The sequence below is a fragment of the Sinohyriopsis cumingii genome, chromosome 9 (assembly GCF_028554795.1).
Source record: "Sinohyriopsis cumingii isolate HCF-2022 chromosome 9, ASM2855479v2, whole genome shotgun sequence".
Classification (NCBI taxonomy): domain Eukaryota; kingdom Metazoa; phylum Mollusca; class Bivalvia; order Unionida; family Unionidae; genus Sinohyriopsis; species Sinohyriopsis cumingii.
In genome coordinates, this window is record NC_142969.1 from 42,019,019 (window position 1) to 42,079,966 (window position 60,948).

Genomic DNA, 60,948 nt, shown 5'->3' on the forward strand with positions numbered 1-60,948 from the left:
GTCTCGTCGGCCCAAAAGGTCTTTACCCGTTTGCAGCAAGACATTTTTGCCTGCCCTCATGAAGGATTCTTTGGGGTTTTGTTTGTCGATGATGACATTTTGGAGAAATTCTTTGCCTTGCGTCAGTGCCGCATCTTTCAAGGCGTGCAATCCGCGTGTCACCATCGGTTTCAACACCGGAGCCACCGAACGAAAGGCGGATTTTAACATATCTCCTAAACCGTGTCCTCGCTGTCGTGCAACCCCTCGGTACACTGGATACATGATTTTACGAGTCGTGAGAGAACCGTTTTCGAAAATGGAGTTTCACCGTGACTTTTCCTTTGGTGAATGGAATATTTTTTCCCAGATCTCCTTTTATACCAATGTTGACCGTGTCCAAATACGACTTGTTGACATGCAAATAATGAGGATGTACAAATTCGCGGTGGACGTGATAAGTGTTTCCACCTCCCTCGTCACTGGCCGTGGCAGAATTTACTTTGAAAGGAATGACACGCAGTAACGGCACGGAGGTGTGTCCCACCACGTTGTACTACACCACATCGGAGTACACAAACATCAAATTCAGTCCCTGGTTCAGTTCTACCGGGAAACGAAAGCACCTCGCAAAATGCCCGTTGTTGTCAATGTCTGCGATGTGAATCTTTTTGGTCTGCTTATCCGTGACCATATTGAGGTCTCCACCCAAAATGTCATACAATCCAGGGCAAAATTTAATACGTATACTTCTATCCTCACTTTCAAATCTGAGGAGTAGACGGTGAGACAGTTTGTGGTACTCCATGGTGACACGTTTTTTTAGTCCGGTCAGAACTTTGTCAAATGCTGCATAGAATTTGTCAGCGATGGCCTCCACCAGATGTTGACCACTAAAATAATGGCCTGAGTTAATTTTAAAGTGATGAACGTAAAGAGGAGGAGAAGTGTCACTGCTGAGTATTGGGGCCTTGTTAAGTGATTTATGTTGAGAAGTGGTCGTCATGGTTTGCTGCACTGTTGGGTCTAGAATTTCGACGTCAAAAGTGTTTTGAGTTTCAGTGATGTTTTTGATTTGTGTTGGGTGAATCATTTCTACCAAAGCCACTTCCCAATGGGCTTCGTGATCTAACGGGATGGCCTGAGGTAATTTGACCGTGTAACAGCACAACGTGTTGTGGGGAAACACCTCCATGGAACTGTCACTGGGTAAGGTTAAGTAAAATTGGTTTTGGTGACTCATAATTCCAGAGTTCTGTGGCTGTCCGAGGGGTTACTGGACGTCAGAGGCGTGTCTCCGCCCAAAATGGGGTTCTGGTTGTGGTTGTTGTTGAAGTGGTGACTGGCACTGGCACTGGACACAAGGTTCCCGTGGTTCCCGTTGGAAGAGAATTTCAGGGAGGGATTGGGAAGCAGGTAGCCGATGCAACTGCTCAATAAAATGGTCCACAATTGTTTGTCTCCTTGTTGCAAACTCAAATTGGCAATGGCTGCCCCGATGACACAATACGCCACGAAGATTTGGCAGAAAAAGACGATTTGTGTTTTAGGCACACGTTCTCCGCACCACACCCACAAAGGTTGTTTTTGTAAATCTTGCACAGAAGAACTAGGTGAAGGAGTGGTCGACGTAGCTGCGTCTGTGTGAAAAGGCATGATGGTCACTTCTTTTTATAGTCGATGACTTGCGAAGCGTCGATCCAAGAATCAAAACTGGGTGGATATCCTTTCCAACGTACTTTGACTTCTTTGACACGTCGTTTGCCTACTTCACGGGTTCTGCGTTCGAGAATGCTTTCGATATCGTACACGTCGTCTTCTTTTTTGGTGACACGTTGTAACTCGGGCAAATAAAACGTTCCTTTGAGCACTTCTCCGTTCATGTCTTCCAATTTATAGACGGCAGGATGACGGCCATGCACTCGTCCAGTGACACGAAACAATTCGGTCGTCCAGTTAGGTAAGTAACCTTTGTCGAAAGTGCGTTTGGTTTTGCCAATGCGCACCCAATCTCCTACGACCAACTCTCCACTTTTCTTGGGGACAACCCTCGTCGGGGACGTACCAAACAGGCGCTCAAACACCAACACTTCGTTCTCGGGAGTCACTTCTTGCGGGGCACGTCCAATGCTTCGATGGTAAGATTGGTTGTACGCTTGCACCAGGTGCGTTAAGATGTCGATGTACTTCAGAGTGTGGTGATGCGTAAAATATTTCCACATGCGTTCTTTCAAAGTACGTTGAAAACGTTCCACGATGCTGGTTTTGGTTTCAGGATTCTCGGTGGTAAAAAAATGAATGTCACGTTTCTTTAATTCTTTTTGGAAAGCTTGGTTTAGAAATTCGGTGCCTTTGTCCGTTTGCCATCGAAGAGGGTGACGACCGCTTTGTTTTAACACCCGTTGCAGGGCTCGCACTAACTCGCTGCTCGATTTGGAAGTCAAGGGCACGACCCAGGCAAATTTGGAAAAGACGTCGATGACAAAACAAATATTTGTAGCCACGATTGTAGCTGGCCAAATGAGAGACATCGACTAAATCGGCTTGCCATTGATGATCGATGCCTTCCACTCGGGTACGACTTCTGGAAAACTTGCGTCGAATGGGTTTGTGTAAAGTGTAGGTAGCTTGTTCTTGTAACCATCGTTGCACTTGAGGTAAACAGAGACTTTTCAGTCGAGTTTTGGCAGCACGATACAATTTTTGAACTCCTGCGTAACCTGCAGGATGCGAGGGATCGTAGTAAATGCTGGCTAAGACTTTTTCCATTTTTTGTGTGTGTGTGTGTGTGTGTTAATAAGGCATCCACTCTTAGAAGATGCTACTCTTTTTCTCTTGGGGTATTTTCTTGGATTGCAATGCTTTGCGTGTGCGACCGGCAATAGGTGTCGAGGAGGATGACTGAGCGGGGGATATCGGTTCTTGTTTCACTTCTGTCTTCACTTCTGTCTTCACTTTCTTTTTCTCTTGTGATGAAGAAGGGGTGGCCATCATCTTCTTAATCCATCCAATTCTGGAGGTAGGTGGTGTTGTTAACTTGCGAACTTTTTCTGGTGGAGTTTGAAACCCTTCTTCTTCTTCTTCTTCTTCTCCGTTTTCTGTCTTGGTCACTGGTAGTGGTGTTACTGGTATTGGCGATGGTGCTGGACTTTTCATCAAGGTCTTAAAATCTTTCAGAGTGGGTAGAGCTGTTTCGTCTAAAGCTTTCTGGTGAAAGAGTTGCAGTCGTTGCAAGAGTTGACCGTACTTTTGCGATTTTTCTGTTTCGGACAAATCTTGGCGATCCATCAAGGACTGCAATTCGTGTTGTAACTGGGACATCTCGCTCACATGGGGATTGGGAGGTAAATGCGGGGTGCGTTGTTCTTGCCAACGATGGTATTCCATCCATCGTTTGTAAGGCACTAAAGCTAGTTTTCGTCCTTCCATGGGGTTGTCAAGGGTCAATTCTGAGATCTTGGGACTTCCGAGGGCCTTTTTATCTTGCTCCCACTAGTCCTCCCAACATGGTTCCCAAGACTCCTTTCAGTAAGGGACCTAACAAGAGGGGTAAAATGCCTCCACGTTGGACCAACATCTTCTTCTTTTGACGAATGGGAATTTTCTTTTGAACCATTTGGCGAAGAACGTGACGATGTTTGCCTAAGCATTGTTTCTGGTGTTTGGACAAAGGGATCGTGCCTTTCAAGACGTTCAAACAACATTCGCACACGGTATCGATGACCTCTTTGGAGGCTGATTGAATGAGTTTTTTTCGTAGGGGTGGAGAAGCTTTGGACAGGACAGATAACATGTCCCCATGTTTGGCTAAACGAGGAGGCAGTCCTTTCCTTTTCTTTTCTTGGGGATGTTTAGAAGAGGGATGTTTTCTGGAGGGTGACATCTTTGAGTCTTCAGTAGCACCAAAAAACACTGATACCCTACTTGGTCACACACCTTTTTTATACTGGAACGCGTCGCCACTGATTGTCTTTACGTCGTATCAATTTGAGGACAGGCATGACACGTCGTGCAGGGGTACGCAGCGGACTAAATCGAGCCAGTTCTTGCTTGGACAAATCCAGTAAACTTTGTAACATGCCCGATCTTTCTTGGACTTTGATTTTGGGAGAAGGTACTTTGTGAGCAGCAGCCACTGCCACTAAATTGGAGGGTCCTGCCACTGGGGAAGTTCTTCTTGGGGTCATCAACGGAGAAGTTCTTGGTGTGATCAACGTCTCCAAGTACTCTTCAGTTCTTGGTGTCATCAACGGAGAAGTGGATGAACGTGAGGCTGTCGGAGACGCAGTCACCGCCGTGGCAGGTCGTGGTTTGAGAGTGTAAGGTTGCGTCCTGGCCGAAGAAGAAGTGCCTCTCTTGCGACTAGTTTTCTTCTGTGGGCTTTTCTTTTTCTGGGGACTTTTTCTCTGTTTCTTTTTCTGGGGGCTTCTTTTCTTTTTCCGGGGTGGCGTCTGGTAAGAGGAGGGTCCCGCCACTGGAGAAGTTCTCCTTGGGGACCTGGTCTTTTTCTTCTTCTTCTTGGGGCTTCGTTTGACTTTTTTCTTGGGGAGAAGTTTGGGGGCATTAGGATCCCATCTTAAGAGAGAGCGAATGATGACCCCTCCTAGAGTACCGCTCCCTCCAGGTTTCAAAATGATTTGTTTTTTGGTTTGAGTGTCGATGCGGGGATCGGCCAGTTGGACCAAAGCGACTTTGTTTCGATCAAAAAAGCGTTTGGTTTGATGAGGAATCTGAATGATCCCTTGGAGTAATTGACGTGCCGTCACCGTGAACCATCGTAAGACTTCTTTGAGACTAGCTTCTAAGACACGAGCTCGTATTTGTGGATTTTTTCTCGACTGATGCCATACAAGGCACGAATCAATTTGACGGGAAGATGCGACTGAAGGGACATCATGTTGACGTTGAGTGAGACAGACGAAAAGGGTCAGAGGTTTTTATAGATTTTTTTGTGGAGTGAAATTAAATCGAGGACGGAGACGTGTACAGGACAGGCCCTCCGTCTTGGCACCAGTGGTGAAACAAGTGGGTACGAAATCGCAAATCCTCGGGAGTTGTAGGTTTCAAATCGACGAGTAAATAGGCGTGTGGCGTTTGAGTGGCATCGTCGTACACCTGAGTCAGCCAAGGCGTTCCTAACTGTTTGGCTAAGACTTGCACTTGCGATTTATCTCGAGGGCTTTTAAACAAGACCACGTAATGCGCATTGAGACTGATGGTGCGATGGGCTTTACTTTGTTGAAACAAAGTTTGGGTGATGTAAACGACACTGGCATTACGGTGATGCCCTTTGCGCGTGAACCACAGTTTAATTTCTTCTTCGTCTTCTCCTAACATGTCGTCGAAAATGACCAAATGGGTTTGACGGGAGTCAGAGACGATGCCGTCGTCTTCTTTAGGAATGCCTTCCACAACCACGATGGAATCGCCTTGACTTTCTCGCAAGAGGCTGTACGCCGATTGCCACTCTTTGTAACACCACACGATCCGTTGAGGTGGCCGATCGATCAAATGATGTTTATGTTCGATCAAACGTTTGACGAATTCGGTTTTGCCTGAACCGCTAGGTCCAGCAATGAGCATGTTAAAGGGATGGCGAAGATACAAAGCCTCCCAACTGGCACGATCTAAGTGTTCGTCGATGACTTTGACAGTAGAGGAAGAGGAAGCAGAGACAGCAGAGGTAGCCATAGTGTGAGAAATGTCACTTGTGACACGAAAACAAACAAGACAAGAGTTTATATACTTTTTTCAGAACACGTTTATTGAATGTTTCAAACATGAATACGAAAGACAAAAATACATAAAAGCCAAAGGCTTAAGTACAAGGATAAAAGGCACATGATAACCATTAACGTGGAATAAACACAAGTGTCTGTACAACATGTTTTGGGTAATGTTCTGACCAGTTCTATAGTAGGTGGTAAGGTCACACAAGTGTCCTCCCGAAAGGGTCTTTCAGGCCTGTCCACGACAGTCCCGTCCTGGGTGACGGGTTCTTCTGGCACCGTCACTAACACAGGTTGAAAAGTAACTTTTTTCCTTGAACAACTCTCGTGCATACTGGGCCACTTCTTGGGTCCAAGCCTCAAAATCCCATTCTTTCCAGGCACGGACATCTGTCCAATGGGGATGTAAGTCACAAGATACACACACATCGTCATACACGTCTTGGGTAGCTAAAAGTTGACGAATCTTTTTTTCCTGTTGAGGTCGAGAAGTATCCAGATGAAAACGCAAGGCTTTGAGCAAAAGGAGTTTTTCGTGACAATTTAAGGCCATGGGGGATGTGGTAAGTACTGATCGTAAAGAGTCCACAAAGAATCGGCTGGTAAACAAAATCCCAGAAAACAAGTCACTAAGACACACACCACTTGTCGACCCAAACTGAATGGATACAGTTCTTGTAATAATCGATGGTAATGATCCACGGTTTGAATATGGTCATTGAGTTCCTTCCACGGAATCTGTTCAATAATATGTGACATAATCCGTGGCATGGCAGCCTGATTTTATAGTCTCTTTGTTTCGGAAGCAATAAAGGTAATTTCTAACCAAACATGTTCGTTCTCCAGTAGGGAATTTAAATGTTACATACTGTAACCGAAACGTCAGAGTTTGTCTAGATGTTTCGTCTTCCGCTAAGCAGATTCCACATAACAAATGTTGGTAATCCTTTAACTCGTCTTCCTCAATACGTTGCAGTAGGTGAATCTCGAAGTAACCAAAATTACGAACGTCTAGTTCATCATTCACAAACTGAAAGTGTTCAACAAGGTCTGACCACTGAAAGAATTTCTGACGAATCAGTCCTCTTATACCATTCAGGTACCAGTGGTTAAAGATCTGGTGACGTAACGGATGCAATTGTTCTTTACGTTTCACTTGTATTTTGACCAGCTCTCGGTAAATCCTTTCTCTCAACTCCACAGGCAAGCCCAAAATGTTCTCTTGTAAAGTATCCATAAGTATATACACTGTTTTTGGAATCCTTGGGTGGTGGCCAATAGCCTCGTTTACCTTTGTGCCTGATGTAATATCCACTCATAATCAGTCTTCCTATACTTTGGAACAGAGCATAATTTAAAAACGGTTGAATAACTTTGCGTTTGCGTTTCACTTGTATTTTGATCAGTTCTCGGTAAATGCGTTCTCTCAGCTCCACAGGCAAAGCACGAATGTTCTCTAGCAAAGTATCCATGATGTTGTTGTTGTTGTGGGGTTTAACGCCATTTTTTTCAGCACAAGACAGGCTATACATGGCGGCCAGTATTAATGGTGGAGGAAGAACCCGGGAAAACCCCGGAAAGAACCACCGACCCTCGAGAAGCTACTGGCAAGCTTTCTCACATACCCACATTGGCTGAATCTTAGACTCGAACCGCCGCAGACAGAGGTGAGATGGCAGTGATCCGTAACGAAGAGAGCTTTAGACCACTCGGCCACTCGGGGCCCCCAAAGTATCCATGAATAGGTCATACTAAATCCTCTTTTGTCTGACACAAGACATGTACTGTTTGCACAGACATGGTTTTAATTCATTGTCGAATCTAAATCGTTTAGTTACTAATTTACACGTTACAATTCGTTCAGAAGTTTCCTCTTTCACTAAGTCGACATTGCTTAAAAGATGTTGGTAATTCGTTAACTCTTCCTCTGGAATTCGATGCAGTACGTTTACAATGTAGTAGATAGAATCATCCAGAGCAAACCATTCGTTTTTAAAACCAGGGGGTCGTTGATCAATGTCTGTCCAATGGAACACTTTCAACTGAATCAGTCCTTGTATAGCATTCAGGTACCAGTGGTTCAAACACCGGTAACGTAACGGATGCAATTGTTCTTTACGTTTCACTAGTATTTTCACCAGCTCTCGGTAAATGCGTTCTCTCAACTCCACAGGCAAAGCACGAATGTTCTCGTGTAAAGTATCCATGAACAGATTATGGTAAGTTACTTCAATGTCTCGGTCCCACTAAGGGTAAGTAATGACAATTCGGTGACCATCGAGCATGTTCTACGTAGGCCGAATCTTGCGGTTCCCAGTGGTGAAGTGACACACCGGAACTGAAGCACTTGACTTTATCTCCTTCGCCCAAGTAGAAAAATCCGGCTCTGGCTAATTCTTCGGGGGTCGGTCCTCCCAGATACTTAGGCCATTTTCCTTTGAACGATTGAAGACGATTTTCAAAGTCGCAGTATTCCGACAAACGCACAGGGAACGAATATTCGTCTTTCACAGGTTCGTTTCGATGAGGGTTGGGTGACATGAACAGGAGTTTGCTCAGGGCTGGATGACATCCGTAGGGGGGGTAGACGTGAAGGTGAACATTCCCCTTTAAAACGAAACCCAGTAGAATGTCCAAGAGGACGAGCGGCATCACTTTCGCATCCCTCAGGTTTGACACGCACAGCATCACTTTCCATGATAGGGGTCGTGAGAACAAAGTTCCCATGATGCTTTACGGCATCGCTAAGGTCACAGCGTACACCATCGTTCCCATCGTAAGGCTCACAATCTCACTCGTCTGCAAACTCCGTTACGCAATTACAATGGTAACCACATGGACAATCGCAGTTTCCCTCCGGACATTTTCCGTCGCAATGCATGGGTCTTATCCATCCAATATTAGTCACACTAGAGGAAGATACAACTTTTTTACAATCCCCAAACTGGAACGATGTCTATTTCAAAGTATTCATCTTTTTCGCTTGGTCTTGGTAGTCACAATGAACTATCGATCTTGCCTAGGGTTCCTTTTTATATACAGACCAATACCGACGTGTCCATACGGTAAGGTGAAATGATTGGGAAGTCGCACTCGCTTCTGGTACACGATTTGATAGACTTTTTCCAAGGGCCGACTGACGATGTGTTGAGTGGGTAAACGTACAATCTTGTTCGGTTGATAGGTGGTCACTTTAAAGTTTGCATCCTCTCCCGATTGCAAGGCTTCTTTCAATACCCCAAAGTTGACCACACGACTGGTACGATAATTCAGAGTCAGTCCTTTCACTTTGCACGTCGTGTGCACTTCTCCTTGTGGGTCCCGGTATTCGTAGCCGTAATTTTTGGGACCGCCACTGACGAAACTTAGAATCTTGTCGTCGGGATGCTCGTCTGTCCAGGCTCCTAAACGGTCTCCTTCGATGTCAGGGTGCTGTTGAATCGGGTGATGGATGTAAATGCAACTGTCCGTGTCAAAGTACAGGACGCGTTCCCCTAACAGTTCTAAAGCTTCGTACAATTTTAAGCGAGCATGAGCTGTCACGTAAGCCGCAATGATGACATTTCCAAAAGGGTCGTCTTGTACAAAGTCCAGATCTTCTTCGTAATTGACCAAGACCAAATCCTCGCGAACGACGTCCACGTGTTTCATGTATTTGGTTCTGTCGTGAATCATCTGAAAGTAGCGGGAAGGTTCTGTCAAATATTCCGTTTTGGGTAAACACGGTCGTTGTGCCATTTTACCCCACAAGCAATTTAACATCACTTTGGCAAACGATCGCCTGCCTTCGTTTTTCTCGATGTGGTCTAAAGTGATGCCTTCTTGTTCATAGTATTTCTCTTTGAATTGTATTTGGTCTTCGGGAGTGTGACACCAGGACGGATAGCCGCTGGCTTCTTGCTTCAGTTTCAAAAAGGCATCCACGTAGTCGGCGAAAATGCCTTTCTGACTGGGGTCACCCTTGTGGTATTGTTCTGTCTTGGGAAAGTGGCAAATTTCGTACACTTCTAACCGTTTGTATCCCATGTCCAGAGCTTTGAACACATCTACGCTGATCCAGGTTCCCGTTAAGGTCCGTTCTTCCTGGGTGTGCTGACAAGGTTGGTCTTGGTTGCACGTTTCTGCACAAGTACGGCACAAAGGAAACATCAGTTTGCCTTGGCAATGGTGAGGTAACACGGGTTGGTACAAGTCCGTGGGCGGCAAAACTTTACACTTGATCAGACCTTCGTATTGTCGAATGTTTTTCAGGTCGATGTGTTCCGTGCACAATTGTGGGCGCCCTGCAGGAAAGCGACAATATTTGCACACGTAGGGATACAAGAACACACGTCCAAGTATTTGATTTCTTCTCCTTTCTCTTCGTCGGCTTGGTACAGCAAACAGGTGGCATTGGTCCTTCCTCCGTACAAACTATCCCTCGGGTTCAGCGGGTCCATGAACTGGTAACTTTCCACGAGGCGTTTAAACTCGGGATCGGTTTTCATACGGTGATCGTACTCGTGTTCCCACATTTTCACCACTTGGTATCCTTGCTGTTCTAACTTTAGGCGTCGCTGACAAGTGTCCTGGTACAAGTCTTCCATGGTTCGTTGTAAAAACTGATTTTTAGTGCCACGGTCAGGGTAACAGACGGGACATCCGTGAAATAAGCAACCGTTAAACTCGTACACGATCTTGGGGTTTTCTAAGTCCCAGCCATCGACCGAATACGTTCCGATGGTCTTTTCGCCCCCTCCGTTGCGAGCATGCTGATTCCACTTGTCTTCCTTGTCGCACAAGTAACGTAACCAACGTAGGGCTTTGACCGAGTGTTGACGTTTGACAAAGTGGGTCGTTTGAGGACTGATGACAGCCACGGTGTTTTCAGGCATGAATCGTTGTCGATACACTAAGGAACACGCTTTGGCAATGGTGCAAGCTTCTTTCAAAGGATCGACCCCTCCGTGTTCCATGAACAGTTCTCGAAATTTTCCACAGCAACGCCATAAAATGTCCACGTCGGAACGACAATACTTTAGCATTTCTTCCTGAAAGTCGAAAGGGTCCGAGGCGTGAGCCTGGTACCAAGCGTAGAAAGCTTCTCGTTGTTCGGTACGCATGTTGTCGGGGTCGTAATAGTGAGCCTCAGGTAAATGGGGTAGAACGGCGTGTTGATTGGCTTCCGTATTGAAAAAGTGTGGAAAGTACCCTTTAGCCATTTCTGTCATTCCAAACGTTTTAGGCATTCGGCTCAAAGGCATGGCCAAATAGCTCATCGAATATTTAAACTGTACTTGTCCCACTTGCATGAAAATGATTTTGGCTCCGTTCAAAGTTACTTTAGGACGCTCGGTGCCTTGTTCCGTATAGTATCTCAAAAGAAACTGTCCATCGTATCCGGAGAAATTGTGAGCCATCACCGTGACATGAGGATGATAATCTCCGTAACGTTCGATGTCCTCTTGGCTCCACGTCTTGTCGATGGGGTCTAAAACCCATTGGGCAAAATCGGCTAACGTGTTCGGTCCTCGAAAAATTTTTTCACGCCCTCCGGGAATCTTGCTACAGTGAGGGCAATGACTCAAGATAGGTTCCTGAATGAACTTCTCGCACGCTCGATGAGCCACGCAGAAATTAGGAATGTGAATACCGGTCTCTTGCATGCATTCGAAATCAAAAAAAGATGAAATTGCCTTTCTTCTTGTGACCGTCCTCTTTCTCTGGTGGAGGTTGGTATTTTTGCACGTAGCATTGGTGTTCCAAGTCCACGATGTGGTGACAAATGTGACATTTTTTCTTTCCTCGACATACGTGTGCCTTGGCAGTATTGGTACATATGCCTTGTCCACAGGTAGGGCACAATCTCAGGAGTTGACAAGCACATTTCTGCTGTGAACCTTGCGTCTTCAGATGTTGTTGGTAACAGGTAGGGCTGACAAACATGCGCAGACAAGTTCAACAAGGCACTGGTCCTTCGCTCAGACAGGGTGGAGAGGCCAAACATCCTGAGCATTTCAATCCACAATGTTTGTGTTGCTCTCGATTATTATAACCATGGTCACATTTCTCACAGTAATAACCGTATCCCAGGAATGCAGTGATACTGGTAATGGTATCGAAACGGTCATCGTGATAATAGACATGAATGTATTTTCCGTCCTTAAAGTCTTGGCCTCGAAACAACAGAGGCCCGCGCACTTCTTGAGGGTACACTTTCAAGGTGAATCGTGGAGCTAGGGCATCTTGCAATTTTTGCATCTCAGGAATGCCACAGGGTGTGTCTTTGGACAGTCCGGCTTGTTGTAACAGGAGTTCTGCTTCATTTCATTGTTTGGCTCGGTCGGATCGTTGAATAGTTTTCCAGGTTCTTTTCCATTCTACCGTGTCGTTCTTGTTGGCATAGGTTCGTCCCACCACGATGGCACGGGCTAAACACATCTGGTCTTGAGGGTTGTGAATTCGGACGAGACTTGTTCTGGTACTGCGAAGCTCGTCCACCAATAACATCTTTTTGCGTCCAGTCCCTTGAGGAGGAGAGACGTGGGTCATGTCCAGTGTGGCTTTTCCATCGGTGATGTCAAACTGGTCATTAGATTGTTGCACGTGTTGAATCTTGTCCATGACTTTGGAAGCGGTCAATTCTGCAGGGGTGCTAAACTCGATCCAAACAGGGGATTTCAAACCGTCGTGTTGTATGGAAAGTCTCAAGCGATCGTCTTCTTTGGGTTGACATTGTCGCTTGAGTGCAGTGAGCAAAGAATCCCACACCCCAGTGATGAACCCTTCTGCTTTCTCTAACGGTACTTCAGCCTTGAAATCTTTAAACTTCACCGTGTATTTGTAAGCCGTGGTTCTAAATTTTCTAGAGGAGCGCTTTTCCGTCACTCGAATGGAATAGTACTTTTCAGGGTTGACTAAGGGTGGTGAACTTGGTTTAGAGGGTTCGGATTCTGGTTCACTCATGTCCTCTTCAAAATCACGGGCATGAATTTGTGCCAAGACTTCAGCCCTGGTACGAGGCGATAGATCACGTTTCTGCCTCTTACTTTCTTCTTCTTCTTTCTTCTCGAATGAATAGGATCGTTTCATCTTGAGTAAAAAACGTCAAATTACTCAAGTTTAAACACCATGGACTAATTTATAGTCATGGCAGACCAGCGTATATAAAAGGGTGTGTGTCTTGTCCTTTCACTATTCATTTCACTCTCTAACCGAGCACAACGATGGAAGAGACTAGCCAAATCGAACGTTTCATCAGAGCTTTGCGAGGGGTCATTAGAAAATTCTCTTCAGACCAGCCCACGGACTACTCTCCTTCCTTTCGAGATAAAAGTCAAGATACTTGCTATATCTGTCAAAAGAAAGGGCATTGGTCTTCAGAGTGTCCAGACCGTCAAAAAAGAAAAACAGGGGCTAGAAAAGACAAAAGTCAAGATACCTGTTATTATTGTCAAGAAAAAGGACATTGGTCTCCAGATTGCCCAAAAAAGAAACAAGAGGAGTCAGAAGAAAAGAGGGATTCTTCAGAAGAAGAGAGGGATTCTTCAGAGGAAGAAAGCAGCCAGGTGAAGAAAAAGAAACAGGAGAAGAAAAGAAGAAGGAAAGAAAGTGAAGAGGAAGAGGAGGAAAAGACTGTGACGGTGAAGAAATTTAAAAAACAGAGAGACTAAAAAATGAGACAGAGGAAGTGTATGAACTTTTTAAAGTGATCTGTTGTGAATTGTGAATTGGATTGTAACTATGGATAAAAGAATAAATTAATTACATAAGGTAAGTGTCTTTGAGTTTTGATTTTAAAATAAGAAGCTACACTCACGCACTCATATACACGTACTATAGGGGTAAAATGGGTTGTTTTTTTTTTTTGTTTTTTTTTTGAGTTATTGTCAATTGAAATTGTGTTTCTTTTCGAGAAATGTGGGTGGCCCTGAAAAGGGCCTTTTTTGGTGTAGGGGTGAGTTTAAGCAATCAACTTTACCTGCCTTAATCCTTTGCCACGGCCAAGGCCTACTTCTGGACTGCGTACTGTTGATGATGATGATGATTTGGTTGAAATCACTAAGGGTGGTACGACAGGCTTAGTCACAGGGTTGACGTGTTTAGCTCGGGAAGGTCGTATTCTCTTCGGTCGTAATAAAGAAGTCTGATACATTTGTTTCAGACTCCTTAACTCCGCTAAAATGTCCAACAGTACCGTGACCGTTTGATTTTCACCCTCTTGTTTCTTTGCTGCTACTTCTTCTTCTTCTTGTTTTTTCTTACCTCTTCTTCTTGCTGCTGTTGCTGTAGGAGAAAAGCTTGTTCCGCTTCCTTTTGTCGTTGTATAAATTTCTCCAATTCTTCTTTCTGTCTCTGTCTAAAATTCTCCACTTGCGGTAATGAAGAAGGTAACGAAGGTTCCGGAACAAATTCTTGCGAGGTAAGAAAATCCACAAAATCCCAATTTACCTCTTCTGAAAGTAAGTCCGGGTTCCCTTGGGCGGTCTCCCCTGCTGGTGCACCCCAATGGATCGTTTTCTGAGTTTCCGTCATGTTGAATCACTGTCGCATAGATTGACTGCACACAGGCGCTAGCGAATCTATATAGACCACGTGACGTCACAAACTGCTTTCTTCGGATTGGATGAGGGCTGACTGAATTTTGTAACGCGTGTTAGCATTGGTGAATGAACTCAATCCGTTTCAATCCTTCCTCTACCTATAAATAAACGCAGTTCACTGCACTAATTCACCTGTTCTCGTCGCTTCAAGATGTGGACCACAGTTGAATCATCCACCCTTGTGTCTTCAATGATGTTTAGGACGGACATGCTCATGTATGTCCGGTCCAAGTGGACTGTTGTTGATAGGACAGATACTAGTCTATGGATGAGAAGAGTTTACATAGAAAGACAAGGGTGTCTCAAGAGGGTACTTGTGCATGGACCTGCAGTTAGAAGGAGTTTAAAAAGAAGAAGATGTAACAGATGCCATCTATGTTAATATTAATATTAACATAAACCCAAAGGCCCTTTTCAGGGCCACCCACATTTCTCGAAAAGAGAATGACTTTCGATTGCCTACCCTTTATTTATTTATTTTTTTTTATTTTTTTTTTAAAAAAAAAAAATCCCATGTTCAATTTCCCTTGTCGCTCAACAGTCCCACGATTTTTCTCCATCTTAATTTCCCTTGTCGCTCAACAGTCCCACGATTTTTCTCCATGTTAATTTCCCTTGTCGCTCAACAGTCCCACGATTTTTCTCCATGTTAATTTCCCTTGTCGCCAGATTGTCCCACGATTTTTCTCCATGTTAATTTTCCATTGTCGCCAGATTGTCCCAGGGGGGTCTGTAATGCTAATTCCCATTGTCGCTAGGGTATCCCTATATACTACTCAGGTTTTAGTAAGTTTTCTTGTCCTTCTTTATTGCCTAATTTGGTAGCTTCAGTGTTAATCCTTGGTGGTTTTTGTAACCATGGTGATTTGTTCTAGTCTGTATTGTTTGTTACCTGTTTTTTTAGCAGAGGTATCTTTTCTCTCAGTTCAAGGATTACTTTGCCACTTGGTGTGATGGGTATGATTTTGGGTTTGAAGACAACTTTACACTTATTTATAGCTATTTTGGTGGTCTGGGTGGGTATCTAATCGAATGGAGTATCGGAGGAGCAGTTCTTGCCTACCTAATTTTAAGGGTAGTTCTCCTGTTAGTGTTTGTAGTTCTTCTAACGATGTTGAGGGGAGTGTTCCTGTGCATAATAGTAAGGCTTTTTTTCTCTGGATAGTGTCAAGTTTTTGTAGTACAGGTTGCTTAGCCGAGTTATATGCTTGGCAACCGTAATCCAGTTTTGATCTAATTAGGCTTTTATATATCGTGAGGAGGGTTTCCTGGTTGGATCCCCAGTCAGTCCCTGTGATGTTCCTGAGTAAATTGAGATCTTTGTTACAATTCTGGGTGAGTTGTTCAATGTGCTGTTTCCATGTGAGGTGGTTGTCAAAGAACATTCCTAGAAATTTTACTACTGTTACGTATTTGATTAATTGATTTTGTATATAGAAGTTTGGATAGACTAGGTTGTTATTTCGTTTGGGGGTGAATATGATTGCCACAGTTTTTTCATGAGATATTTTGAAACCCCATTTGTCCACCCATCTCCCTATGTTGTCTGGGCTCTGCTGCATTTCTTTAACTACTGTGTTATTGGCAGGATTTCCATTCCTCCATATGCCACTATCATCTGCAAATTGTGACAAGTTTATTTTTGCGGAGGCTGCATTGAGGTCAAGGTCGTTTACCGTTAGGTTAAATAGTAAGGGACTTATTTCACTGCCTTGTGGTGTTCCATTTTCAAGTGAAAATTCTTCCGAATGGGTGTTGCCTATTCTTGTGGTAATTTTCCGGCCTGTGAGGAAATCGCCAATCCAGTTGAACAAGCGTCCAGTTATTCCAAATTGGTTTAATTTGGCCATTAGTCCATTGGTCCATACTAGGTCGAACGCTTTTCTAGGTCTAAAAATACCGCTATGAGGTTGCGATCGGTTTTCCTATGTGCGTTAAAAGCGAGTTTGATGTCTGTTTCCAATCTGAGAAGTTGGTCAGTGGTGGACCGTTTGTTCCGAAAGCCACATTGATTTATGGATAGTAGGTTATAGGTTTCTAGGTGGTGTTTTAACCTATTTGCGATTATTGTCTCCATTATTTTGCAAATATTGTTTGTAAGGGAGATGGGTCGGTACGAATTTATGTTGTTGGGATCTTTACCTAGCTTGGGGATTAGTATTACTATGGCTGTTTCCATTTGGTGGGTAGTTGGCCTTTATCCCATATCCTATTAAAGAGTTTGATTATGGCTATTGTTATATTGATAGGTAGTTTTTTGTAGATAATGTAACCTAACTGATCCTTACCAGGGGATGTTTCGTTTTTGGATCGTAGGGCTATCTTCCATTCATGTACTGTGATGTCGCTATTTAGGTGAGATTCTTTTGTTCCTTGGTCTTGAAACATTTGAGGTTGGGTTCCCTCCATTAGTTTTTTGTGTTCTTGAAAGTTTCTGGTGTGATTATTGTTGCTACTCATATTCGAAAAATGCTTCGCTAGGAGGTCTGCCTTATCTTTATTTGTTATGGCATTTTTATTTTTGGGGCTGAGGTAGTTGCTTTCCCTTTTATGGCTTTTATCTTGTCCCATATTTGTTTTGAGTTTGATTTTAGAGTCAGTTTAGAGCAAAAGGTTTGCCATAGATTAATTTTAGCGGTTTTTATAGTGTGTTTGTGCTTTTTCTTTATCTTTATACTGCTGGAAGTAGATATAATTTTTGGTGCGTTTATATTTATTTAAGGCCCTTTTTTTGTCTTTATGTGCTATAGTGCACTGTTTAGTCCACCATTGTACAGGGTTTTTATTTTGGATATTAGTTGTCTTTGGGATGCATCGGTTAGCTGCTTCTATAATTGTGTCTGTTATGTTATCATAATACATGTCAATACTTGGGCTTTCTAAGTTATCTGGATTTACTTTAGCTAGTAATACTTGGAATTGGTCCCAGTCTGCCTGTTGGTACCTCCATTTAGGTGGGGTTTCGTTTGGAATGTGTTGAGTTTTTGTTTGAATATTGACTGTGATGGGAAAATGGACACTTCCTAACGTATCTTCCTGATCCACCCACCAATTTGTGATTTGAGCCAGTTTTGGGGTAGTGATGGTTAGGTCTATGGCTGAGAGAGTGCCATCCTCAGGGTTTAATCTAGTGTTCGACCCGTCATTTAAGATGATCAGATTGTTCTCAGTTATCCATTTTTCAACCATTTTCACTCTTTGATCTTTCTTTTTACCTCCCCATAATTCGCTGTGTGCGTTGAAGTCGCCACAGATCATTAGATTGTTGTTGTTGTTATTAGTGATTGCCTTTAGTGAGATTAGGTTGGTAGGGCAGAAGGTACCCCCTGGGTCGTATGCATTTATTATTTGAATGTTTGTGGTTCCTATATTTATCATTACTGACATTATTTCGATGCTGTTATTGATGGTTAGGTTAGGGGGTACTTCTATTATTTCATAGTAGATTAGTGTATCTATTAAAAAAATTGCTAGTCCACCCCCTTTCTGCCCCATGGGTCTGTTTTTAAAGATTCCCTGGGTATAGCCTTGTAGTTTGGGCAGGCGTTTGTGTTCTTGTGTTATGAGGGTTTCCTGTAAGCAGATTACGTCTGGTTTTACGGCCGTATCATTCAGTTTGTTCTGCATACGATGACGTCATTTTGGTGCAGATTTCCTTAATGCTATGTCAACGCAGATTCCAGTAAGTTTATTTAGGCTGAAGTTGAGATGTCAAATCAATTTTAGTATACAAAACCATAATACAACTTACCGACTTTTGCCAATGCCTTTGGGCGTTGGAGTACAGCGTGCGCTGATAAGATTAGACAACTCTTCACGCCCTTAGATAATTCCTTTCTATAAGAGTTATACCCCTCGGTGATCGTATATTTGTCGTCTGCTCAACATTCCCTATTTTGTTAATTAATGCCAGGGTTCATGATTACAACTGGATTACATTACCGCCCCCTCAAATACTATCAGACATACAGTAACACAAAACAAACAAAAAAAAAAAAAAAAAAAAAAAAAAACAGATTAATATTAAAAGTTGCAATTTTACAGTGTATCTATGACATACAAGAACGACTGAAGAAAAAAAAAGGAAATTAAAAAGGATATTTACAGTTCGTCCTGTGAACTCTCAAAAAATTTATTTAAAAAAAACACAAAAGAAACACCAAAAAAAAAAGAAAAAAAAAAAGAAGAAGAAATAAACTGTGTACGCTTGAGACTTTAAGTTTGTTCAGACGCATGTTTAATCAAACCTCTGCTCGTTCGAAGGACAAGCATAACACTTCAACTTTTAAAATAAATTACGGAGGAAAATGAACATGAGCCAATCAGTATCTATATAATTGAATTAAAATTCCATGCAGAACATACTGATTGACACTGAGACTTATGGGGTCTAAAACTTTATAAAAATTAAAAGAAAAGAAAATGAAAATGAAAGAAAGAACTATGCCTATATAGGCGCTGATTTAAAAATAAAACGAACAAACGGACTGGCAAGACAAAAGCTTCTTTTTTCCTCAATACTAATTAATGTGCTCGTTTTTAATAATAATAATAATAATAATAATAATAATAAGTATTATTATTATTATTATTATTATTATTATTGAAGACGACAACGATAATGATGTTGATAATGGTGGTGATGGTGATGTGTCTTTACTCTAGATTAAATGGGTGTTTAATCTTTAACCACTTGCTGCTTGGCATATTGCAATACTTCTTTTCTACGCAGGAGCGACTATGTTGTCTTGCTTGCCCCAGTTTTTGCCTCTAACTCGCATGATAATCTGAACCTCCCGTGCCCCTCGGATCTGGCCATAATCCAACCACTCAAGCTATCAAGTTAAGCCAGTCTATTTTGTATGTGACGGGGGAGGAAGTCCGCTTGAGAGAGTCAAGTCGGTTTCATACGGAAATGTCATATTTCCCTTATATCGAAAACAAACCGAGCAGACTAAAGTTGATGAATGTCCTTCGCCCCTAGCACGATTAGGTTCTTTATTATAAAAACGGGCTTGCTTGGTCACGCTAGTACACTCCCCCCTGCGGTAGTATCCAAGTGAGAATTTCTATCGTCTGCATATGCAGGCACGTTCAAATACCCACGCCCTCCAGGGGAAACTACGTCATAGCCAGACGGTACCTACCCACCACATGTATAATTCACGTGGGTCCGGCGGCCCAATCATGGCCGGGGAAACACACCAGGAACAAGTGACGCACTTAATCGACATTCCATATATGGAAATCCTGTCCCCACCCATCGGACTTTTGCCAGGGACGGGATTTCCTGCTTGGATCCCCATGCAAAAAGCAAGATTCAGACACAAGATTGTATCCGTATACTCATTTTAGTTTTGAGGTAAGTTTTGTTGTTGTCGTGTCAGTTCTCACTTATTGATCATATGAAAATACTGAATACTGTATATAGTCAACAGCAATGACTGACCACGATGATAGTTTCCTTCCCCGGGGGGCAAGAAGTTCAACATGGCAGATTGTAACATGTGACACGGCCAGAACGATGTCGATGTAATGAAGAGTTGATTTGTACATATTTTGTTTGAGACTAAAACGTAGTTTTTTATGTAAATGTCTCATTTCGATGTAAAAGTTAACACACGGGATCTCTGTATTTTGTTAACATGGCGAGGGAGGGGGAGGGGTTGGTGTATCACTCCACAGTATCATTGCCACGTTAACTTCCAGGTTTATATTCGGACTATATCGTCTCGTACTGTTTTTAAACCATTGATAACACGTTATTGTTATATTTTGCGGTTTGTTGTGTAGCCTAACTAGGTTTAATATTGCACCGTGTTTTTAATATTATCTACATGTACATATACATGTCTGATTCGATAGACGGCGCTGCCGAGCGCTAGCGTGTAGATCTTTCGGAATTTATTGGGGGCGTTGACAAAAATATGAAATAAAGTTTATGACTTCATTTAAAAGAAGAACAATATCATATTGTCCTATTTAGTTATTTTTTATGTTTTCATCATAAACAAGCACATTGTATTATTATTATTATTATTATTATTATAGTATGGATTTAATCAAATGTAGAATGAGAATAGCATGACCTTATGTAAAGCTGTTGCTCAAATCTGTGAAACACTTCTATACTTGATAATTATAGTATCCATATGTATGGTCAAGTTGCATTTCTTTACAATTTTCCTTAGTTTAAGATTTTTCAGGACACAATTTGCAACAAGAACTCTAGAAATGCCACAGGAATTATTATAACTTAAAATGCATTCACTTTTGCATCAGTTAACTGATTACGGTAATTTTGTCAATTACATTTCTTACACGTGGTGATAAAAATATAATCCATAATTAAACATGCATGCTACACTGGGCTAAACCTCCTTTCTTGTTTGTGAAAACATTTGGTTTACATGGATTGTTCCTTTATTTTGCCTTTCAATTTTCAAATTCAGTTCTAAAATGGAATTTCTGAAAATACATATCTGAAAATCTTGGGAATATATTTTGGCATGTAATTAGAAACTAATATTTCTGATACAAATATTGCTGCCAAGACTCTTCGCTATCAGTGTCAAAGGCCTAGATGGAATAACACTAAGTCACCTGCTTGAATGAGTTGGATAGCAGTATTTGATTTAACTAAATGACGATGATGATGCAGTAAAATAATTGATAGAAAGTGGCAAGCTTGGAGGAAAAGCATGGACTTCCTTGTGTAAAGTGAATCTTATAACATGGATTCCCCTGTTTGAAGAGAATCATGTAACATGGAATCCTTTGTGTGAAGTGAATCATGTAACATGGATTCCCTTATGCAAAGTGAATCATGTAACATGGATTCGCTTGTGTGAAGTGAATCATGTAGCATAAATATACTGCAGTGTTTTGTTTTTTCTTGGTTGGTGGCATGTCGAATACATTATTGGCATTATCATGCAAATAAGATAGAGCTAAACACCTTTAACCAAGGACTCACCTAGACAGCTGAACTGGGCAGTTATCAAACCAGCAGCTCTTGGAATTCACTGATATGCCAACTGAGCTATGGAGGTTCCCTGTGATAAAGAGTAGATGAATCAAGGTAGATCATATATCAGCAATCATTTACCAAACATGATAGAACGGTTAGGAAGTGTTTACATGGCATTAAAAAGTTCTGTGATTTCAGTAAACGTTTTCCTAAATTCCACTGAAATGCTTGCTACATCGATTGTCAAAAAATGCCTTGTAGTCATGCAGATTTAAGAAATACATGATTACCGGTATGTGACTGCCCTGGAAAAATCCAAAAATGCCTAACTTACACAGAACCAGGGTTTTCATGAGTTTTCACAAAAATTACAGAATTTTATCAGTAGTTTTATAAAATAAAAAAATGGGCAAGTTACATTAAGCTTTTTCTTTGCTGAGGGTATATTATAGAACTTAAAATTCTGGGGGATGGGGGAAAAGGGATAGATTGGATTTTCTGATTATTGGAGGGATTACATAGGGCAGGTGATAAGTTCACATTGTTGCTGTAAATAGAATTTGATGTCATAATCCCACAAGACCAGGTGTGCACTGCCTTATTGCTTTCAGACAAACAATGTTTTTGGGGTGTGCACACTGTGATGCTTATGCCAAATTTATGTCTTGTACTCTCAGAACTGTGTTGCTCTGCTCTTATCACTGTGTACACAATAACACATAGAGACAAAATATTAAACAGATTTAGTACATAAAACCAAAATAAAGACTTATGTTTACTATATTTAGTCCTCTAATTTGTGGAGAATAATGATTTATCAGCTAAGAAGACACTTGTGTTTGGTCAAATAAAAACAGTAAATGAAAGTCTGTATTCAGTAGTAACCTCCATTTTGTTGTTCTAATTTGCATCTTGTCTTTACATTCCCAGTTCATTTGTTCATTCATTTATTCTTACATCGACTCTTTACTTATCAACTTATATGCACCATGCTGTTTGTTCATCCGACTAATTTTGCATTCCTTTAATTACAAGACTGGTGAAATCAAAAAGTAAATTAATTGTATTATTAATGGCAATCTAGACAATAATTTTTTAGAAGAGAAACAATTATTAGAGAAATTTTAAGGCACAACGTTATAATTCAGGTCATACAGCCGTGGTGGAGGACTTTATGAAGATTATTTGAATTTTTATTAATTGAAAAAAATGCAAAATTTAAAAACTTTTGATGCATTTTCTTCTTCAGACATTATAAAGATTATATGTGTTAGAATTATCATGAAATCAGTCAAGAGAATATATGTCTTATAATGAGTAGAATTAAGTACGGAATGTTGCAAAATATCTATGAAGGGGACTACCTTTTTACATTCCTGTTTACTTTTCTGTGGGGGCCCTGATTGGCCGAGTGATCTAAAGCGCTCTCCGTTACAGATCATTGCCATCTCACCTCTGTCTGCGTGGGTTCGAGTCTTGGATTCAGCCGATATGGGTATGTGAGAAAGCTTGCCAGTAGCTTCTCATGTGTCAGTAGTTCTTTCTGGGGTTTTCCGGGGTTCTTCCTCCTCCATTAATACTGGCCACCATTTATAGCCTATCGTGTGCTGAAAAATGGCATTAAACCCTACAACAACAACAACTTTTCCGTGTTTAGATCTTTCAGACATAAACACAGTATTAAGGCAGGTAGAAATGAAGGCTTCTGAAATTTCATTATTAACATATGTTCCATAAATAATTTACAATTATTTCATAATGACAATTAGGCGTTTGTTCTTTAAATTTGCAAAGATATTCAAGGAAAAATATTTAAGATGAACATTGGTGTCTCTCCATCTTAATAAAATTTGGTTGCCTGATTCCATCTCATAGTCCACAGTTTGTACACCATTCATTAGCTGGACAACAACATATACTTAATTTTGGACAGAGATCTATAAGAAGTGTATTGCACTCCAATAAAGTCATTTTTTTTAAAAATGTTTGATAGGATGGTAGCATAAATCGATGAAACAAAGAATATAAATTTACTTTGATTTCCACTTGTAGGGAGATGACCCTCTTTCATTGTAACGGTGACTTTCCATTAGGCTGTAAGCTGATTTGGCCCAGGAAACCTCATCTTTGGTTAATTCAGCATATAGAAATGAGGCACCATAATCCAAAGTTTGTTCATTGGGCTGTTTTGAGGCATGAAGTCATTACATGTTGTCACAGCAGCCTAATTCAAAACCTGCCCAATAAAGAAATCAAAATAGGAGTTGTAAATATAATGCACAATTTTTGTGCAGCCATTTGCTTTTCCAGTGTAATTATTTAAATAGAACTCGCAGTGAATTCCACATTCCAAATTAGACCCTACTTGCCTAGAAATATTTTTAAGTTATCTAGGCTACTGGAAAATTATGCTTCCTCCATTGTGCTTTTCATGCACCCTTGACAGGGTTATCAGTTTGTCTATATATACTCTTACTTGTATATATGTGAAGAAATTGTATTGCTAATGCACTGCTCCAAGAGGTCATGGGTTCAAACCCTGGCTGAGTCATACTAAAGACTTATAAAAATAAATGGTACTAGCAGCTGCCTAGCTTTGCGCTTAGCATTAAGAGGTTAGTGTTAGGACTAGTAGGCCTGGTGTCAGTTTGATGTGACTGGGTGGGACATCATGCTACATGTCTGTGGGATGATGCCTATGGCTAGATATCACTATAAACTGCAACATGGCAGACATCATAGTGATATGATTGAATAATTGTTAAAGCTATGTTAAAAATCAAGATCACACACACACACCTCTTTTTACACTCTCACTGCCCATTTAACTTTCCAAATGCCCTTTTTGAAATGTTTCTATAATGTCTGCAGTGTGACAGTTCATAGTGACTTAGAGGACATATACCATCTGTACTTGCTTATAAGTCCAGTCAAACTGCATGCAACAAAGATCCTGTTCTGCCTTAGCATAATGCAACTGCAGATCTGGGTCTGGGTTGTTTGTTTTACAGATTACTCCTAACTAACTGCACAGACCTAGATCTGTGGGCACATTATGCAATGGCAGATCTGGGGTCTATTCAGTTTTTAGTTGGACTGGTCTTATAAGCAAGAATATGTGGTAGATGAAGGTTTACTATGGCATGCTGTATATGCATTTGTATAGAACATGGTACTCTAGTAAACAGATTGATATCCAGCCATATACGTATTTGTATAGAACATGGTACTCTAGTAAACAGCTTGATATCCAGCCATATACGTATTTATATAGAACATGGTACTCTAGTAAACAGCTTGATATCCAGCCATATATGTATTTATATAGAACATAGTCTTGTAGTAAACAGCTTGATATCCAGCCATATATGTATTTATATAGAACATGGTACTCTAGTAAACAGCTTGATATCCAGCCATATATGTATTTATATAGAACATGGTACTCTAGTAAACAGCTTGATATCCAGCCATATACGTATTTATATAGAACATGGTACTCTAGTAAACAGCTTGATATCCAGCCATATACGTATTTATATAGAACATAGTCTTGTAGTAAACAGCTTGATATCCAGCCATATATGTATTTATATAGAACATGGTACTCTAGTAAACAGCTTGATATCCAGCCATATATGTATTTATATAGAACATGGTACTCTAGTAAACAGCTTGATATCCAGCCATATACGTATTTATATAGAACATGGTACTCTAGTAAACAGCTTGATATCCAGCCATATATGTATTTATATAGAACATAGTCGTGTAGTAAACAGCTTGATATCCAGCCATATATGTATTTATATAGAACATAGTATTGTAGTAAACAGCTTGATATCCAGCCATATACGTATTTATATAGAACATAGTCTTGTAGTAAACAGCTTGATATCCAGCCATATATGTATTTATATAGAACATAGTATTGTAGTAAACAGCTTGGTATCCAGCCATATATGTATTTATATAGAACATAGTATTGTAGTAAACAGCTTGATATCCAGCCAGTTTGGACCTTGATTATGAAACCATACTCTTGTCTCTGAGTGTCAGTTTCATTTTTGTCTCAACTTAGCCTTATAATGTAATTATTTACAGTTAACTTTTTATTTTCATTTGTGGTGTAGCTTAATTATCCAGTGATAAATCCACGTCTTAAGACCATCACCCACTTTTGCAATATGTTTTGCACATTTAATATTTAAAAAAAACTTTCTTGTGATCATAATGAACCTTGCTTTAAAAATAACAAATGGGGCTTTCCTGTGCTTATAATAGAATAAATAATGCAATGATATCCATATATTGTCATGTAGCTAAGCATTTAAAGAGGTGGTATAAATTGGCTTTTGTTAATTACAGGGTTTTCCTGCCCTTGGGTTTCTTAAAAACATTGTGAAAAAGGTGGTGGGGGTATATTTCAGTACTATCCATATGATTACCATGAGCAGCAGGCATATTATCATTGGTTCCCTCAATGGGTTCTTTGTATTTGATAAGAAAGTCATATGCACTGAAATTTTGATCATGGTGATATTTAAATATTTTTGACCAAAACCTTAATGCAGTTATAACAAATAAGGCACACAGTAGATATGTGACACATTGTGAGTTGTTGAAGTCACTGGTAGGTGGGTAGGTAGCTGTTTGATCTAAAATGCAGCTGTTTTAAACTTTCAAGGATAACAGGTTAGGGTTTATGCCAGTATAGCCTTGATTGATTTTAATTTTAGTTCTACTAATTGGAATAAAAAGGGTGGTTGTTGAAGATGTTTGGTATTTTGTGTTTTCTATCAAAGCTGATACTTTAATACAAGTTTTCTGTATAAATATTTATTGTATTAGGTGACCAGTTTTTCAGGGGATCTGTAAAAAGAGTTTGTCATTTAACAAAGGTATGACAGGATTAATTATTCTGTCAAATACCACATATGAGGTAAAGTGTTTTATATACTTGCTAATAGGTTGAGCCAAACTAAAAAACAACAAAGATCCTTATCAATCTGCCATAGCATAATGCACCTGCAGATCAGGCTCTGTCTTGTTTGTGCTACTGATTACTTACAACAAAACTGCACAAACCCAGATATGCTGGCACATTATGTGACAGATCTCGGTCTGTGCAGTTTGCAGTTGGACACGACTTATAAGCGAGTATATATATATGGTACATGTATCTTATATGCTAGTAGGGGTCTGTACACACTGATTCAATAATCTTGTCTGTAGAAACACACTTAGATCTCCCAATACATCCATTAAGGCCAAATATAGGACCAAACACCTTCAGCCAGCAGTCCTATAGATACCACAGGTTGCGTGGTTTTTAATTGTACATTGAGCTCACTATTGGCCATATCATGCAGAAGAAATCTGAACTAATTGCGTTTTTGAAGGACATGTCAAGGCATCTGATTCAAGCTGGTCAGGACAGGAATCAATCCCATGACCCATGTGTCTGATTCAGGCTGGCCCATGTGTCTGATGATCTAGCAACAGAGTTAAGCATGTATGAAAAATGTGGTTTTTAGTAGGTGTCTGTCTTGGACATGTGAATGCAGGTATTTCTAAAAATAATGTTTACCCTGAATGAAAATCATGCACAACATTTTCAAGTCCTGTCTTTATTTATTCTAATAATCCCTCCTTAGTTGTATATTCAGAAAATGTTCCCCTTTATTCACTAATTTGTGGGAAATTCCATGTCCCCCACACATTTCTAGAATATTCCCTGTTTCATGACAGGTGGATTTCCAAATCAGTGATCTTTCAAGTTGTGTTTCCTATTTTCCTTTGCATGTACATATCAATTGATCTAGCGAAAATAGAATCTGAAAGCAAGGGATTAATGGGCCCTTTCATTTCCAGTTCGTACAGTGATACCAGGGCCAGGGCCTTGGCAGTTCATTGCTTTACAAAATCATTTGTGCAGAAAAGAATAATAATTAAATCAGTCACTTAAGGTTCAAAATAAAATGTATGTGGGGATGTTTTTGTCAGATAAGAGAAACTACCTGCGCTGCATGAATAAGTACAGAACTGATAGAAAGGTTGTTTGAGGACTTGAAATTATAACAGTGACCCCTTCCAGCAAGAGACTCTTATGTTCCATCCCATTATGTGATAATTGTTTGGGTTCTATGCAGTAATTAACCACAACATACCAGTCTGTTATGATTAGGTGGTAGCCTGTTGGTTTCTATGCTGTCAACTACATTGATAACCATGGCATACAAGTCTGTTATGATTAGGTGGTAACCATTTGGGTTCTAGGTTGTTAACTACATGAGGCCACTGTTTTGGCCAGATACATGGTACATTGATCCGGCAAACAAGTGAACTCCATGTAACCCCCATTGAGTATACAGACAGGCTAGGGCAATCCCCAGGGCAGAAACTACACTTTGTTAGAGTTGGGATTGGCAGACTGTGGTCGTACAGTGAATCAATAAAGAGTCCTAAAGCAAATGAGATATAGGACTGTAATTACTCTCCATCACAGGCAGGCATCCAGTTTGTATTAATAATACAGAAATGTCTGCACTTTGAAACTGTAGGGGAGGGGTGAAGGTTTGTGTGTGTGGTGAGTGAGAGAGAGAATAATAAAAGTATACAACAAAGCTTTCACATAAAACTGTTTCACCTGCATTTAAAACACTGATGTATTTTGATTAATGGTATTTTATATGACTGACAACAAACACCAATAAGATCTTAACATTTATCCATTGGTACAATTTACCTTTGTAGTCATTGTCTGCTTACATGTTTTTGATACATTAAGTAGTCTGGCTTGTAAAAGAAACAATAGGCCCAAGTAGGCCTTGTATTGCTCAGCTGGCTTACAGGACTTTATAGTTGACCATTTCTCTTAGCTGGATTGTGTAGTACCATGAGAACACAACACATGTAAACTATTTCCCAAACTTTTTTTATACCAGTAATGTCACATTTACATATTTTAATAATGTCTAATAAAATATTCATCACAATGGTATAATTAATATGCATAGTCTCTTGCACAGAATTGAATTTGTCCAAGCTAATATTGAAGCTAAATTGAAATTTAGTCTTTAGAGTTATAACAAGCTCAGCTAGTCATTGACAAGATTCCTTCGTAAATTTGTGTACATCCAGCTCATAATCAAACTCCTTCAACATCATGGTGTTACAAGATTATTCACCAGGTTTGATCAAAATCAGTTTAGAAATATGATTAATGGAATCTTGACAAGCGCAACCAATCAAATGCAAGATTGCATTATTATTATGCTCATAAATATTCATGTATTTCATTCATCTTGCCATCCAATGGCAAATTCATTGAACTGTATGGGTAAAAACTTTATTTTTGTGCGGATATATGTATTGGCTCTTTCAAGGCATTTGCTTAGAGGTAGTGTTTTACCAGTTGATCATAGAAAATTAATTCTCACCTTCCTCAGCAGCTTTATGTCTGCAACCAAATTTCAATTTTTCTGAACCTGAAAGATAGAGTAACACATCTTAATGTAGACTTGCCCAAGAGATACCATATGTACTTGCCTATAAGTATGGTCCAGCTGCTGATTGCACAGACTTGGATAAGCCATTACATAATGTGCAGAAAGATCTGGGTTTATGTAGTTTATATTTGTCATCAGTGGAACATGCAGCATAGACCCTGATCTGCACTATGTGACATCAGATCAGGGTTTGTGTTGTTTACTGATGGGCTTGACTTGTACCTGCTAATATAAATCATCATACTGAATTTAGCCTCGTTATAAGGCAATAACACAGTGTTTCCCTTTACCCTCATTTGCTCTTCAGAAACCCTCAAATTTTGTATTTGACCCCCAGTTTTGATACCAAAGTTTGTATTTTACTCAGTCTGATCCCCAGTTCTCACACCAAGGAGAGTTTTGACTCTCAGTCTTGCTCCCCTAGGGGATACACTGATAACAGTAGATATATTTCCGGTCGGCTGAATGTCCCTGTTTCTCAGTGCAGACCTTAGCACCTTTTCCCCCATGGAAAAATAAACAAAGGTCAGAAATTGATTTGTGCATCGAATTGAGCCAGTTTTGACCAGTACTTTGAAGCACTTAGTACATTATGTATATTAATCATTATAATTTATGTTTTTCCATATCTAAAAAACAAACAAAATACCTGCCTACCCTAATTTTAAAGCCAGTGCAATAAGAAATTCACATATTGGGGGGTGTGTGCATCATGGACACATTTCAGAAGGACAGAAGTCTGTTAACTCTTGGGTATAAAAATAGATTTCATTCGACTTGAAATTTAGTTGTGGATAATGGTCTGTAAACTACACTTTACAAATAGTTTAGATCTTGGATTTAGTGGTTGGTATGGAAGGAAATGAATGGCTACACTGGAAGCATTTCCCTTCCTGATCTCATAATGTCAAATCAAATGATATTTTTTACTCTATTTCTAAAAATACAATGTTTGTGGATCTCTTTGATCAAATGATCAAAATATTTGTCTTTGCAGACTTGTTTAATATGATACAGTTGATATAAACAGGGAAGCATTTGTTGGCTCATTTTGATCATCAAATTTGTGATGGGTTGATATAATGTCTGTTGTATGAATGATGAATTGAACAATTTAGTTCAGTGTCTTCTTATTGCATTAAAAAAATGTTACAAATAAGACTAGGTCAAATTAAGGATTAATACTTTCTTTTTTTTTTTCTTTATAACTAGTGTCTGCCTGTCAGGAGCCCTTCCTGTATTGCCATTGATTTTTCCTGTTTTCTCACATTTCAGAGCTTTCCCTGGTTACCATGGGAACACAACAGCCACCACAGCCACAGAATGCATCAGAATGGCAATTATATCATGTTTTACAGCGTGCCAACCTACTCCAGTATTTTGAGACTTTTATTGCTCAGGGTATGTGGCAAAAATCCAGTTATATCTTTTTATTTTTTAGAGAATGTGGAATTGTTTGTGAAGAAATTTTTGTATAATATCTGATATAAAATGGGTAATTTGTTAATTGAATAAATAAATTTTAGTACATGTAGTATAAAATATTGATCAGAACAATTTTTGTATTATTTCTGAGCATATGTTTTCTTTTTGTTTACAGAAAGTGTTTGTCATTAGGGATGTACAAATTGTATACATGTAATTTTGCCCAGGGTAGGATGACTGAAAAATTGAACTTGCCATTTGGAAATTTTAGCAGCCACAACATGAGTAAAAAAAGTCGTGAAAAAATAAAATATGTGAATAATTAAAGTTATAAAAAATATATATGTAAATGATACATGTAGATAGATATTGAGATGAGAAAAGATTATAATGCAGATATAGTTAGAAGAGATAATACAGACTTGTACATGTTTATTGACAGGTAAATGGATATGTAGAAAAGACTTTGGAAATAGCTTAGTTTTTAATTAAGAGAGAGATGTTAAGATAAAAGACCTTGAACTGAAAAAATTATTTTAAAATTACAGAGATGCTCCCAGGGTGCACAATTGCATGATTCATGCTATTTTTTTTGCAAATTTGCACACTTAGAATGTGACGATGTTTGAGGACTCTCATGAATTAGTTCAGGATGGACAAAAACAGATGTCATGCTGGTTAATCCCTCATTTCGGCAGCATTTTAAAATTAAAATGTAGAAAAGGCTGATGCAATTGAAAATACAGACAAATTACAAGTAGAGCGCACTTTTAATTTCTTTTCTCATCACAATTTAGCCCTGTTGGATCATGTACTAAAAAACCATATAGCAATGGTATGATAAATGTAATAAATAAGAATCTAAAACTGAAATTAAGAAGGAAAGATATTTATTTGATCAAAATACCTCTCTTTGAACAAGTAGACTATGTCATTAATGGACTTAAAATCTTGCGACATCATTGTGGAATAGTAAATCTAGCATAGTAGTCAGTAGAGTGTTAATTCGATAAAGTTAAAAATATTATTTTGGAGCAGAAGTATCCAAAAGACAATACTTGTGAGCTGTGGAAATTTTACATAACAACCATAAAGAACATGTTTCAAACTAGTTTCGGCTGGCTAAGCTAGCTATGTCCCTTCAGAAAGCAGACTATGAAAGGGAATTCTCAGTACAAGACTTTATTCATACATAGATAAAGAACAGATTAAGCTCAGAACCAATCAACAGATTAATCTTTATCCAAGTAGAGACAACATCTTTTAAAGATTTTGATTTAGATAAAGGTCTTACAGAGTTGAGCAGGAAGACAGAGAGATGGATATTGAAGTGTTATGTAAATATTGAACTATGGCCGTTTCCTCCTCCCCCTTATTTTTGTTTTACTCACCCATTTTTGTGACAAGGGGGGAATCTTGGGAGCTAATAACAGTATTCTAGAAAGGGATTGTGATTAATCCATGATACTTGGCACTTTCTTGCATGTTTCATAGCATTGTATTGGTTATATTGATTTACATGTTAATTATAGCTAGAAATGTTATCATGCTTCCTTTTAGACTTGTAACTTCATCAAGTTTTGGCCTAGATAAGATAGCAGACTTGTCTCATCAACTACATGAACAATAATGAAAGCTAGACTGTTTCTAATGATTTATTTATATTCACAACAGAAGGATTTGTGAACTCTTCATTTATCTGTTCACTTAACAGTTATTATCTAGTCACCTTGAAATAGGCATCATACATCAAGATATTCGACAAGCCAACTTGTGAGAATAACAAAACTTAATTTTATCAATTTATTCATTTGCCAAGCACTAAGTATGTATCAACCTCCTGTAATTATAATGTGAAACAGCAAATGACAAACACCAAATGTGGGTGCTACACGTTTGGTAATCAATCATGCTTTGAATGAAATCATTCTGGTGGTTTATCATTAGAAATGAGTGCCTGTTATTTGCAAAACCGCATGTCACCAATATCTCCCGAGTGATATTAAAAAATAACACATACATTAAAATCGATGACATGCATCAAAGCAAACTCTGACAGAACTGATTGTTTTGAGTTGGCAAGATCACAAGCTGCCCAGGGCTACATATGGACCTGAAAGTTGGCAAATTCCAGATACATACAGATGATACAATTAAAACGTAATTGATAAGTTAAAATATATTTATTCTGTATTTGTCAAAAATGGCTTTAAATAGTGAATATTCACATTATCAAGTCTGCACGAAAAAATGCGAGATATACCTCAACTACAAATTGGATATTATGTAAGATAGATAAAAGAAGCTGGGGCAGTCATGTAATAGAATAGTATAGTACATATAAATACTTAATGAATTTAGTTATATGTACTGAAATGAGATAACAGAATATAAAACTTGCAGAACATAAAGCATTACAGGCGGAACATGGCCCCCCCCCCCCATTCTCTCTCAATTTTTAGTACTACTGCATGGGAAAATACCTTGTGAACTTGAGCTTGCCAGATACCACCATCTTGAAAAAGACACTCAGAGTAGGATTTTTCCTCTAATTTTGCTGTTACAAGCATTTTTTGTTATTGTGAAAATGATGTAGTGGCAACTATTTGCCTCAGGTGGCTTTCTTATCTGAGCAGATTGGATATTTTTAAACCCTTCCAACAAATTATTCAGTCGGTGGAGAGGGGATGAGATTGAAAGCTAATATATAAAAGACTGAAGTGATCCAAATGCTCTGGATGTAGGTTGGTTAGATTGGTAGAATAATGAAGTCCTATGGTGATTTTAATGATTACAGATGATTTCTGTGGTCATGCTGATAAACATTTGCTTAAAATGACAATACTAGTTTTGATGACGAAGATTAAGATTTTGATCATCATCATCACTACCAATAAATACTATAACTGGTTTAACATCCTTGTTGCCCTAGTCACTTTGATAAAATGAGCTGTAGTCTGTAAGCTTAAGGATAATAAATTTCCTGTTGGACCAGTGGTTTTCATCATTCAGTAGCCACTGAGATCTTGCAGCTAATACATTTCTTGTTGGACTAGTGGTTTTCATCGTTTCAATAGCCAAATATCTTGCAGATAATAAAATTCCTGTTGGACTAGTAGTTTTCATCATTTCAGTAGCCAGTGAGATCTTGCAGATAATAAATTTCCTGTTGGACTGGTGGTTTTCATCATTTCAATAGCCAAATATCTTGCAGATAATAAAATTCCTGTTGGACTATTAGTTTTCATCATTTCAGTAGCCACAGATATCTTGTAGCTAATACATTGCTTGTTGGATGAGTAGTTTTTATCGTTTGATGGCTAGTAAATCTTTGTACATGGCTGACATTGTTTTATGGGATACACTAGTAAAGATTCAGCAAGACATCTACTTTTCACAATATATTGGTCTGGACACTGGCTACAAAGAAATATTTATGGCTGGGCAACAAGTGGTTTAAAGTGCATTAACCCTATTAACAACATTCTATGCCTGCATCATATCGCCCTTTCTCAGTTTTAATGAGTCTCAGTAGCATTCTGTTCGATTTGTCATGTGCTTCCCTTTGATGTTTAAATCATTTCTTTGGCCTGAGCACATTTTGAGAAAATTACTCAAGATTAAACATTTAGTTCCAAAAGTGTCAACCTACTGTAACTTAAATCAGAATGCAAATGGTATCATACAGTTTGGGGCCGAGTGGTATAAAGCACTCTCCGTTACAATAACAACATCATACAGTTTTAAGTATTTTACACATATTTTATCAGTAACTATCACGCTTGCTGAATCAAAATGTCATGAATACATAGCAAATACATATTTTATTCCTGATTCAATGACTTTTGAGTTTTACTTACAATGAAACCTGCATTTGATGATCCCCTCCATTTGAAAGACATGTGCTTAGTGAGGAAAACGTGACAAGTAATCAGACTGTCTCATTTTTTTAAAAAGTCACTTAGCACATGATTATGGCAGTTAATCTAGAAGCGTACATGATCAGGCAGAGCTTTATTAATTGATGTTACATGTATCATTATGCTCACTGCAAAGTAACTGTGCACAAGTTTTGCATGCTTGCTTCTTTTTAAGGAGTGGGATTTATTAAATTTAGGAGGGGTTCATACAGTAACATGCTCAGGAGAAAAAACTACTTGCATAATTAACTTTTATATACAGCACACCTGTCTGTACAGGACAAAAAGTAGTGGTTTCTTAAGTGTCCTTTGTGAACAGGTTTCATTTTAAAAGAATACAGTCTGATCATTGAGTGTGTGTCTCTTGTACAGGTGGTGATGATGTACAGCAGTTGTGTGAGGCAGGAGAAGAGGAGTTCCTAGAGATTATGGCCCTTGTTGGCATGGCAAGCAAACCACTACATGTCCGACGGCTACAGAAGTCTCTACAGGAGTGGGTTGCAAACCCAGGTATCATTCATTGCTAACAATGTGTATATTTGTCTTTCTTTTGGCTTGCCTCTATGAAAAAAAGAACAGTTGTACTACTTCTGGTATATCTTCATGGGTTTGAGTCTCGGGTTCAGCCAATGTGGGTATCTGAAAAAGCTTCCAGTAGCTTCTCGTGGGTCGGTGGTTCTTTCCTGGGTTTTCCCAGGTTCTTCCTCCACCATTAATACTGTCCACCGTGTACAGTCTATCTTGTGCTGAAAAAATGGCGTTAAAACCCTACAACAACAACAACTCCTAGTGTATATATTGGCTTTGGTGCCAGCATCTCCCCTCATCTTGTCCTTTCTTACAATCTCCTAGGCAACCATTTGAAGTGGGTTTCATGTCACCTACCCCTCTGGAAAGGGGACTGATTTTGTATGCGCATGTAGATCATTTGTATAGTCTTGATTCTAGCCAGTAACCACATGGGGGATTTTGCACACTATAAAGTTGACCACACTATAGCACACTCAGTTTTATCACGAATTAGGATATATAACACAATTGTGGCAAGGTTCCCGAAATTTCATATCCACATATTTTTTTCATACATGAAAAAAAAGTTTCTAAAGGTACAAAAAAATAACATGCAAAACATTTATTATCATTTTGGGAGAAGAGATCAAGTACAAAATTCTAATATAAGACGATTGTGGCATGGCGCCTGAAACTTCATTTACACATTTTTCTCGTACGCAACAGAAAAGGTTTTTCTTCTTAAAAGTACACAAAATAACTTGTCAAAAGTTTATCATTCTGATATCCAAAAAATGGAGATTTACTTGTTGGTCTATCCAATAGTCATGCTACTGGGACTACTTACAATTTACCAAATGATGGCTATTTTCTGTCTTTAAAAAATGTACCTAGAATTTTTTTTTAAACTTCAAAGAATAGTGTTTACCTTTGAAGCACCGATTGTTCTGTATAAATACTAAGCCAGTGAAAAAGAAATCACAATCAACATTCTACAATTATTTGATGCGTCCTCCACAATAAGAAATGGGCATTTCTTTTGGTCCTCCAAAGCTGTCCTTTAGCTTCGACTTCAATAACACATGCAGCCTTCATTAAAGAATGCTGACTACACTCTTCAACAAAAACTAAGCAACCTTTTATCAACAGAAGTCAGCACCAAAAACTTAAATAAAAGCAATGGAATTAGATGGAATGTTGCACTTTCCAATGTTACTGGAATGTGTTTATTTTGTCATGAAAGTCGCGTTTTTGCAGGAAAATTTTATGCTTACGGTTGTTACCAGTGGCATAAAATGCAAATTTCCAATCTTTTGAAATAATAGATATCAAACCATCAAGTTAATTGAAAATGGGGGTATCTTGCAAAGATGTTTGTTAAACTTTATAATTTGTTCACATGTTTTAATTTCCCTATGAATAGCCTCAACCCTTGGGTTGCCTCGGCAAGCTGATAGCTGTCTCCAGCTGACCAAAATCTAGGCCAGTATAAGTACATGTACATGTAGCATGTAAACAACTATAGCCATGTGCTACTAGTGACAGTATTGTATTGAATTGTTTTGTGACAATCAGATATAGACCAAATGAGGACTACAAAATTTATATACATGTGTTATTTATATTTTCGAATGGCTGTGACAGATACATTAATTTTATAACATACCTATACTCAAATATCATGGATTTTTTTATATACATGTACAGTACTTAATGGATTATGGATTGTACAACACAAATCTAAGTTGTCAATCTGCAAATGTATTTCAGACTAGTTTTTCTTCATTTAATCAAGATCACATATTTTTGCACCCACTTTTATTGCTACCACCACAACCACCTCACCCCCTGTTATTATTTGGGTACATGCATCATTTTCTTTAGCAAACTGACTTGGTTGGTTGTAAGACAGTTCAGTCTATAACACAGGTTCTCTGGACCCCAACCACTGTGTTATAGTGGGGTCACACTGTAGCTGGAATCATAAAACTTAATGAGAGAAAGCATCTTGGTGAATTTTACACCCTCATCCCAAAAGCAGGTCACTGTAGCTCACATTTTGTTTCTTTGGCATTGATTAGAATGTTTTTGCTTGATGATGGTCTGCATCTTGGTTAACATCACTAAAATAAAGTCACTGTTACATACATGTCACATTCTGGCTGAGATTAATTTTTTATGTTTCACCTATGACCGTAGATGTTTTATGCGTTCTATCCTACCTTGAACTATGAAACTTGGTGAGGGGATATATCTTCAGTACTGTACCCACGTTGTAAAATTAGATCACTACAGTCGTTGTTGTTTTGGGTTTAATGCCACTTCTCAGCACAAGATAGGCTATACATAGCAGCCAGTATAACTGGTAAAGGAAGAGCTCAGGGAAAACCCACTAAGAACCACTGACCCACGGGAAGCTACTGGCAGTTTTCTCACATACCTATTACCCACAATGGCTGAGTTCAAGACTCAAACCCATGCAGGTTGAGGTGAGATGACAGTGATTGGTAAAGGGGAGTACTAAATATTGTTATGTAAGTAATATAATTAAGCTACCTTAAACTAGCCTGCTTATTTACAGATGTGGTCAAAGATAGTAAGGCAACCAAGCAAAATGAGTTCTTACTGAATAAAATGCTTTGAATCACAGATGCGCTTCGTCATGGAGAAGTGTGTTCCAGAATTTGTATTGAACTTATATTCCTCAGTTGGTACTACGAGATTTCCTTTATCTTAAGAAGTTTCAATGTTACTTGCAATGAAATCACTGCATCAGTATTTTGCTAATAGAACAGTGAAAAGAGAATTTAGTTTGGACATTAACAGTTGACAGTTGATTCAGAAAATAAATATCCCTAATTTTTTTAAGAAAAAGAAATCTTGTTTTGTTGTGAATGAACAGCAGCATAAAGCATTGATGTAATACACCATGTTCCAGTGTACACATGATGTTTGTTGAAACCATTTGGAGTAATGATATTAACAATTTCCTTGAAAATAAAGGTTATTTGTGCAAAAAAGAAAACAATTTCATTTCATTAGAAAAAATGCTTTATTGACAATTATTTCTTTCACAATTATCAAATAAGTATTCAGTCATGAAACAGTCCCATGACCCCCATCCACCCTCAGCACACTGTATTCTCAATGTTCAGCAGTGATGGCATCCCTATCTTAATTTTATTGTGGTCCCTTGGTAACTCACGTCCTTACTTACAGTATAGTGTATGTTTTTAGACCCACCTTGTATTCAGGTCCAGCTTGTAAATGTAATACAAGTCCTAATCTAAAACTTTTTAGGATATTTAATACAGCATTCTGGTTACATTTCACAAGGAGCACGGTAATGTCACACTGGAAATTAATAAAATTTGTTTTACCCATCAGGGAAAATCAGAGCCCTTGATTCTCATAAATGCATACATGCCAACCATTACACTTTAAATGTAATCATTATGCTGCTTTTCCACCAAATTATATTTTATGAGTGACTGTATATGGATTATGCTTTTTTTGGTACATTTAAAAAAAAGCAATAAAAAGTTATTTTTTATCATTTTTATTATGATCTCTTTAATTCCACTCTTAAATTTTAGAATATTCTTTAAAAATATGACTGCTGTGTAAAAATAGTATACTTCCTTATTTGCTGTTTATATGTGCTGTAATACTGGCATGCAATGTATAGATTACTTTTTTTATACCCAAATTATGCTTTTTTGCCACTTATAATAGCAATAATTGTGCTTATACCTCTCAGGTGGTTGTCAAGTATGTCAGTGATTGAAAACTTGCCTGAGACTTCCTGTATTTTAAAATTTTGGTATTATGTATGACTCTCTGTGCTAACATCCTAGAAAAATCGACACAAGGAACATGGTATAATGGTATTCAGCATATGTGAACATTGTACTTGGATAATACATTAACGCACTAATGGTTTTCTGCCAATGCCCTGAATGTTCTATTGTAATAACTCCATATCTGAGTAATTAATATTAATGCCGACTTCAACACCATATTACAAATTGTGAAGTTTTAGAAACATGCAAAAATATGTATAAAATTTAGAAACTGGAAGGAAACTGGATAAATTAAACATCCTTAAAGTAGCCTGCTCATTCCCAGATGAAGTCAAAGACTACAGGGTAGGTATTTTGTATACCCCACCCCCATTTTCCTAGTCACAGCAAAAGGGAACATATAGTCTTGTTGTTGTGTCTGTACCTCTTTGAATCCATATGCACTGTACATGTACTCCTTTATTAATCAAGTCCAATTAGAAACTGCACAGACCCTGATTTGCCATTACATAATGAGCCAGCAGGTCATGGTCTATGAAGTTTTCTAGGAGTAATCAGTAGAAGAAAGAAGATAGACCTAGATCTGTCAGCATGTTATGTAATGGGAGATCAGGGTTTGTGTTGTTTGCAATGAGACTCAACTTATAACGAGTATATATGGTACTCCCTGGCCCATGGCACATCCCAAATCTGGCCCATGGCACATCCCAAATCTGTTCTAGCCCCCCCACCCCCCCAACTTTAAAACTTGGAGCCATGTTTATGTAATATTGTAATAAAGTGATGTCCAGTTTACATTTTGAAGCTATTACTGCATTTTAAAATTTACTTACTTATCTTTGAACATATTTTTCAACCTTTTTTATGAAAATATTGCCAAGTAAACAATAACTACTTGAGGTTAACAGTTTGAAATTTGTCCTGTATGTATGCTTATTTGAAAGACCTGATTAGATTTTCATACCATACCAGTAGTTTTTCAAAATTGTTTTAAATTTTTTGGACTTGGGCATTTTTGTCTGCAGCTGTAGTATGTATTGTACAAGTACAAACCCATATTCTTTTTTTGTTTTAGCAGTTTGCTGAGTTACAGAAATAGATCTGTATGGTTTGTTTAGGCTGTTTATCTGTCATAATATTTTTTCCTTTTTTTTTTCAATTATGTGAAGAAATTGGTGTTAAATTTTGCAATGCCAAAATACATATTTACTTAGGTTTTCATTTCTTTATCAGCGGCATTCCAGGCTCCTTCATCATCCGTGATACCCACTACTCTTCCAGGAGCTGGCATTAACTCTGTACCACCTGCCGTTACCGTGGCAACACATAGACAAGAACAAAGTAATTTGGGACCTGTGTTTCCAGTGCACTCAGCAACCCCAAATCTACATGTAAACTCTCCATGGGCATCACAGATATCCAGTATGGTCAAGACTAGAAACTCCACTTCACCTTCCAGTATTTCTGCAGCTGAAAACAGCAGTGGCAGTATTAACAGTATACCACAGGTCAGTTCTTTGCACTCAGCTGCCAATCTCTTTCTGACACACAAACTCACACATATATGTGCAAATCACAGAGACAGATGGATAGACAGACATTTAAATCTGTAGTTTTCAGCATTGGCTTCGTGAATATAATGCTGTTTCTTTGGTGGATTGTTTATATCTTTGGTAGGTCTATGGAAATTTAAATTTATAGAATTCAGCATGTTGTTGTTACCAAACATTTAATTTATATTACCCAAGAAAATCAAACAATTTGCTTTTTTCTCCTATTTATTGCCCTGTAGCAAAAGAAGATAAAGTTCATTCAGTAAATTGTTTCAGTCCATTCTATGTCTGGACACTGATGATATGGAATGTCTGTTTAACTAGAACAGTTTAAAATTTCTAGATGAGAAAGTTATATGTTGTTCTAAATTGTACATAAGACTTGAAAGAAAATGTAAGATTTCTCAAAAGCTTATGAAAATGTATTTCCAGGAAAGTAGTATTTTTTCCTTCTGCCCAGTAAGTTTTTCATTCAGTTATTATTTTGGTCTTTAGCTAAATCATCTTGAGAAAGAACCCTCAGCCTCATCATCGCCAATACCAACCCCTGTTCTTCTTGAAACCCAAATCCATGCCTTAGCTGAAGCGGCTGCCAGACTTGCCAAAACCCTGCCCAATTTTGAGGCAAAGAAAATGAACATGAAGAAACCCATCAGTAGAGAGATTCAGGTAGGTGACGTTAGTGTTAAAAATATTCATGTCCATGCATTTGATTAGCTTGTCTTGTGAAGTGGACAGAGGTATGGTAATACCACTTGTGTAAGTATTGGCATATACACATATAAATATATATACGTATGTAAAGTCTCACTGCATCTTAACCGTTCTTTCTTCATTGGTCATAGGCAACATTTTGGAGTGTTTCATAACATCTTACCTCTGGAGAGGAGGCAAAGTGGACTAACTTTGTATATGTAAATTATTGGTTGGGGGTGGTGGTTTTGCATTCAGCTTATGACCATGTAAGTTTTTTGCACACTGTATATGCACATACTGGTGTACATAGAATTATGAAACTTGGTAAGGAAATGCTTCACACTGAGTACTACACCACCATCACTTATTTAGGTCAATTTGACCCATATTTCATGCATTAAGACAATATTCACTGAAAATTCAGACTTCACTGTATTGATCAAAGAGGTTTTCCACCTTTTGCTGCCCTCATTCGTAGCCTGGATTCTTAATTTGAGAGTGCAACTGGTCATTTTCATACGAGTGTCAGTTTATCTTATGAAACATGTGCTTAATATAATAGCCTATAACACTCTTGCCAGTGTAGTGTCAAAGTCATTTCAGCATCCGTTAATCTCGGTGACTTTTATATTTTTAACAGTCATTCATTGTGCCATCAATATCTTGAACCCAATTCAACCTTCACTCCTGCAAGTTAGTATGTGGGTGTATCTTTGGAAGAGTAATTCAGTCATACTAAAGTAAAGCACATTGACCTAACTTTCATTCTTGAATGACTTTGTATTTTCAGCTGTTGATTCTTAAAATTCTTGATGAATTGAAGCCTATTTTGCTTACCCATTTGAAAATTTATATTTCCATACCAAAACTAGGTGTACTCTGACCAGTTTCATGCTTGAGTGAGATATGTATTTTCAACTAACAGGTTAATGACCGTCAATTTAATGAGCCCATATTTACCTACACTCAAAAAGAATTATATTTTGGATGCATTTTAGCTATTGTAATTCAGCTTCACTAAAAGTAAGTCACTTTTACCTAATTTTCATGCTATCGTGATGTTTGTATTTTTTCAACCACTACATCTAGATTACACGGACATTGTTTTGACCGTACGCTGATAAAATTTTGTTTATTGATGCATCTTAATGAGAAACTTATTGCATTAATATTTCATTTATCCGCTTGGTGGCTTAGCCACAAAGTTAGACCCACAACCAGTTGGTAGCTGATTCAGATTCTTTCTAAACCAGCCTGAATCAGCAGTCAGGGCATTTATCATTGCATGGCTTGTAACTCGTTATGTTGGTATTGTTCGTACATGCTAGTCTGTATTTTGTCTGCCACTCTAAATATGCTACTGTTGCAAGCAGGTTTTTGTTTATGGGTATAATTTTATTAGCAGCAAAATTAGAAGAATGAAAATAAAAGAAAAATTGGTAACATTTCAGAATTGTTGTTATTAAATATTAGAAGATGATAGTATAATTTGGATAATACAGAAAAGAAATTCTTGTTGCAGATGGTGATGCAGATGACAGATGATGAACCTAACAGAATTGAAGAATTAAGAAAATATGCTGCTATTTATGGCAGATTTGATTCCAAACGTAAAAATGAAAGGCCAATGTCTTTACATGAGGTGAGTGTACATGTTCCAAGTTTCAGATGACAAAAAGAATGCTTTTATAGCCCATTATGAATGTGGTCAAAGTGGTAGAGTGTTATCCTAGCCATTGCATGTAATAGTTTAGTTGAAGGGACAGAGAGTGTTATCCTAGCCATTGCATGTATGAATTTAGTTGAAGGGACAGAGAGTGTTACCATAGCCATTGCATGTAATAATTTAGTTGAAGGGACAGAGAGTGTTATCCTAGCCATTGCATGTAATAGTTTAGTTGAAGGGACAGAGAGTGTTACCCTAGCCTGTGCATGTATGAATGTGATTGAAGGGGCAGAGAGTGTTACCCTAGCCCATCCATGATGATTGTGGTTGAAGGGGCAGAGAGTGTTACCCTAGCCCATCCATGTATGAATGTGGTTGAAGGGGCAGAGAGTGTTACCCTAGCCCATCCATGTATGAATGTGGTTGAAGGGGCAGAGTGTTACCTATATCCATCCATCTGTGAATGTCATTGAAAGGGGGCATCCATCTGCATGGTCAAGTTACATTCCAATCACAGTGGCAGGACATTTGAGTTCTATGAAAACAATCAAAGTTTTATCATTCTGAAGACTTTAATCTGAAAACATCATGTTGAGGACTTGTTATCATATCAAAAAGGGGAAGCTTGTATATATTAGGAACATTTTCCAGGGTGTGCTACATCGGTTAAGTTTCTATTTCAGAGAACTCAGGAAATGTATAAGTATAAGTGGAACAGAATCATATTTCCTAAAAATATTTATCATCATCATTATCATCGTCATCTAAAGGTTATATTCAGGAATAGGAAATGCCTCTGCAACATTGCTCCACCTTTCTCTGATAGACCAGCAACTTTAATTGATTCCTTGTCCTCAAGACCATTTACTGGACCACCAGATATGCATTGCATAAGCTTGTAACATTTCGACAAGGACAAGCTTGCTACTTAATATTTTTTGTCAACCCAATTAGAAAATTAACTGCATCGGACCCTCTGTCAAGTGCTAATTTCATCCTACAGCCAACAAGTATTGAATATTTTCCTGCATGATTTAACAACATGATTGATTTCTTTAAGCAATTTTTTTTTATATGTCCAAAATTCTCTGTGCTTTACAGATCTCAGTAAATGAGGCTGCTGCCCAGCTCTGCCGACACATTCCAACTCTTATGACACGGCGAGAGGATTTATTTCCATTAGCAAGACAAGTTGTGCGTGACAGTGGCTATCATTACTCAAAAGGACATTCCAGGTACCGAGTTAAACTTGTCTTAAGTCTCATCATTGTTAACTAGTATTGCCTTGTTATGCCTCTGTAAAATCATGTTCATCTGTCTCTCAGAAGAGCCAAGCACAATCTCATTAGTGGTCATCTGTCTCTCAGAAGGGCCAGGCACAATCTCATTAGTGGTCATCTGTCTCTCAGAAGGGCCAGGCACAATCTCATTAGTGGTCATCTGTCTCTCACAAGGGCCAGGCACAATCTCATTAGTGGCCATTTGTCTCTCAGAGGGGCCAGGCATAATCTCATTAGTGGTCATCTGTCTCTCACAAGGGCCAGGCACAATCTCATTAGTGGTCATCTGTCTCTCACAAGGGCCAGTCAGTTTCATTAGTGGTCATCTGTCTCTCAGAATTAATAATAGCTAACATGCCTCTGTGCATTACAGATAGCTACTTCCTCCAGTTAACATATATGATAACTGCTGATTAAGATGGCCAAAGTTACTTACAATCTGTATTCCTACAGCAAACATTAAATCTTTTAGTCAAGAGAAACTTCTACCTACAAAATCAACATTTTCATATTCATTCTCTCTCTCTCTCGCTCTCTCTCACACACACACACAGAGCCTCACATAAATACTCTTGTCTCATGCAATTTGCCTGCTGTTAATTCATATGAATAGATAATTAATTACAAGTGATTGCATATATCATTCATTCTTCATTTTATCTGTTAAAGAAGGGTGGATCTGAAAAGTCTTTATTTACTCACTTTTAAGTTGGATCCAACTGCAGACAGCAAATACCCTGATCTGCTGTTGCATGATGTACTGGCAGATAAGGTCTATGTTGCTCATTCTGATTACTTCTAACCAGCTACATAGACCCAGATCTGCGAAGGCATTATGCGGTAGCAGATGTGAGTTTATGCAGTTGGACCAGACTTATAAGTGAGTATGTATGGTAAGATTAGATTCTCAGTGGAGAAAACAACTAGGCCATACACATTACAAATGCAATTAAATTGCTGTTGATCTTAATCCAATGTTTAATTTTCAAGAGATTATTACTACAATATCATACTGAATACATGGCAAGGAATTTCATTGAACATGGAATAATTTAAAGTAGACTTTACTGTTGTCAGCCTAAATTTACAAATAATTGCATCTTAGATTGTTATGTAAGAATGAATAAGGTTAGAGACATTGGTTCATATATGACAGTAATGATAATGAAAGAACAACAAAGACAATAACAAGCAAAAAAATAAAACATGATAATAAAAAATATGTCTCTGCAATGTTAGCTTTAACGAGATATATTTTCCTGTTTCTATTTTATGCCTCAATTAATGGCTTAAGCTATCTGAAACAAGAACTCTCTTGGAGAAAAAGGAGCAGAGTAACACCTTTGGTTTTATACAAGTTTAATGTCTCATTCTTTTTTCCTTAAAACAAATTCTGCAATATTATCATTTTTTTTATTGCTTTTTTATCAATCATATTTGAACATTTTGTAGAAAACACTTTAAGGGATTGGAAATAAATAAAAAGTAATTAGTATGAAGAAAGACAATAATATTTATGATTTTCATAGGTAGAGTGTGTATGATGAGTACATGAATTGTGGTAGTCTCAAAATGTGCATATAGACAAATCACTTTGCTCACACAATAGTTGCTAGAGTTATTGCCCTTTTTGTTTACTGCTTTAAAAGTATGACACAATCCTTCAGTCTTTTGTTCTTTGGCATGAAATTTGATAAATGGGTTCATACTTGTGTAATCAAATTAGTGTTCCGACACTTTTTGTTATTTCCCTTTTTGAAATACAGCTGAACTCAATGTATGACAGAATCTTGTCAACATAGCTGGTCTCAGTTTTCATTGTATTACCTTGAAACTTTGTACATGTAATCATTGTACATGCAATCTTTGTACATGCAATCATTATACATGTACATGCAGTCATTGTACATGCAATCTTTGTACATGCAATCATTGTACATTCTATCATTGTACATGCAAACTTTGTACATGCAATCATTGTACATGTACATGCAGTCACTGTACATGCAATCATTGTACATGCAATCTTTGTACATGTACATGCAATCATTGTACATGCAATCATTGTACATGCAAACTTTGTACATGCAATCATTGTACATGCAATCATTGTACATGCAAACTTTGTACATGCAATCATTGTACATGCAAACTTTGTACATGCAATCTTTGTACATGCAGACTTTGTACATACAATCATCATCATCTGAAGATTTACATACTAAGCACTAGTCTAGTGCCCTCTCCCAATTGTTGTGCAGAGTTATGGCTGTTATGGCTCTTTTTTTATCTTGCAATGGAATGCAGTTTGTGACAGAATCTTGGGGATGCAGCTAGTCCCAGCATTTAATAGATCACAGTAAATCTTGATACATATTTTAGTTTTCATTTGAAGATTGGCATATCTTCAAATCAGCATTCTCCTAAGATTGTTTGAGTTGCTGCTCATCTCGACATTGAACTGTATGTACTGTAAGACATAATGTTGGGAACATGTCTTGCACTTTTGCTGGGTCATTGTGAAACTTGGTACATATGATGGTTATGATCTAAAAATACACATATTTACAAATGACTGTGCTCCTGTGTTTCTTACTACCTTTTTGACATGCAGTAATACATAACAGAATGTTGTGAATGCAAGTACGACCTGCAGTTTTAAGTGGATTGCTGTGAAACTTAGTATATATTACATCATACTGGAAGATATGCATGTTGACCATTTTAGAGTTGTGTCCTTTTTTCTTACTTTAAAATCATCACCAGCTTGTGGTTAGGATAAGATGCAGGGGTGTCTTGCTTGTCATGCCTTTTCTTTAGAAAGTCTTTACAGGTAATGAGAAATGTATGGCAAAGAAAAAATAGATGTTACTTGAGCAATCTTTAGTGAAAATGTAAAAAATTTAAAATTTTAAATTATACCTGTGCATTTGATGTGTTGTTGTTTTACCTGTTCCAACCACAGTTAAGTTAAAAAGTAGTAATTAATGATTATTTATTGTTCAGTTAACAATAAGAGAGTTAAGAAATCTGTGCAAGTATTACTTGGCTCGTATAAAGATTAGTTTTTTTGAGAACATCACATACCATGTGTTGGACAATGACATAAGACTTGGCTATGTCACATAATACATGCCATGTATATGACAATGACATTGCACTCAGCAGTGTCACATATCATGTGCCATGTGTTTGACGATGACTTTAGACTTACCAGTGTCACGCATTGTGTGTTATATGTCTGACAATGACATTACACTTAGCAGTGTCATATAGTGTCCGTGAGTAACTCAAAGTTCATGCAGGTGTGCAATAAAAACTGTCTCAAACACATTAAAATGAAATGTTAAAAAACTACTTGAATATAACAATATGCCATTTGCTGTAAACAGCTCCTGGCATCTTAGTTACTCATATTATTTTATTTCTAATGAAAATTTTGTATATGATTCAATATACATTCACATTTTTGCTGGACTTGGTTTTTATATTTATTGCAGAGCATCTGAACAGCTCACACTACCCAGTGCCAAGAGGCCTCGTTTAGATCTTTCCCCTTACCATAATGGTTCTGAGAATCTAATAGGAGGAATGGATTCCGGATTGGCTGAGGGACTTAAGGTAAATCAGACACTACTGCATAATCAAAGAAAGAAAGAAAGAAAAGTAAAGTCTTCAGGACTTGTGAACAAATTCCAATTTTGTCCTGGATCAGGCTTTTAAAAAAATCCACATTGATTTTCTTGAAGGTTAGTTGGCTTTTCCAGCCAGATAGCTAGTAAGATAGCAAGAAACTAGTCACATTATTGTCCCTTGTTGTGCATCCAGGACAAGTTTTACTTATACGGGTTGGGTTTTTTTAACAGTGAAGTTGATGACTTGATATCAGAACTATATATTTGTACATGGTTTCCAAAGTTAAACAATTAGCCTTAATTTATTAGGGAAGATGTTACACTTTAAGACAAACCCAATGGGTTAAACTTCTTATTCTGTACACTCTGCGAGTACTGTTTTTGACATTATGAATCATCTGATTGATTAGGAAGAAATAAGTGTGGAGTCTTCACATTTGCTCTAATTTTTTTCTGCCTGAAACTAACCAGTTTCAGCTTGACTGAATATTCTTATTTTAGAGCAGACATATACAACTTTATTTCACAATTTTAGATATAAAGATTTTATAGACAAGTCAATTTCATGTAGGATAGGCTGGCTGCCATCAACAAGGAACTTTCTGAGATCCTGGTTCGTCAGGAGGAAATTAAGCAAGAAATTGAAAATGCACAGAAAGACCAAAATCCATCCCTTGTACAGCAACTTGAGACGGCCATTGAACAAATTACCAGCAAACACCTGCTGTTGCTTAATGAGCAGCGGGAGATCTTGCGGAAACAAAGGTTGGCTTTTTTGTTTCATCTCCTTTATAATGATCAGTGTAGAATAGGAAATTCCAACTGAGGGTCAGAATTTCTTGTCAGACATGAAGCTTTACTGAATTTTACACAGATGAATAATGATGGACTAGCTCTGTCATATTCCTGTGCAGAGAAGGAGGGTTGGAGTCTGAATGCTCAATTGTAAATAATAATGCTACTTTCAAAGAGCACAACACTCATTAAAAAATTTTCTTACCTTTAGACTGAGTGTAAGACATTAAGTTTGCACTGAAAATTTTACATTTGGCATGTAAGCTTGTATATCCTCAATACCTCAGTTGGCATGCAAGCTTTTATATCCTCAGTACCTCAGTTGATATGTAAGCTTGTATATCCTCATTACCTCAGATTAGTTCAGTTATTAGCAGTGTCTGTGAATATTAATGAGGTGAGCACGTGAACACTCATGAGGCCATATTTATAAGGAGAGCTTAATCAGGTTTAGAATGTAAACTTCTAAATATCTTAAGATTATCACGAAATATCTGTACATATCAATGAGGTGATCTTGCTATTGAATACTAAAGAGATCCGATTTCCAACCAGTTTTGATCAGACCTGGTATGTGAGCTTTTATCGTCAAGGTCTTGTACGAGTTCTGGCATCCATTAATGAAATAGTCTTGCATCTGATTGGTTGAGTTTGTGAATAATGTGGAGACGATATTTAAGAACAGATTTTGATCAGACTTGCTGTTTAAGCGTGTATCATCAAAATCTCAGATGAGTTCAACAGTGAGCAAATTCCACACATATTAATGTGAATCCAGGCAGATCATAGGTGGGTATCAAATTTTTAGCCTTCCAGTCATGAGTCGAAAACTTTACCACTGAGGCACCACAGCCCCCATGGGTGGTGATCTCACTGTTTCCAAGCTAAGACTCAGGGAGTGTAAGGACTGACACAGGAATCCATGCTGTCTGAAAAGATTAAATCCTCTTGTAATATCAAGCAATTCTTTATACTTTAAGAACAGGGCTATGAACAGTTTCTAAGTTTTGAATCAGAGTCTAATCCCCGGGGGTGGGGGGTGGGATATATCCATAGTACAATGCTGGTTGAGTAAATGACTTGTCCTTTTTGTGCCAGAACAGTGATCCTTTAAATATGGTCTAGGAGAGAAGGTGAATGACACCAACATTAATAGACACTGTAGTAACAGTGTGCGTGAAACTTCACTTTCCTTCAGTAGTTTCAATGTGCGTGTTAATTTGCATTCACAAGCTGATATCTGGGAACTATCCAGGTGAGTAATATCAGGCCCACTCATGCCTCATGTTTTGAAATTCACCATCTCATTTTTATGTATGAAAGAAAAATCAATTATTGATCAAAGTTGTACCAAGGACTATTTCTTTATTTTTTGTCTATTTTAATCTTAGGGATATAAATAAAATTTATTTTTCACTTTGGCAGTTTTGAGTCATTGTGCAAACTGTTTTTGGATGCTGTGTATTGCCTTTCCTAGATGGGCTTGACAACTTTTTTAAACTATCGTGTAGTGTTTGCACTGAACTTGTCAGCTTACACATTTTGCACTATCTTAAGGTGACAGAATTTTTCACTGGATGTTTTGTTGTTTTACAATTTGATCAGTATTCACAATACATCGTTTCTATTTCAACCCTCACTTTTTGCTCAGGAACATGAGGAAAACATTCTGTCCTAGGTATCAGTATCAGATATGAAAATTCTATCCTTGGAATCAGAATTTTGTGTTGTATATTCTGCAAGACGCAAAGCTCTGAGTCTTGGGTGGAATTTTTGTATCCAACACAAATGCATATGAAGGGTTCTTTTAGACCTTAGACGTGTTACCAGTTACCGTTAATTGTGCCAGAAAATGGGCCAAATCTTCAACTGTACGGGTGCAAAGCCAGTGCACAAATGCCTCTGCAGAGGCTGTATCAGCTTATAAAAAGTCCGGTTCCTAGATTTAATGATCACAAAGCAAACTGCATCATCATGGTCCACGTAGATGATAACCTGTTATAAATTTTAAATTTTGATACAGATTACCTACAATTTCTATCTGCAAGAGAATAGAATATTCCTAAATACTTTATGAAGATTGCAAGTTATATACAATTGGATGATACAATGAGCATCATGAAATATTCAGGACTATAAATTCATTATATTAGCATCTAAAAAATTAGCCATTAGTTTTATGTTCATCTTATGGTTGTATTTCAGTTTATCTTTCATAACATTTTTAAAAATTTAAATTTGTAATGAACCTAAAGAAAATTCTTTACTGATAGAACTTCAGGGTTGGTGCCGGCTATTAAAAAAAATGTCCCTAAAAAAATTGCCAACCTCAATATTTGTCAAAAAATGTCACCGTTTTCATAATACAGTACTATCATTTTATCTCAACATCCTCAGGACCAAGGTAATATTGTTGACAGAAGCAGATGTTTAGATGTGGGGGAGCTGAAAAAAATCTAAATTTTGCATACAAGTGAAATTTTTAAGAGGTGACCTGTTGTCAGTACTATGATTGCCACAGAGAAAAGATAAAAATGGAAATTTTTATTAATTAAGTAGTGTCTGAAATACACTTGTATATTGGCAATTTACATTTGTGTAGTACACTCCACAATGTGTTAAATAATGTACATGTATGTGAAAAATCCATGAATTCAAGTATTAAATCATATATTAGTAAATTCATGTATCAGTCAGATCCCGTTAGAAAACACAACTAACACATGTATTTTTATTTAAAAAAACAGTAGTCTTCGTTTGATCTATATCCCATTGTCAACAAATACGTTTCATGAAACAATTTGCTCTGATATATATTATTAATAGCACATGGCTGTATGGTTGTTTATATGCTACATGTATTTAAATTGGCCTAGATTTTGGTCAGCCAAAGACAACCACCATGATGCCAAGGCAACCAAGGGGATGAAGCTATTCATAGGGAAATGTAAACACGTGAACAAATTTAAAAGTTCAACAAACATTTTTGCGAGATTTTTCCCACCTTCATTTAACTTGATGGCCAGATTATCTATTGTTTCAAAATATTGGAACTTTAATTGGGGTTTTAAACCACCACTAGTAGCGATCGTAAGCATGAACTTTCTTGTTACAAACAGGAAACTTTCACTGTACAATAAATGTGTTCCGATCACTATGAAAAATTTTACAGTGCTTTTATTTAAATTTGTTACTGACTTCCTTTGATCAAAGGTCTTCAGCTTGCTTTGATGAAGGTGCATGTTTTATTGAAGGCGCTGCTAAAGGCCCTTTTTGAAGGACCAAAGTTTCCAGCTTTGTGTCATGGTGCCTTTCAATTTCTCCATTCCAAACCCAAGACTGTATATAGACCTTTTAACAGCCAAAAATGTTGTTGCCAAATAAATTGCCAGATGGTATATTTTGTAGGCAATAAGGGAAAAAAAGCACAATTTGTGACATTGGTGAAGCCCAGCACAATCCCTGAACTTTCTGGTATAAAGGAGATTGCCCCGCGCAATCCCTGAACTTTCTGATATATAGGAGATTGCATACACCAATGGATAATTTTTCTCAATATTAGCCTAATGTTTACCAAGTTTAATTCTGATGATATTTAAAAATTTGACATTTTTTCTCACATTGAAGCTTATCAGTCAATTTATTTTTTGTTTCTTTGCAGTGCAAGCATGAACTTCAGCATGGGAGATAATTCCTTGAATGATAGTTATGGTTTGTAGCTTTCTTCTTTTGAGCATGTCATTTTAGCCCTACTGGTCATAAACCAGGAGATCTTATGGGATGGGATGTTGTCTGTCTTGATCTTTTACACAAGTTTGTTATCATTGCTCCTCCTCAACTGCTTGGAAGATTGCCGTGAAACTTTATATTCCATTGTCTGGTTGGTCCAAAATGAAAATAGGACAGATTGGACACTTAGTATGGCCACCACGGCAACCAGCTTGAAAACTGTGTTATTGTTGCTCTTCTTGAATGGATAGTCATATCAACATGGGAGTTTCACTGAAACACTTCTTAGGATGTCTACTTTGATCTAAAGCAAAATGGTGCTGATCTGATGTCCAGTATGGCTAGCACAGGGGCCATGTTGAATAAATGTTGTTTTTTTTTACTAAACAACTTTTTATAATATCTAGTTGGTCAAGAATGAAAATGATGCCATTTAGTCATCCAGTATGGCTGCCACATTGGTCATCTTGAAAATCTTTGTTCACTACTTCTCCTGGATGATAGTCATATCAGTACCGAGTTTTCACTGAAAGACTAATAATGATGTCAGGTTGATTCTAAAGGTAAATTATGTCCATTAGAGCCATCTTGAAAATCGTTTTATTGGTACTCCTCCAACACAGAAAGTCATATTAACATGGAAGTCTTATTATGATGTTTTGCTGGTCCTTCTTGAAAAGGGTGCCAATCTGAATTCCATAATTCCCACCACAGAATAACGCCCACCACAGAATAACGCCCACCACAGAAGCAAATTTGAAACTCTTGTTATCGCTGAGAATAATCAGAGATGGTTTCAACAATTCAAAGAAAGTTATGGTCTTGTCTTGAATTCCTGAAATTCTTTTCAGCGTGTAGAGTGTCAGTCCCTTTGAAATACTCTCTTGCTTTCTAGCCAGATAAAATGGACAGCTCAACAAAAAGGGCAGCTTTTAAAAACTCTTGTAAGTCTAACTTCTTTTGATGGACTCTTTACTCCTGATATATAGATTTTTATCCCCAATTAGAGCATGCTAAATCTTATAAGGTAATAATGGAGAAAAAAATGGGAGCAATTATTTATGCTTGTACATTTGTTCACTAAATGATCCATCTAATGTCACCAACATCAACTTCAGCAGCAGTCTAAACCTATTTCTTTTTGTCTAAACTCAGTTGCGGGAAAAGTAAATGTTCAATTGCTGTGACCTGTTTTATGGTTCAGATTATTAATGCATGTATAATCTAGAATGCAAGATTTCTTATTAGGGCCACGCTGGATGAAGTCTGTAGAGTTCAATACAGTAAAAACTGCTATGAGCAACCTCTGCTATGCAACTCCACCTGTCATTTCCAACCACAATTGTAATGCACGGATCGATTTTATTACATAAACACTCTGTTATGAGCGACTACCTTGTGGTTATTTTTGTTGAAATTGTTTTGAAACTGGACATTGGAAACTGGTCTTTTTGTACAAATCTGCTATGAGAGACCACCTGTCTTGAGAGACCACTTTTTGTTGGCAGAAGGGGCAGTCTCTTATAACAGGTTTTACTGTAGTAATTCATCTCTGCCCATCCATCTTTGAACAGTGTGGTTTCTGAAAAGACAGCTTTAGTAAGAAATGCAGATGACATCTCAAACAAGTTTGATTTTCAGCCTTATTCATTATTTATAGAAGTCATGGTGCCTGATTGCCCTGTCTCCTAATTCTAGATTCTGCAAGATAAGTTTACTGGAAATAGTCGGATTTTGACCAAATTTGATTTGGTTTTATACTGATAAAACAAACAAGTTAACTTTCCAGCATTCCATGACATCATTTGCAGGACTCTTGTTTCTTGATTTAAACCAAGGCTTCTGATGTTTGACATGGTTTTCAGTTTACAGAGGTTTCAGTCAGTAAAACTGACTGCACAATATATTTTGAAGTGCTTAAAGTGTCTTGATTGTTTCACCAGGTTGTATGAGTCTTCAGTTGAAAGCCAACATAGAAACTGACATCTTCCACAGTCCAGTCTCAAGGCAAAAATTGGTTTATTTCTACCATGTGAAACATTACAGTTAACCTTATTGTACTGCCACACGACCATTATTAAATTGAGTCATATCATATGTCTGTCCATCAACAGTTGTTTCTTACCACTCTGGAGCCCATATTTCAGCTCCAGTTTCAGTAAAACTTGGAACATAGGTTTTTATCATCAGAATATTGGACGAGTTCAGTAATGAGAAAGATCAGTTATACTAACAATGCGATCTAGTATCAGATTGGTTGACCTTGATGCCAGACTGGTGGCCATATTTCTAATCAAATTTGGATCAAATTTGGAATGTATGCTTATATCATTAGGGTCTCAGAGGAATTCAGTAATGAGTGAAATTCATGCACACGGACTAGGTGATCTTGCATATGATTGGCTGAGTTACTGCTTGGTAGGCCATATTTTTGAACCAATTTTGATGACACTTGCAGCATATATTCATATCATCAGGATCTCGGACTGGTTTGATGATGATTAAGATCCATATATACTGATGATGAGGTGATCTGGCATCTGATTGGCTGAGCTTGTTTTGCCTCTGAAAGAATATTTCTGATCTGATTTGAGTCACACTTGAAATATGAGCTTATATAATAAGCAACATAAATTTTTTTATTTAACCATTCACCCTTAAAGTGGTTGTCGCGACATAAGACACACCAGTAAAGGTATTGTTCCACTTGACGAGACATCTGGTTTGGGGGGGGGGGTATGGCAACTTTTTACATATCTGGCTTCTTCAGTTTGACCTGACTGGTTGTTAAACTAAATTTTTATTGGCACATTGGGCCCCAGAACGAGCAATCTGTCATAGTTTGAACTTTGCATCAAAAAAGTTATACAAATGCATGTTTTAAAATACAAGTTACCAACAAAAATACTAATTCCCAGCATGGTTCATTCTCAAATGACTTCTGTTCAGCAAATTCTAGCTGATGACAGTGTTGATAACACTGAGTTTTATGGTTGTAAAGTTAAGTGATTTTTAAAGTTAGGAAGTATATCAGATTATTGAAGCTGGGGAAAATATTAATAGATATGCCAGTGAGAGATTTTGAGGCAGAAAGTGGTGTTATATACAATTCATGCTAGATGGACACAAATAGATGGCATCCTGGTCAATCCCCTAATCAGTTGTATTTTGAAATTAAATGAAGAAAAGGCAGAATACCAAGCCTAATTAAAGTGCAGTCAATTTAAAAGTAGGGTGTAATTTAATTTCTTTTCTCAAACAAATTATTCCTGCTGGACCTTGTGCTACAAATCTTATTGCCCTGTAAGAGTTAAGATCAACTGAATAACTTTGAATCTAAAATTGAAATACAAAGTAAAGATATTTATTTGATCAAAATACCCCTGTCTGAACAAGAAGACTGTGACGTGGACTTGAAACCCTAATACAGCATTATAGAACCTATAAGAAATCTACATAGCAGTCAGTGAAGCACTGATTTGAAAAAGTGAAATTTTGGCAGAGCTCATGGTAGTCAAAAATCTTATTTTGGAAAGATGATACCTGTGATCTGTGGAAAATTGCAAATAACGACCATAAAGAACACTGATGCTATAATACAAGCATTAAGAAACTTCCATATTCATAGACAAACTACATAATTAATGATACGGATCTTCTCAGGTTCACAAATATTAGGTGTGAGTGATTGAGTGCAAAGAAAAGAAAGAGTGAAGGAGTTAAGAAACTAATTTAAAAACTACATAAGATAAAAGATTGCAGTCCATGAACTGGATTAAAATCTTGTGCATTCCTTGTTTTCAGAACAGCTTTTTGCATGAAATTGAATACTTTGTATCAGTGCAGTATTTTAAAATGATTAAAAAGTTCCTACTTCTTCACCAATATTAGTTGTATAATTTTGTACACTAATAGGAACTTGTACTCATTTCCGATTTTATAAAACAAAATTTTACATTGAGACATGGTATATAGTTATTTTTCCAGTTTATCAAGGTCATGCAAGCACATTATTTCTCATAAGAAAGTAAATAGAGTGTATGGCATAGTGGTAGTTGTAGCATTTCTTTGACAAAAAACCAGGACAGTCAATTTTCAAGTCAGCTTTCTATTGAAGATTGTGCAGTTAGTTGAAAAACTCCTTGAGTGCTCATAATACAAGTTACTTCTGATGATTCAAAACAAATTGTGCTGCGAGACTGGATCATTTAAAATCCATAAGTGTTTCAACCCTGTCTTTGTTTTATGAAATTCACAGTAAAACTAATAGATGATTTGTTTACAGATTCTAATTTCCAAAGTGGGTCTTCATCTGGAGATGATGGGGATTCCAGGGATGGACCTGATGATGACAAACTCAAACTCAGACTCACCACAAAGGCTTTGCTAACTTCAGCAAGCCGAGAGAAACTGGTGCAAGAATCTCTTTTTGATGAAGGTCTCAGAATTGCTCAACAGTATGGGATGTCAGACTTTGCCAAAGAACTGCAACAGCTACAGGGCACCAATCCAAACCCTCGAGGCAGGAGACAAGTTGGTCTGAAAAAGACCAATGGAGCAAGTTTATCACATTCCAAAGAAGTAAAAAAGAGTGAAAGTGCAGAAAAAAGTACAGATGACTATGACAGCGAGGATACAGATGTAATAGGCATCACAGTTAAACAAGAAGTTAAACAGGAAGTGCAGGAGTCCTGACCTCATTTTTATTACTTAAAATCAGAAATGCTTTGCTAAGAAAATTACTATTAAAAAATGAATCAATGCAAGCATTTCCATTTGAATTATTATATCTGTATTCATGTTTGCCAACCTAATACACTTAGTCAACTTAAAAAGATAAAGTGAAACATTTGTTTCCTAATATGACAGAGTATTAGTTCTTAAATATAGTTGCTAATTGCTTCTCTTTTGTTTTTAAGATTGAGCATGCTTACTTTATGGGTACCAAATATACTTGCTTATAAGACCAGTCCAACTGCAGACTGCATAGACCCAGATAATGCACTGGCAGATATGAGTCTGTGCAGTTTATTTGGCGTAATTTGTAGAACAGACAACATAGACCCTGATCTGCTGGCACATTTTGCCATGGCAGATCAGGATCTACGTTGTTTGTAGTTGGAGTCTACTTTTAAGTGAGTATATATGGTATTTACAGGAATCTTATTTTGACACATTTTATGTGAATTTATGTTCATTGGGAATACTTAATTGGACTATTGAACCGCAAAAGAGGTATTGCTGTGTGATGTTTATGATTGTGTGAAATGGTTCAAAAGGCAGGGTGGTGTAAAAATAAGTACTTTCAGTTTTGAGTTGTATGCTACAAATGTAAATGTGACATGTTTAAGTGATCAGATCACATGGGCATTTATGAAAATATAGTTACATGTTACTTTGCAGGTAGAGTTTCACAAAGGTTTATACAAACTTGCGGAAAAAATGTTAGAAGTCAAAGTTCTGAATGTTAAAGACTCTTATTAACTTGTGAAGAATATATGGTAAATTTTATATATATTTTAAGGTATCTCTTTTCTTGCATTTTCATCAATGCTTATTGTATATACTCAGATAAAGGTCCAGTTTATCTGCAAACAACATAGACCTTGATCTGCTATTGTTTAATATGCTGGTAGATTAGGATTGGTGTTGTTTGTTCTGCTAATTACTCCTAACAAACTGCATAGACCCAGATCTATGCATGATGAGACAGCAGATTTTGGTCTGTGCAGCTTTCAGTTGGACTTGGCTTAAAAGTGAGCATATATGGTGGATTATTGGATTGGGAAAGAGGTTCTTTTGTTTCCATACAAAGATCATCATTCTTAGAATGTTTGAATTTAAGGTTTGCAGGAACCATCAAATGCTTTCTAAAAAATGATTTAAGAGTGTGCAGCAAGGCACCAATTTTATAACTTGACTTAAAGAAGAAATAAAAGAACTTTAATTGTGGAATAAACATTCTGGTGATTAAATCCTTGTGTGACAGCATTTCCTAAAAAATCAGAACACAAAGGAAAAAGATTGTAATAATTGTCAAGATTTTTTAAATATTTTACCTTGCTTTTATGATGCCAAAATGAGGTCTAAAAAGTTCATGAAACGAGGTGCTTAGTTTTGTTAGAATCTTTTTAGGTTAAGACATTCATGAAATCTGTGAATATGGCAATATATGCCTGCCTTATGTTTAATAGCCTCCATCTAGATGATGAACATTTTGCACATAAATCTCTATTTTCTTTAGTGACCTTGATCTTTGATTATTTGACCCCATAATAAATAGGTGTCTTCCTTACCCTATGTGCAGTTTCTAGGTCTGTGATGTGGAACTAATGATATTGTGTGGAAATCATTTTTCTCTTTTTTCAATCAGTTACCTTGACCTTTGATCTTTTGACCTAAAAATATAATAGCCTTATTCCTTACTTCGAATGCACAATATCCTCAAAGTGTGGTTACCATAGATGATGAAGAACAAAAATTGTCGTGCAGAGAGCATTTTTCTTTCAGCTAGGGTGCCCATCCAAAGAGTTTTTTGGAACTGTAGATGGTAAACAACTCAAGTTATTATGTAGAAACTGTTTTCCTTCTTTTTATTTAATTGACCTTGACCTTTCAGCTGCTGAACTCAAAGTTCTTCACAACAAAAAATTTAGTAACTGTATATTGTGTGAAAACTAAATTGGTCAAACATTGTAACATACTCTATCTTGTGAGAATTGGTTACTGCAGTTTTTCTTTATCAAATGTGCACTAGCGTTGGAGTTATTTTTTTGTTAAGCCCCACAATGAATGTGATAGAGAAAGAGTGTTACCCATGTATGTCCACATTTTCAAATTGAGCATTTAGGACATTTTTCAGGCACTGTAGTGAGGCAGTCATGTTACATGAACAGGTTCAAGATTTTAACTTGAAAATTTAATTGCAATGAAAAATGTATCACTGCATACTATATCAGTCTTGAGTGTACTTTGATGGACTCTTTTTTTTTTAATACAGCATCATTTAATTTGAAATTAGTTGACATTGAACATGCAGTTTAACAGGAAATACTGCATCAAAATGTTGGTAATAAAGCACATATGGAAACAAAATGTACACAGGCCTTACCATAATTTTGTAGTAAAGAGATTAGTGTAAAGTAAAAAGTAATATACCTTCAGCTGGTGCTAAGTTTTTTTAAATGTCAATGGCACATCTACCTTCTGTTTACTTTTAATTGTCTTTTGTTTCTTACATGGTGTTTCATTGGTTAGCATACCAGACTAACACACAAGAAGGGTGTATTTTTTAATCCCACTATCAGATCAGTCCAAGCTGGCTACCATATCGATTCCCTGGGAAAAGTACTTTACTTTGATTGTCTTGGCACTAAATAACCTGTGTGTCTGAGCCATAAAATGCCCAAACAATCCAAACAGTGTAGTGATCAAATCATTTTTATGTAACATGCAGAAATTGTCTGGTAAGGTTAAATATCAGACATTTACACTTTTTTTTTGTTAGGCATCACATTAGGTAAGTGCATATAAAACTTAGTTATAGGTAACCTGATTTAAAAAAATATTTATTGTTTAGGTTTCACCATATGTATATTGTGATTTTCATTGCCATCTGTCATGTTCTGCTGTATAAATGGATAGGTTTCTGCATTAATATGTGATCATCTGTAACAATGAATTATGTTATTATATGTGACACTGGATTTTTGCATGATATTTCAAAATTTAGTCAAGCACTTTAAAAGTAGTTTTTAGCAAATGTAATTTTTGACAACAGGTAGAGTGCAATATAAGTATGTTGTCACATCAGTGAATTTGTTGTTATTAACATATAATCCATTCCAGTTGTAAAAGGCTCAAGTATGCAAGGGGAAATAAATATGTACAGCCTGGTCTGATGGCTAAAATTCTGAATGATACTAACACATTATGTAAACTATTTATCTGTTACAGGTTTATTTTATCATGAATTATTGCTAAGAAATTAATCCACATAAGATTTTCATAAGTCCACCTTTTTTTTTTTTTAAATTACATGAAAGAAGGAATATCATATTTGAAATGAGGTATTAATGCAGAATTAATATCACAGAAATTGTATTCATTTGTTTTTTATTTCGTCACATAAAATATAAAAACAATAACTTGATAAATATTGACTTTACTGCAAGGTTTTTGAAAAAGATTTTGATTAGGGAACTCTCAACATTTAAGATGGATATTACTAAAGTATTGACATGTTCTAATTACATCTCCAAGTAACCTTCAGAAATTTCTAGGCAGAAATGGGTTTCCAATATAAACTTGTTCATATTCAGAGATAACATGTTTTCATGTGGTACATTTAATGTAGATTGTATTTGATGGGGTTTATACATTATGAAATTATTCCAAACTTTCTTCACTTAATGATATTGCATTTATTTAATGAATTATGAGATTCTGAGGTGTATGTTAATTCCATCTAGACTCGCTTACAAGTCGGGTCCATTTGCAAACAGCATAGACCCAGATCTGTCATCACATAATGTGCCAGCAGATCTGGATCTGTATTGTTTGTTTCATTCATTACTTCAAAATAAATTGCATAAAATTTGATCTGCTTGCACAATACGCAACAACAGACCTGTTATGTGAAGATGAAATATTTACAGTAGTAGAAAAGAAGTATGTGAATATTATTTAGTGTATCTGTACAAATTTGCTTATATGAATCAGAAGGGATACTTTGTATATGTTGATAGTATATGTGATTATTTAAAGAATGTTATAATCAAATAAAATTCTTTGTTGTATGCATATTTTGTTGATTTAAACACATGTAATGTTAGTTATGATTGTGAGGATACCCAAAGATGTTTCATTATATGTTGTTCTTTGACAAATTAAACTTGGAAGTAAAAGTAGTCACTCTTTTTGTACAGTTTTGATGCAGATTGTGATAGCACGATGTGAAAATGCACGCCTTGCTGGATGAATATGGATTTTTTTCCTTTTGTAAGGATCTGCTTCTACCAAGAATGGGCATGATTAGACTGAGATGGGCCTTATCACCCTTCATGTACATGATTAGACTGAGATGGGCCTTATCACCCTTCATGTACACGATTAGACTGAGATGGGCCTTATCACCCTTCATGTACATGATTAGACTGAGATGGG

The 60,948-nt window shown here is 37.5% G+C and overlaps 1 protein-coding gene across 3 annotated transcripts; it reads left to right on the forward strand.

The window, feature by feature from the left end:
• The first annotated feature begins 19,310 nt into the window (after nucleotides 1–19,310).
• Nucleotides 19,311–60,692, forward strand: LOC149791625 (NGFI-A-binding protein 1-like). Of its 3 annotated transcripts, none has more exons than XM_089970180.1 (11): nucleotides 19,311–19,652; nucleotides 30,047–30,172; nucleotides 34,489–34,626; nucleotides 39,663–39,937; nucleotides 40,478–40,651; nucleotides 42,201–42,320; nucleotides 43,446–43,579; nucleotides 47,125–47,245; nucleotides 47,831–48,024; nucleotides 51,716–51,765; nucleotides 56,069–60,692. In XM_089970180.1, the coding sequence occupies exons 2-11, from the start codon at nucleotides 30,064–30,066 to the stop codon at nucleotides 56,476–56,478; spliced, it is 1,725 nt and encodes a 574-aa protein (XP_089826306.1). In that variant the 5' UTR covers nucleotides 19,311–19,652; nucleotides 30,047–30,063; the 3' UTR covers nucleotides 56,479–60,692. The 3 variants fall into 3 exon arrangements, with proteins under 3 accessions (XP_089826306.1, XP_089826307.1, XP_089826305.1); XM_089970181.1 differs by lacking the exon at nucleotides 19,311–19,652 and adding an exon at nucleotides 19,747–19,822; XM_089970179.1 differs by lacking the exon at nucleotides 19,311–19,652 and adding an exon at nucleotides 21,229–21,371.
• The last annotated feature ends 256 nt before the right edge of the window (nucleotides 60,693–60,948 follow it).

Coding starts and splice junctions, on each gene's coding strand:
- LOC149791625 (XM_089970179.1), top strand. Junction 34,627..39,662: donor GGAGTGGGTTGCAAACCCAG/GTATCATTCATT, acceptor TTTCTTTATCAG/CGGCATTCCAGGCTCCTTCA. Junction 51,766..56,068: donor TTCCTTGAATGATAGTTATG/GTTTGTAGCTTT, acceptor ATTTGTTTACAG/ATTCTAATTTCCAAAGTGGG.